General features: G+C 46.7%; 3 protein-coding genes across 4 annotated transcripts; all 3 read right to left on the minus strand.

Moving 5' to 3' along the window:
• Positions 1–19,611: 19,611 nt before the first annotated feature.
• On the minus strand, positions 19,612–20,745 carry LOC133925811 (anthocyanin regulatory C1 protein-like). 2 transcript variants are annotated; one of them, XM_062371562.1, is made up of 3 exons: positions 20,567–20,745; positions 20,340–20,469; positions 19,612–20,224 (listed from the first exon to the last, which is right to left on the minus strand). In XM_062371562.1, exons 1-3 carry the CDS (start codon positions 20,697–20,699, stop codon positions 19,738–19,740), a joined length of 750 nt encoding a protein of 249 aa, XP_062227546.1. In that variant the 5' UTR covers positions 20,700–20,745; the 3' UTR covers positions 19,612–19,737. The 2 variants fall into 2 exon arrangements, with proteins under 2 accessions (XP_062227546.1, XP_062227545.1); XM_062371561.1 differs by having other exon boundaries at positions 19,612–20,227.
• A 7,299-nt stretch (positions 20,746–28,044) lies between these two features.
• On the minus strand, positions 28,045–30,457 carry LOC133927562 (ubiquitin-like protein ATG12). Its single transcript, XM_062374026.1, has 5 exons — positions 30,433–30,457; positions 30,296–30,354; positions 29,385–29,453; positions 29,239–29,300; positions 28,045–28,096 (listed from the first exon to the last, which is right to left on the minus strand). The coding sequence occupies exons 1-5, from the start codon at positions 30,455–30,457 to the stop codon at positions 28,045–28,047; spliced, it is 267 nt and encodes an 88-aa protein (XP_062230010.1).
• A 16,288-nt stretch (positions 30,458–46,745) lies between these two features.
• On the minus strand, positions 46,746–48,371 carry LOC133925812 (growth-regulating factor 2-like). The gene is made up of 3 exons (XM_062371563.1): positions 48,012–48,371; positions 47,185–47,919; positions 46,746–47,084 (listed from the first exon to the last, which is right to left on the minus strand). The coding sequence occupies exons 1-3, from the start codon at positions 48,211–48,213 to the stop codon at positions 47,077–47,079; spliced, it is 945 nt and encodes a 314-aa protein (XP_062227547.1). The 5' UTR covers positions 48,214–48,371; the 3' UTR covers positions 46,746–47,076.
• Between the last annotated feature and the right edge of the window lie 23,291 nt (positions 48,372–71,662).

Consider the following 71,662-nt stretch of genomic DNA (forward strand, 5'->3'; position numbering starts at 1 on the left):
ATTTTCTACTACTATTGCAACATTCAATTTGATCTATTGGAGGTTGGAATGTCTCATATTGTCGTGAAGCAGATTTTTGGCATAAATTTTTAAATGAATCAGTGCAACATTTCGACAAAAAAGCTGGTTCTGGTTTGACGTGGGATCTACTTGAAAATAGAGGGGTAGAAATTGGGTCGGCGAGTATACCTCGATATAGTAGTGGAATCAGAATTTAGTTACATCCTAGACTAAACTTTAATATCTAAAACTAATATTAAAATATCGTTCGAATTATACTTTTACTATATGAGTTATATCTTGACAAAATTCTAACGTCTCAGACTAAAGCTCACCTTGTTAGACCAACCCTAACCATATTCCCTTCATTTCGTTCCCTTCCCGATTTTCTTTCTCGTTCCTATTCCCTTTATTTTCTTTCATCTCCAACAGCTTCCCTTCGAGGGAAATCGTGAAGAGAAATGAGAGAGAATCCCGTCCTGAAGGGAATGACCCTGAGAATCCCGTCGTGAAAGAAACCGTGAAGAGAAACCATTAGAGCGTTGAAGGGAACAAGAATCACTTCACGACGAGAATCTCACCCGCGAAAGAAAGCTATTGGACATGACCTTATAGTCTTGGTTCCACCTCTGCTTCCCACCTAACCTTGAGCGTGGGTTGTAACTTCCTTTAACCTTCCATCCACAACTAAAAAAAGGAATTGCCAAAATCTGGGTCTTTAAATTTTCTTTGGAAAAATCTAGGTTTTCTTTTGTGATAGTTCACTCGGGACTGATTTTGCCAAGACTTATCGGGATATAGCAGTATGATGTGACTATCTTGTATCACAATATTTTCTACTATTATTGCAACATTCAATTTGATCTATTGGAGGTTGGAATGTCTCATATTGTCGTGAAGCAGATTTTTGGCATAAATTTTTAAATGAATCAGTGCAACATTTCGACAAAAAAGCAGTATAAATCATACGACGTTGCAGTGGATTAATTAAAATAAAATATATAACACCTGTAAGCAACTAATATTGGAACCGACATTCACTGTTCAATGAATTTCACATGCATCTTGCTCACTTGCTTCAAAGAAAATTTGATTCAAGTGCATCTTCAAGGGTATGCCCTGGTTTTAGGAAGTTGTTTTTAGTTTGAACATAGATGTCATTTGGATTTTTGATGCAACATTTTTTTTTCTCACGTGCTAATGCCGCTTGCTTGTTCAAAGTGGTACTACCGTGTTAGAGAGTCACGTGGTTAATCAGTAGGCGTACGGATAACCTGATTATTAGGATCGAATTCATCAGAGCTATAAAATAGATGCTCTCTTTTTTTTTTCCTCCTCTCATCTTTTCCTCTTATTCTTCATTTTTCTTTTCTTCTCTTACTCTTCCTTTTTCATACCTATTTTTTTTTTTTTGGAAAATAAGGCAGGAGCTCTGTCGCTTAGATTAAATTAGATGAAAGATAAATACATGGAGCAGGGGCTATCCAGCCACACCCAAAATAAACCCACAGGCAACGAGCAGGAAGAAAACACACAACCCAAAAAAGATTATCCAAAACAAAGTAGTTACTGAGTGGTTATATTTTGATGGGCTCTCTTTCACTGATCTATCTCTTATTTTGCTAGAATGACCACCTCATCTGCTATCATTGAAACTGTTGGGAAGATCCGGCGATTTTGCTCCTTCCAAATATTCCACATTGTGTATATGATGATTCCATTGAGCATTCTCTTTTCTTCGTTGTGGAACAAATTTGATGCATTGGACCACCATTTGTATATGCTCTCATGGGAAGCCATGATGGTGTTTAGTATCATGCCGAGGTTGTGCCAAGAAAGGATGAGGCCCCAAACCCCAGACATGAATGGGCAATTAAGGCACATATGCATGCTCATTTCTTGTATGTTTACACAAGACGCAACTTTGTTGGTGTGGCCATCCACGTTTGGCAAAGTTGTTCGTCGTGGGAAGTTTGTCATGGATCAGAGTCCAAGCAAAAAATTTACATTTGTTCTCCGTTCTTGCTCTCCAAATGAGTTTCATGCTCTATGGGGAGTAGAATCCTCGAAATTGGGCCTGGTAGGCTGACTTGGTAGTGTATTGACCATCTCCTGTCCAGCGCCAAAAGATGGAGTCTGCAGTATCCGGTATAAGTTGGACGTCTTGTAACCTTGCCCAGAGGGTCACAAATTCTAGTAGTTGTGTTGAGGTAGTGATTCTCCCTTGAATGGCTTTGATCTAGTTATTATTTGTGAGGTCTTTACACACGATCCTGTTTTTCCTCCTAATTATTGCATACAAGCTTGGCGTTAGGGATTTTGGCGCTTCCCTCTCTAGCCATCTACTATGCCAAAAGCTTGCCTTTTCCCCGTTTCCTAAATCCACAGTGGTGCACATGTTGAATAGTAGTCTATCCATGTTGTTGCATGATAATTCTGTGCCGGTCCATGCTCTGTGGGGGGGGGGGGGGTCCATTCATACCACAACCATCTAAGTCTTAAAGCCCTACCAAATCTCTGTAAATCTAGGACCCGAAGGCCCCCTAGGCTCTTTGGTTTACTCACAGTGGGCCAATTGACTAGGCTATGTCCACAGTGCGCTGTGTCATCTCCTTTCCAAAGGAAGGAGCGATAGATCTTGTCCATCTTTTTCTTTGCCCATTTCGCAATCGGGAAGATTGTTAGGTGGTATGTTGGAATGGAAGAGAGGACCAAATTGATTAGAGTTGTTCTTCTGGCTTTTGTTAAGAGCTTCACTTTCCAACCTGGCAGTCAGGCCCCCATTTTCTCAACTAGCGGTTGCATGTGCACCCTTCTCAATTTCCTGGTGTGTAGTGTAAGCCCAAGATAGCGACAACGAATTTTTTTTGTCTTGCCAGGAAAGGATTGCAGCACTGCGTGAAGGTCAATATCCTTGCATCGGATTGGATATGCCACATTTTTGGAGAAATTGGTAACCAACCTCGTTTCTTGGCCAAAGAAGGATAGAATGTGTTGAGCAGGTTGGATTTCGTCATGGATTGGATTAACAAAGATGTCAGCATCGCCCCCATAAAGGGAGGTACACATCTTTACTGTCTGGGACTGAATCATTGTGAAGATGTTCTCCTATGTGGCTCGGTCCATGAGTGTCGCACCCGGTTTTATAAAGGGATAAAACCATATGTAAACCAGGATCAAGTTTTATACATGCAGTGACTTCATCAGTACATCACACATAGTGTCATTAGTACAATGTTTAACTTAAACAAAATATGAAGACCTCAAAGCCTTTAACTAAAGCACACTAGCAAAACACAGTGAAGCTCCCATCTTCCACAATCAATCGACCGGAGGTCCACCAGCCTAGCAATCTTCATTTTCATCGACGTAGTAGTCTGGTTTTTTTTCATTGTCTGAGTAAAGTTTGATTTACATTTGGATGGAAATAGTAAGTGTGAGTATGTGTCGTACTCCGCAAGTGTGGAAAATAAATGATATGCAAACTTAATTAAAGGAACAAGCTGTAACAGGTTAATGCATAAACGCCAACTATGCTATTGTAGAGTTGTAAAAGCATCCTATTTAACTATGTGATTCATCACTAGACTTTCAATCCTAGAAAAATCTCTGCATGTTTCCCAACCACCTGAATCGCACATCAGGTTCTCAAACCAACCAACCAAACCAAACCCATCCATCTAATCATGTGAGGGTCCAAGTCTCTCATGACCGTGGGCACGACTGGTATATCAGATTTTACACTCTGCAGATGTTGTCTAGCTTTCCCCATGAGTCGTGAATTCCTTATTGCCGTGTCCGCGAAACACTTAACACACGCCAGTGATGTGTCGCCCGGAATATCACTGCAAGACCGTTATAAAGTTTCTTCTAGTATGTGCACGCTTGCTAGGTTTTACCGCCGTCAAAGTGGTATTCACGCCACCCAGAAGTCCCCTTTTGCGCCTTGTAGTTTCCAGTAAGTTTTCATCCTTCCCTTCCACTACACATTTTGATACCACTAACCAAATGGTTCTAGCCTTAGCCGTCCCCACACATCCACTCTTCCATTTGGCACGCACAAAAACTGAAATCCACTAATTAATAAGCCAGGTCTGTCCCATACCAGGTCTCATGGTTAGTACGATATTTCTTAGATTATCGCTCCACGAACCGGTCCTTACTTAGGTCACTTTAGCAAACTAAATCAACTACATAACCATATCATCAACAACACTACTTTACTCAAGGCCTAAGGTTCCATATTGTTATACCATTACAAAAATTCTCAACTCATAGTTGCATAATTCATTAATCATATTTAACCAACAATCCAACCATACCCTTGTGCCATACCCTTGTGCAAAGCTAAGCATAATCTACCCTTCATAACCCCTACTGACAACTAGGAGATAACCTGGCTCTGATACCACCTCTATAACATCCGGTTTTATAAAGGGACAAAACCAAATATAAATCATATGTATGCCAGGATCAAATTTCATACATACAACAACTTCATCAGTGCATCACACGCAATGTTATTATTACAACATTTAACTTATACAAAATAGAAAGACCTTAAAGTCTTTAACTAAAGCACACTAGCAAAACACAGCGAAGCTCCCATCTTCCACAGACAATCGAACGGGGGTCCACCAGCTTAGCAATCTTCATCTTCCTCGATATAGTAGTCTAGTTCTCCTTCATTGTCTGAACAGTGTTTGATGTACATTTGGATAGAAATAGCAAGTGTGAGTACATGTCGTACTCCGCAAGTACGAGAAATAAATAACACACAAGCTTAATTAAAGGATCATGATGTAATATGTTAAATTTGCATAAACACCAACTATGCTATCGTAGAGTTGTAAAAGCATCCTATGTAACTATGTGATTCATCACTAGACTTCCAACTTCTAGAAACATCTCCGCGTGTTTCCCAATTACCTGAATCCCACATCAAGTTTCCAAACCAACCAACCAAATCAAACTCATCCATCTAATCATGTGAGGATCCAAGTCTATCATGACCATGAGCATAGCTGATATATCAGATTTTATACTCTGTAGAGGTTGTCTAGCTTTTCCCACGAGTCGTGGATTCCTTGTTGCCATGTCCGCGAAACATTTAACACACGCCAGTGGTGTGTCGCCCGAAATATCACTACAAGACCGTTACAAAGTTTTTTCCAGTATGTGCACGCCCGCTAGGTTCACCGCCATCAAAGTGGTATTCATACCACCCAGAAGCCCCCTTTTATGCCTTGTAGTTTCCAACAAGTTTTCATCATTCCCTTCCACTACACATCTCATACCACTAACCAAATAGTTCTGACCTTAGCCGTCCCCACACATCCACTCTTTCGTTTGGCATAGATAAAAACTGGAATCCACTAATTAATAGGTCAGACCTGTCCCATACCAGATCTCGTGGTTGGTACGATATTTCTTGGGTTGTCGCTCCATAAACCGATCCTTACTTAGGTCACTTGAGCAAACACTAAACCAACTACATAACCATCATCATCAACAATACTACTTTGCTCAAGACCTAAGGTTCCATATTGTTATACTATTACTAGAATTTTCAACTTATAGTTGCACAGTTCATTAGTCATGTTTAACCAACAACCCAACCATACCCTTGTGCAAAGCTAAGCATAAGCTACCCTTCATAACAACTACTGATAACTAGGCGACAAGGAATATATGGAACATGGTACTACAAGTAAATAGGATTCAGTATTAATTGCATGCATGTTTGAAATAAAGAACACATTTAAAAAAACTAGGATCAAAATGTTCAAGGGCACTTGCCTCTTCCAACTTGCTACTCAGACTGTTTAAAGACTTGGTCCTGAAGATTCTCAAACTGCACTTCGTCTGCTCTCGAAACACACCGAAAAAGAACACAACAAAACTAACTAAGAATATTACATCAAATAATATCTAACATCTATAAAAAAGATACTAAAAGATAGTACACGTCGCTACGAACACATGGGCACGAAAATCGTCTAAATTAGAGCTAAAACAAGAAAGTTATGCGATAAACAAGGTTAAGGTTAAATAAAAAAAGAACTGGAGTTGTTTTGAATACAACAGAAATGACAAGGGCCTTTTTACAAAAATAAAGGGACCTAATTGTAATTATAGAAAAGTTTAGGGACTATATTATAAAAAGACATAGGCTTTTAGGTGATTACAGAAAAGTCCAGGGGCTAAAGTGCTAAAGTGCCACTTTTCTCGAATTAAAATAAACCTAAAGCTGATTGGATAAAGGCTGGCTAATGTGGCATTGACACGCGTATGAAAAAGCTGAGGTGGCCGACTGACATGGCAAGGGTGGCTGATTGGATCTATGCAGTGACACATGTCATCACGTGATTGGCTGGGCGAATGGGTATTATTGCTTCTAATCTAGGTTGTCCATCTTGGATTTGACGGCCTGGAGCGCATTTGTGTTTGGCTAGCTAGGAGCACAGTGGCGGGAGGGGAATGAGCGGTGACGGGGGCTCAGTTGCGGCGGCGGACTCGCTAGAGAGAAGCAGATACCTTGTTGCCGGGCACGGGGAGCGACGGCGAGCGACGGAGGAGAGAGAGAGAGAGCTGGGAGTAAGGGAACCTGTTTGAGTGCGTACCTCGGGCGGTGGAGCACCGGACGACGGTCGGCGGTGATGTAGATGACGGCGGGGCTCAGGTGTGCGACAAGGAGACGCTCTGGTGACCGAAACGCGAAGGCGACGACACTGGTGCAAGCGATAGGTGACGAAGAAGCTTGTGGGAGGCTCGGCTACAACAAACGATGATGGATTCTGGCTGGCTGCAAGCTCGGCTGAGCAACAATGTTGGTGAGCGGTGGGAGCTCGGGTTGCGAAAATAGATGGGAAAAGAGGGGGGGACCTTTATATAGGCGGGAGATCACTCGTGAGGCTTCCAGATAAACCTAGGGTTCGGTTGGGATACAGGCTCGGGAAGGCAGCGACAGCTGGCATATCCACCTAGGACTCGGCCAGCTCGGACTTAGGCGCGAGGAGGAAGGAGACGTGGCACACGGGCGCTAAGCACTGGCGGAGGTGTTTTTTTTTGCTGGGGCACCAACAAAGGAGTGGCCAGCACGGCTGGCTGGGCCTGGCCTTCGGCAGGCCTAGGCGGGAGGCGGGGTGAAGGGATGGGTGAAGCGGGCTCAGCCCGGGAAGGAAGAGGAAAAGGGTGGGCTGCCAGGGAGAAAAAGAAAAAAAAGGAGAAACAGAGAGCCCAAGAAAGAAAAAGAGTTTTTCTTTTTAGAAATATTTTGTAAACTTTTCCAAAAATTAAACGGCGCGCTCGAAGTTTTCAAAATCTTATTTTTCACACAATGAATACACTAATGCAGCTATTCCAGCATGAATACAACACACTTTAATATAACCTATATTAATTTCTTAATTAGAAAATAAAATTTTCTCCTAAAGTTTTGAGAGAAAGATTAACATCCTAATATAAAGAAAGAATACTTTATTACTATTTCCAAAAAGTTGAAAATTAGGGTGTTAAAATGAGCTTTTGTAGCAGATTGATGGTGAGAATGAACAACATTGAGGACAAGGGGTCACCCTGGCGCACCCCTCGCCCATGGTCAAAGGATGGCCCCGAGTACCCATTTAGCAACACTTTGGAGGAAGCAGTACCAAAAAGGATGGAGATACACTCGCACCATTTGTTCCCAAAATCGAGTCTCTGCAGTAGCTCTAGTAGATAACCCCAATGAATTGAGTTGAAAGCCTTGGCGATGTCCAATTTGAGAAAGATTGCTAGAATTTTCTCTGATCACGTTCTGCGTATAAATGAAATTATCTTAGATGCAACGCTTCTTGCTAAAAGCACTTTGACAAGTAGAGACCAAGTCATCCAGACTGAGGGCTAATATGTTTGCTAGTAATTTGGAGAAGATTTTTTGCAATACTATGCATATGGCTTATCAGTCTAAAATCTGCCACCCTCGTAGCATCTTTTTTTTTTTTGAAGCAGCACCAAGTGTGTCGAGTTGAGGAGACCAAAACTTGTCCCGTTGCAAGCATGCAATTCTTGGAAAGCCTGTAGAAGGTCATTTTTTATGATTTCCCAACATGTTTTGAAGAAGAGGCCTGTGTAGCCATCAGGACCTGACACTTTTTCTGATGGCATCGAAAATATTGTAGCTTTGATCTCTTCTTCAGTAAACGGGAGCTCGAGATGGCTGAGGTCAGTGGCCTGGTATCCAAGATAATCCCAGTCCAGCGTGTACATTCTAATCGGAGGCCGACCAAGGTGGATACTAAATTTTGATAGAAGCTCTTGTTCTTTATCTTATTTGGAGAACACGGTACCATGGTCGGTTTGCAGACACTGTATATAATTATTCCTTTTGTGTGTTGCAACCTTCAGTTGGAAAAACTTTGTGTTAGCATCACCAAGCCTAATCCAAGTGAGCCTCGAGCGTTGATTCTTCCTCGTCTTCTCAATGGCTACAAGAGATGTCGTTCAGGAGCTGTGATAATCCTAGTTTCCTATGCCATATCGAGGCTGAGGATTAGCTCTTTAACAATGTGCAGTTGCAGGTGTGTATCTCCAATTGTTGACTTTCTCCAATTCTTTAGGTCCTTTGCTGTGCGAGCAAGTTTGATGTGCAGGCTCTTGATGGCATTTGGTGTCTTTACTCCCCTATTCCATGCTTGTGTGACTGTCTCCGGGAAGTCGGGCATTGTGACCCAGAAATTCTCAAAGCGGAAGCCTTTGTAAGGTTGCAAGGATATCTCACCATGAAGGAGTAATGGGCAGTGGTCGGACATGAGCAAAGACAAAGGCTACAGGAAGCAAGATGGGAAGAGAACCTCCCATTGCGTAGTGCAAAAAACACTATCAATGCGGGTGTAGGATCAAGGAGGCCGACTAGAGGGGGGTGAATAGACGATTCTAAAAATTCTAGCAAGATATAACCGATAAAGATGTGGAATTAAAAAATAATCGGTTACAACACATATAAAACCCCCAAAATCTATGTCTGGCCCCACCACCTTCACCTCCCTCTCTCAAGTGCTGCAGCAGCCCTTCTCCCTCTCTCTCACTGTCACCCACGTGCTCACTCTCCTTCTCCTCCCCAAACCGAGCAGCAAGAGTGCTGCTGCTCTGCTCACTCTCTCCCTCTCAAGCTCTCTCTTCTCTTCCTCAAATCTACCCTCAAGAAGACGAAGCGCAGTATGCATATCACACCGCTGCGATACCTAGATCTCTAGCTTCCCCTTCATCTAATTCGTTCTCACATGCATGAAGATTTGAGGGAGTTGCAAATCAATTTCATCACACCTTGTTTCTCTGAAATTTCAGCAGGCCTTCTTCATCTTCTCAAGCTTTTTCCTTCCTATTTTCTCCCTTCACCGACGGTCCCCAATCATGGCAAAGACCCTTGGGTAAGTCTCTAGGGTTCCCATGGTGGAAATACATGTTTTGGATTGGTCGATTTCGAGTTTTGTAGGCTGCAATCGAAAGTGGCGATGCATGTTCGTTCTTGAGGTAAGAAAGCTAGAAGAAAAGTTTGGATGAGCAATAGCTAGTGTTTGTACTTTTGGAGTGAGTAAAATAGGTTTAGAACCAGTGCTTTAGTACCTTTACATGTTTAGGTGGCTTAGACTTTAACATGCAATTCAAATTGGTCGAAGAATCATAAAAAAACTCACGTTATACAGGAACCCGGAGACTCCGAGTCACAACCCTGAGGACCCCCACCCAAAGGTTCACCCAGAGACTCCAAAACCCGGAGGGTCCAAGTTCAACCCGGAGTATCCGGATTGTATTGTTCATCAGACGTTTTACTTTTTTTTTTGTTTTCTTTGCTAAAACTTGTAAAATTCATAATAAATTCTTTGTACCTCTAAAAATTATAAAATCAATTTTGTTGGTTTCATAATAACCTCATATACCTATTAAAAGTATCTCCAGCCATGAAATAATTAATTAACCTTTCTGAGATAAATTAATTAAGTTAAGGCTTTATTAATTCACCTACAAGTCCAAAATTGGTGAAACCAACTTTGCTAGTCTTGTTATGACTTGTTCTAACTAGGAAAAATATTTTCATGCATTATAAAGCATATTTTATGGTATTTCATCATATGCTTATTGCGATGCATTCTTTCCTTTAGTGATCGTCGAACCAGAGTGTAACAGATTTTTGTGAAGGGGTTTGATGTTTGATCCCGAATTGAAGAAAAGTAGTAAGACAAGAATCTAAGCATATTGCACCCTTTGGTTCAAACCGAATGAAGTCTAAATGATAATTACTGCTTATGTATGGTTGCTTGTTTAGTGAGTCGATGTCAGGCTTATATGGTTAGAACCTATATTGATTGCATTACCTCTACCTTGAGTTGTTGTTCATCCATATCCTTATAGCCTTGATAACATTGTGGATGTCTAATTACAAGTCCATTCAATATGCTTAGGCATGCATAGGTCATCGATAGAAGTCGAGCAATAGTCCAATCATTGTTCGTGAGCTTAGAAATTACTTATTGTTCACAAATACAATGATAATATTGAGATGTATGAGATGTGAGGATGAGATGAGATGTGGGCGGTGCTAGGGGTAGTTCGGGAGAGAAACCTGGATGCCGTAGATCACTTGCATCAGTTAAGCACCGTTCGTCGGTGCTATTGGCTTTAGCACTTTTACGTACTTACCACATACCCGGATATAGGACGAGTAAGACGAGTACTGTAAGTCACCGCGTTCATTTGACCTATGCGTCGAGATGTGAGAGGGAATGCTTTTAGGGGTGTCTAAGATTGTGTCAGTGAGTCGTGGTACGCATGGGATCTAGATGGCCTCCACATTACTTGATATGGGAACAAAGGTTCGAAGTGGATATATGAATGGTTGATACGTGAATCATCACTCGCAACTAACAGGTTGTGTGGGTGGTGGTCTCATTTTGTGTGGATCCAGGAGTACTCCCCTGTAGGGTGTAAAATCAATACAAATTACTGCGCTCTCGGTTATGAGCATGCTTTGTCCATCCGCATCGGTCGTAGAGTCATGAATGAGGGGTGATGGTTTGGTATGTTGGGTTGCGGTTGAGATGGTTCTGTTCTCATATATATATACATATATGTTTATTATGTTTCCAGTTATATTTATGCTTCAATTGGTGTTTACCGAAAAAGAAAGGGGTTATTTGGTTAAGTATAGGTGCTCACACATAGGTCTTAAGGTTGTTACCCCATATGAAATTACTTAATCTTGCGGCCTATTCTTGCTAAATACCTAAATGCATAGTCTTGGAGTTGAGTTTTATATGTACTATATATGTATTAAGTCTTGCGAGTACCTTTATACTCATGCTGCTCTTTCAGGTTGCAGGCGAGGAAAGGTTAGTTTCTAGCTACTTCATGTCCGCTGATGCTGGCGGCGGGCAAGAGTAGTGCCATCTACTCGTGTGACGAGGTTTTGGGTGAACCCTAAGGGCGTATGGCTCCACCAGTCTTTTTGTTGTTATTAGGTTTGATGTAAATTATTGTAAATGGTTGAATGCTTATAATGTTAATTACTTACTCTTTCTTAAGCTTTGTTATGATGTTATATGTTGGAAAGGCATGTGTTCCGATCTTAAGCATAAAACACATGCCAAGACTACTGTGACGGTATTTTGATTAATCATTATAGTAATAATTATGGAAAGAATTGACTTAATGATTAATTAGAATATTATTTGGATAGTTCCTCACAGTTTAAGCCTTTAGCCGCTCTTCTATCAAGTATGCAATTCACACCATGAGAAGAGGTTCACCATAAGAAACTTGATCTTGAGCCAGATTAATCCAATGAACCACTCACTACCTCGATTCTACTAGAGTTGCACTTCACCACTCCGGCAAGGCGTGCACAAAGCCTCTCACAATCACACCAGGCCTTCTCACAAGCTTCATTGAGAAGATCACCGGATTATAATGCCACCGCGTCGTCTCGGTGTTGGCAAACAACAAGAGTAACAAGTCAAGATAAACTCGACTCTCACCAAGTGTCTAAAGCTCAATCACTAATGCAAATACACTTGATTCTTGCCTTACAAACCTCTCTATGTGCAACATATGTACAAATATGAGGGGAGGACTTCACTTAGCTCAAGTATGCTCAATGGGGACATGAGTTCTTGCCCAAGCTATTGGACACGGGGTATTTATAGGCCACAACCTAAAATGTAGCCGTTGTCGAATGTCTAACTTCTCTGCGCATCTGGTGGTCAAACCACAGTTCATTTGGTGGTCAGACCATCACTTTCAAACGGCTCTAAAACTAGCCGTTATAGCCTTTTCAGTCCTCTAGCGGTTAGACCGACTCTCTTAGTGATCAGACCACGAGCATCGAACAGAGGTCCAAAACTCTCTGTTCCTTGGCAGTCAAACCAGCAACACTTGGTGGTCAGACCAGCCACTTTGGCTGTCAGACTGCCACTCATTTTAGACAGATGAAAGATCTCTGCAAGTTCCAGTGGTCAGACCAGCCATCTTGGCGGTTAGACCACCACCTTGGCGGTCAGACCGAAGTTCTTGGTGGTCAGATCGCCACTCCCTGACCAACACAACGACACCTAGAGAAACGACAATAACTTTCTAACCCGATGCCCGATTTAGGTGATCTTGGACAAACGGAAAGCTTATTCAGAGGGCTACACATCCCAACTGGTTGCTTGATCTCAAAAATATTGGATGAAACCTAAAACATAGTCCAAAGATCCATCACAATAAAAACTACATGAACCTTAAACTTTTGCAAAACAAATTTGCAACCTAAAGGTTTTATGCAACCAAGGGTTAAAGCATTCACTATGACAACATGCAAAACACCTTTGCAAACTTAGTGGCATGACATACGGAGTAGGAACATAAACTTAAGCTATTTGCAAATTATAGCATCCTACCAAAGAGAGTATGCACATGCTAGATTGAGCTTATCAACACATGGTAAAACTCAAGCAATCATCAAGACCCCTCTTAATAGTATGTAATTTATCCCATCAATCCTATTATTTCTCTTCTCTGATCACCATTGATCGGCAAAACAAAATGCCCTATATTTTATACTTTTGCCTTGAGCTAGCCATCCCACTGAACATGATGAACACATCATCCGAGTCTCGATACTTCTTCTAGGCTTGTCATCAACTCTTCACTTGAGCTTGATGATGATGTTTATTCTCGCTTCCCATCTCGATCATCTATTGATCAAGCTCGATAAAATTCACTTGATTGCTTTCATACACCAAGCATGGAAGATTTATCTTTTCACATCATCTTCATCCGGTTCACCATGAAGAGATGAACTGCAAGCATTAAGCACACAGGTTGTTCACTAAGCTTTTCTCGATCTTGCTCTTCTAATTTGGCACATTTAATATCTCAATTCAATATTTTCCTTCATATGAAGCCTAACCCCAACTAACTTTCAAGCAAATAGTACATGAGTTGTCCATAAAACTTAATTGACAATTCCATACCTTCAGTTATTTGATCTCCACAAGTAACTTTGATCTTCATGCTTATTGTCAATATTCTTAAGACTATCCTCAAACTCTAAGGTCTCTTCCTCTCTAGCTTCTTCTTCTTCTTCTTCTTCTTCTTCTTCTTCTTCTTCACATGAGCATCACTTAGAGGTCAATGACCTCGATACACATCTTTTGATCTCATAGCATTCCTCAACAAATCTATGCTTTATCACTTATGCATCTCCTATAAAATATCCTACAAATAATTCTCAACATAATTGTTAGTACATAGGTATTATCACAATTACCTCAGCATTACCTAGAGCTCGTTCATCTTGATGCATTTCTCTTGATCACATGACATTCCTCAATGAATCCATGCTCAATTCTCCATACATCACATATGAAAATAAATTACTAACAATTCTCAATATAATTGTTAGTCTATAGGTATTGTCATTAATTACTAAAACCACACTTAAAGACTAGATGCACCTTAAGTAGGTGAGAGTTGGGTTGGCCTGGTTATTACACCAAGTCAATTGGCGCCCGTTAAGTTTAATCTCTTTCCACGCCAGATTGTCAATCACTGCATTGAAAGAACCCATTAGACTTCTATTTTGATTGTTATTATTTTTGTCTTCCGCTTTGTAGATAAGATTGAAATCACCCATAATGATCCATTCCTCTTTGATGGCATGTGCTATATTTCGCAGCTCCGGTAGGAATTCAACTTTCTCGTTATCACCGTGTAGACCATACACCGTGGCGAAGGACCATTTTGTTGCATTGGAATGCATTGTGATAGTTGTAGTGACAGCATTATTTGTGATTAGAGTGTTAGACAACTCAAAATAATCCTCTGACCAGGCTAACATCACACCTCCTCTTGTTTGCTGTGCTGGAAGGAAAACAAAATTTTCAGCGAATTGTGGCCCCAGAATTTGCACAACGGTAGTACGGTCGATGTTGGATAATTTGGTCTCTGGAGGCAAATAATTGTGGCAAAGTTGGTGGAAACAAGCTCTCAAACTGCATCTTTACGTGCATTGTCGTTGAGGTCTCTTACATTCCAACAAAGGATTTTGCAGTTCGATTGCAGCATCGTTATGATTTACAATCGACCAACGGACTAATAGCAAACAACTCATGGCAGCACGGCTAGCACCCATGTCATAGCAACATAGAGCAAGGAGAACACATTTTGCAGGGGATACTAGCTTGGACATAATTTTTGCCACATTGCACATTATAGATTTGTAGAACTGATGCAACAACATGGAAGGAAGAATCATGTGTTGATGAGGCGCACGAGACCTACAAATTTAACTGGCACCTAAAATACTTTGATTGCACACATAAAGGCATACAAAAGTAGAAGGAGCATTGCAGTAGAACTGATACATGGATGATAAGGTGATACACGGACTACTGCACCTTTGGTTTGGCTTTAGGATGATCAAGCCTGCTGTTCTTCCACTGGCATTTTTTCTGTAACATCACGGTCCAGACAACATAGACCAACAATCGCTTTGATCGCAATCTGTGTTAGAGGCCATATTTCTGCAAAATAGACTCATCTGGAGTGCCATCTTCATCTATCAGCCCCCACTTCTTCATGAGGACCAGGCAAGCCCTGGTTATGGTGTCTCCTTCGGCGTGGGGGTTGGCTGCAAAACATGCGCTGTGGCGCACGCTGACCCCCCTGTGGGCTTCCTTGTTGCGCCTCTGCCTTTTGCGCCGCACTGCTTTGGCACCGGCGCAGGCAATAGGGGCGGTGAAACAACCTTGGTGAGCTTGCTGAGGAAGGAGTCAAGGTTGGTGGTCGGTGTGCTGATGAGTGCAGGCGATGTCTGGTTGGCGATGGCCAGCGGAGAAGCTTCTGAAGCAGCTGGAGGAGCAGGCTGATCCGGAGAAAGCATCGGAGCCAAGGAGACATGCCTCCTCCTTTTGTATGCTAGCAGCTGCTTAGCGGGTGTGTCACTACCCGTAGCCCGGATCGCTTTAGGTCCATCTTGGTCCCCTGGGAGCTGGGATGCCGAGGCCTCCTATTCCACTGTTCCTGCAGGCATAGCAGTGTCATGTGCTACCATGGTCTCAGTAGCATCCATGGTAGCTAGCAGCTTGCTTGGCATCACGGTTGTAGTGGCCTGTAAGGGGGAGAGCGAGATGCCACCCCAGAGTCCACTGGTGATGTGTTCTAGTGAGAGGGATTGCAGTTCCATCTTGGTTGCCTCCAAGGAGCTTGTAGCGTTAGCTTGTTGTTCCACCACCTGTGTGTTAAAGGGAGCAGATGAATTTTTAGGTGAATGCTACTGCTTACCTAGAGGCGTTGGAGAGCCTTTGTCGCTGACGAGGAAACACGGTGTGCATTGGAGTCAGTGATGCTGAAGGTGATATGCTCTAGAGGTAATCATAGAGATGATTGTATCACGTCTATGTTTATGTACTTTTGAGTAATGCATTATTTCAAGAATGACCATCATTTATATTGATTGATAAGTATGTGACTTGTTTGTGAAATTCTTTGTTTGTATCATAATGTTATTCTAAATTAATCCCTAGTCACGTATCATTGTGATGATTTATAAAATAAGCATATGTATTAATTGATGATCACGCTTTATGGATCATAGGTATAAAGATACTAGATCAATAATAAGAATATTTATGTTGGAGAATATTATGATGGATAGACCTACCTTGAGATACTACTGGTATTGTTATTTATGATGCGTCATTAGTTGTTATTTCAGATGGTGTACCTACAAGATCCTTAGACCTGAGATTGTCATTGATTCCCAGACTATGTAGTGACATACGTTGAAGCTGCTAAATGCTATTCTATAACTGGGTAGTCATAAAGTTAGTTTTTGGGTTTATAATAAATCATGTCGTGGGGTGTGAGCGATCAAGATTAATCTACCCTTTCTTGATAACGAGAGAGATATCTTTGGACTCTTGAGATACTTGGATTGAGAAAGTGAATGGTCATGCCAATATGATTAAAGAGTTAATCATGATGAATCCACTACTTGATCAAGTGAATGGTCGAGCTATCAAAGGGTGGCACATATCTCGTGTTGAGTTTGACTGGTATCGTGAGACAAAGGGATCGATGGATGTGTATATTAAGGTTTAGCTGATATGATCTTTGTGTATACTTGTGAGTCAACATGTCTTGCTAGGGACTGCTATTGATCTTGGTTTAAAAAGGGTTTCTGAGTTGTAGCCGTTTGTACATGAATCCAACAGTCACATATTTAATGGGTTGGAACAAAACTACGAATTGAATTTGTATATGGGTTTGATTGGGTTATAACCTATGAGGTGTTAGAGTCCTAAAGAGCTTCTAACGTGGTCGCCCGTTAGCGAGCTCTGTATAAGGAGAGATATGGGGTGGGGTGTGGAGAGGTGAGCCACTCCAAAACTCTAGCCGCACCCCTCCACACGATCTCTCAAAATCCTAGCCGCGCGCGCGGTGCTAGCACATTGGCGCTCGTCGATCCTGCCCAATATATGTGGATACCGTAGAGGTATTGTTGCTATTTCGACACTGATCTCTTTGGTGTGAATATTGCGACGCTTGTATCTGGGTGGTCGAGGACCTATCGGCTAGTCGACATACCTGCTCACCTAGTCGTGGAGCATGATGCGACCACGTAGAGTTGGTTGAGGACGCAATAGACCTGCTCAAGGAACTGGTTGAGAAGCACAACCACCCGCTCGGAGCTGGTCGAGAAGCACAACCACCTGCTCAGAGCTGGTCGAGGAGCATGACCATTTGCGTGGAGCTGGTCGCGAATCTAATCGAGAAGTTGCTTGAGGAGTTTGACGTGCACGACGTTGGATTGATCTACTCCAACTCTTCTTCTGCTGCACTGCACGTCAAGTGGTAATTCTATGATCTCCTACTTGCATGGTTTCTCGAGTGAATACGGTAGAAAATTTTATTTTTAGGTTAGCGTAGCCAACCCGTTCCCTAACAGATGCCTCTCCCCCTGGGATAGCGATGGCATGCTCCATGCCACTGTCGCTCGGTGGGTCGACGCCATCATCTTGGTAGGGCCCCCAACCAGCCCCACATGATGTGCCATGATTGCACCCTGATCACATTGCTGAGGTGAATGGGTGCATTCGTGAGGGTATCCCCTATCCACCGTTACGGTATGACAGGAGAGGCGGCGACCACAGGAACTGGAGGCGCGATCACACCAGCCACCACAACGCGGGTCTGCTTCATCTTCATCGCGATGGTTGTTGCATTGGGGTTGTCGACAGACGTCACAGTCGTACTAGGCTTCTTCCCAGTCCACTCGATCACGGTGCCAGACTAGGTCTCGGACATGAGGCCAAAATGGTGGCATGCACGGCTCATGAGGGGTGCCAGTGTAGTCCTCCAACAAGTCCAAGTGCACTAGCACCCGGAAAGTGAGGCCCTGTCGGCTGTACACTTGGTACGGGGTCACCGCTGGAGGCAGGTTGAAGGTGACCCGATCCACCATCACAATTCTGCTCGGGTTGTCAACCTAAGCCCAAAGGTTGAGGGAGCAGATGTCGGAGCAGTTGATGGAGTTGTCCTCAATGTAGTGCAGGGAGCACCACTTGCCCACGATCTTGTTGACCACGATGTGTGACTAGGCGTGCATCGGAACGCCTTCCACGCATAGGCAAACATGGTAGCGTTGCTCAAAATGCTCCAAGTGGGTGTAGAGGTGCCAACGACGAACTTGAATGTTGAGGTTCCGGTACATGAACTGCTCCCTTGCTGTCTCAAGCTCATGGTGGTGCCTGTGGTTGAAGAAGATAAAGTAGTCCTTAGGGTAGTGCTTAATCACCACGAGGTCATGCTTGAGGATGCCAAACTCCTAGCAGAGGGCATCATGGATTGTGTCGGTGGGGACATGTCCTGCATGCCCCTGCCCAGGAGGAGGATGGTTGTGCCGTTGCTGTCGCATTTCCCTAGCTCCATCTCCAGGTTGGTGTCGGAGTTGAAGAAGGTGTGGTCCTCCTCCTTCCTGGTGCATGGGTCACCAACTCGTGGCATGACGTCACGACGAGGTGGAGGCTCAATGATACACACTGAGGGGGGCACTGGCTGCTTCTTGCGGCTTTGGCATCTACACACGCGGTAGCTGTTCTGCCCACAGGCGAAGCACTTTGTGGGATCACGGCAGGTAGGCGCGAAGTGGCCCGGAGCAAGGCAATTAAAGCATCTCCCAGCTAGTCGTTGGAGCCAGGTGTCTCTACACAGAGCTGATGTAGTTGGGCGCCATTGATTGCTGGAGGAATTGCACCTGGAGTAGCGCGATTTCACCATCACCCAACCCTCCATGCTAGCTCCAGAGTTAGGATTTGAAGGAGGGGCGACCACCTCGGTGTATGTACGACTGGATTTAAAGCATGGCTTGAGGGATGAATGCGCATTACGTGGGAGAGTGTCATCCGGCCTAGGCTGGTGTGTGACGAGGTTCGCCGAATAGAGGTGAGGAGCTCCTTCCCGAGTTGGCTCATTGAAGGCGAAAGAAACACAGCGTGGCTCACTGACAGTCAATGTTTACTTATGGGTTGCTGGTTGATGTAAGGGCGGCCAGGCTCACGTCGCTGGGTGGCGCTGCAGACGAGGTTGAGGTTAAGTCAAGGGAGGAAGGCGCTGCGGACGAGGAGGATCCTGGATCACCACCGGTCTATGGGAAGGAGCAGATCTGGTGGGGCGATTTTGAATCGCTCCCCACACTGCGCCTAGTTGAGAAGCTGCAGCATCACGCTGAGAAAACCGAGAACTAGGCGTAAGGTAGGTGGATCTTGGCGCTGAGGTGATAGATTGGCCGTCGGAGTGGGTAGGGGGACGTAGGTGGTGTGGGTGGTGGCCGTAGTCGCTAGGGTGACGGACCGCGAGAGCAAGGTGGACGTTGGACCTAACAGTCCTCTCACCCTACCAAAGCTCTGATCTGAACCAGAAAATTGAAGAAGGGGCATGCATCTAAGTGCTCTAGGGGCAGAGGGCTTAGGCCCCTCATGGATCCTCCGCTAGTTATTCTCTACCGACTCGTACGGATGCATGGTATACCATAGATGATGCATGGTATACCACAGCAGTATGATGATCTTAAACTAATAAGAAAAGAGAAAAATAAAAGGCACCACAGCATGGCCACACTTGACACTACCGCGATCACACACACATCGACACGTACGTATATACGTATGTATTTATGTTCGGAGGCATGCGTATACGTAGCTACGCACTTGCTGTCTACGACAGCGGCTCGGCCATCTGACACCTGCCCCACTCCTCGTCGGACTCGAGGAACGACGCCAGGGCCCTCACGTCGTCCATCCAGTCGCCGCCGCCGGAGAAGCACGGCTCGTCGGCGCCCGTGAAGGTCGACGCCGCCGAGCTGCAATCGTCCGATCCGTCTCCTCCTCCTCCGGTTCGCGTCTCGGCCGCGGGCGGCGTGTCCCGGCTGAAGAAGAGGCCCCCCGTGCACCGCACGGCCTTGGGCGCCCACACGGCCGCCGAGGCCGTCCCATCGGCTGAGCCGGAGTCGGGGTCCGCGCGTGGAGCGGCGGCCTGCTGGCCGGTCTCGCAGCTGGCCGACGCCGCCGTAGTGGCGTGGGAGGCGCCGGCGTCGGCCGTGCTTACCCTGCTGCCGCCGGCCCTCCGGCCGAGCGTGCTGTTCCAGTAGTTCTTGATTTCATTGTCTGTTCGGCCCGGCAGCCTGCCTGCAATCAGAGACCACCTGCTAACATCAAAAAAAAAAAAAAAAAAAAAAACGACACTCAGGGGTGTGCACAGTTCATCTTTTTGGAGAATTCATCGGAGAAATGCGCATCAGCTCATGTAAACTGACTGACCTGTTGCCGAGGAGTTTGTGTAGCCGGATTATAAGCTCCTCCTCGTCATCGGAGATGTTGCCTCGCTTGATGTTCGGCCGGAGGTAGTTGAGCCACCGCAGCCGGCAGCTCTTGCCGCACCGCCGCAAACCTGCGCCCATATATACACACTCAATCAGCCGATCGCCGTATGATCCCATATATATACTTTTTTCTTAAAAAATCAACCTTTTTTATTATAAATTTACCGGCTTTTTGGGGGACTTCCCTCCATTTGCCTTCGCCATGGGCCTTGATGTAGGCGGCCAGGATGTCGTCCTCCTTGCTCGTCCACGCCCCTCTCTTCAGCCCTTCCTTTGCACAGCACGCCCTCCTCCCCATCTCTCTCTCTCTTATCTGCGATCAGTGTGCAGCAGGGCGTCTCGTCTTGCTTCGCCGGCGTATTTATGCACGCTGCGTGACCGATTGATCTCTGTAGCACGTACACTACCACGTGGCCGAGTTGAGGCCCTGTGCTCTCTGGCCACACTGGCAGTGACAGTTTGAAAACGTGTTAGATGCAACGAACGGCTGATAGAGTTGTCCGTGTCATGTTTATTATGTAAAAGGGTGGCAAGCCCCATTTTCCTTCGAATCTGCTCGATTTGAGTGGTCGCGCGTATTTATTTTTGGTAGAAAGTTGCTGATCCGCCCCAAAATATGATGGAAAGCAAGATACTTTTAGATTTAATTTAATCTATAAATAATTTATATGTGTAAACTGATAAATTAATATGCTCATATTTAATCTAGACAGGTGTATAATAGCGTTATATACTCTTAGCTTTATTATACTCGAAATTAGGGATCGTATGAAATAAAGTATGAGTGATATAGTTTTACGTACTGATCCTGCGCTATGAAGATTGCTGAGGATGTATATTGTACCGTGTTAACGACACGATCGATTCTGCTGACGATGCGCTGGATTTGTTGGCGATGACAGTAGGCTGCTCCTAAGCGATTAGAAAGATGAGTCGTGGGGAAGAACTTGAGCAGTCACGTGGAGTGCTTCTCAAAAATCTTATTTGCTCTCTCCTAGTACAAGATCTCAAGAGCAAAGGTTTTAGAGACCTGCTCTTCCGGTTGCTGGAGTACGTCGATGCCGGGATGGAGTAGACTATAGTGATAGCGCAATAACGAGATGAAGAGGTAAAACCCTAATTCTTATGTAGACTCACATAATAAGAGCGTTTCCAAATTGAGAGTTACTCTTATTCATAGTCTATCTTCTATCTCCAATGAGGTGGGGTCTTTAGATGTATATAGGGAGAAAATCTATTAGCAATATGATACTAATAGAATGTGGGTCTCATCATGAGCCGCCTCTCCATAATATGGACATTTGAGAATTATAAAAATTATATGGGTCCTATAATTCTAACAATCTTTACCAGGTCTTAAAGTCTCATAAAGATTTGCCTATTTTCCACTATTGTTTGATATATCAATGTTTCAGTGGAAACTGTTGAATTGAACGTCCACTTAGAATATCAAGCTACACTCATTTACAACTTGAACAATAGACTACGCCTTGAATTGCAAGTTTTGTACAAACAAGTTTCACCAGATGTCATAACTGATACTTGACTGCCTGTAGGCTACCCCGCAGGTGGAGCATATAAGTTGTACTCCTTAGTCTCGTCATGAGCTTAATAGTCTCACAGACCGCGACCAACAATCAGACTCATATAGGTGTGTTCTTTCAAAAATACTCTGTAGGACAACATCTTTGCTTATTAAAGCCAACATAACATATTAAGGCAATAGCTATCCTGCTTTACAGATCTCTGAGAGTATTGCATCTTTACTAGAGTAGGTTGTAAAGTACTCTTTTTCAATTAGACTAATAGCTTGTTCTTCCCAGGTCCTAATTCACGAGATCTATGATTATATAGGCTGGGTTACCACTATGGTATGAAACATATTGGTATCATACCCATCTCCCTCGATGCATTCTCTATCACATTCCGTAATAGCCCCTTTGTGAAGGGATCTGATAGGTTCTTAGCTGTTTGGATATAATCCAAGGTTATCACTCTGGAATTTCTTAATTTCCTGACAGACTTCAATCGTCTCTTTACGTGCCTTGTGTATTTGTCATTATCCTTAGAACTACTTACTTTAATAATAACTGTTTAATTATCACAGCTCATAAGAATGGCTGCGTGAGTTGTTTAATCATCAACAACTCACGCAGCCATTCTGTTTCAACAGTGGTTGTGTCTAACGCAGTGAGTTCTGCTTCAATAGCTCACCTAGACAAGATGATCCATTCGCAAGACCTCCATGAGACAGCATCACCACCTAGAGTGAATACATATCCACTTGTGACGTAAATCTCATAAATATCAGATATACAGTTTGAATCACTATAACCCTCTAGTACCGATGGGTACCAGAATAATGAAGACCATAACTTGTAGTACCAAACAAATAGTGCATGACTCACTCAAGCACATGCCAATATTTATTGCCCGGGTTAGAAGTAAACCAGCTCAATTTGCTCACAACAAATGAGATGTCAGACCTTGTAGCACCAGCTAAGTACATGAGTGATCCAATAATCTCAGAGTATCTCAGTTGGTCCCTACCACTTTTCTTATTCTTTCGAAGTATCACACTGGGGTCATAAGGTGTTGGAGAAGAATTGTTGTCCTGGTAGCCAAAGCAGCTCAAGACCTTCTCAACATAATGAGATTGTGTAAGAGTAATCTAATTCTCTCATTTGATTAGCTTGATGTTTAAGATTACATCAGCCTCACCCAAGTCTTTCATATCAAAGCTTTGAGAAAGAAAGACTTGACCTCATTAACCACATCAAGGTTTGTCCGAAATATCAGTATGTCATCAACATCTAGAAACAATATAATTCCCTCATGCCCACCATAGTGATAATACACATATTTATCTGCCTCATTGTCCAAAAAGCCTGCAGATGTTAAAATTCTGTCAAACTTCTCATGCCACTGCTTAGGAGCTTATTAAAGACCATACAAGGACTTCAATAATTTACACATCATGCCTTCTTGACCTTTTACTACAAACTCATCAGGCTGTTCCATATAAATTTTGTCGTCCAACTCCCTATTAAGGAAAATTGTCTTAACATTCATCTGATGAATGATAAGACCACGTGAGGCAGCTAAGAAAAGTAGCACTCAGATAATATTCAATCTCACAACATGTGAATAATTGTAAAAAAGTCTTCGCTTTCCTTTTAGTTATAACCCTTAGTCACAAGCCAAGCCTTGTACTTTTTAATAGTGCCATCAGGCCTAAGCTTCTTCTTGAACACCCACTTGCCATCCACAAGTTTGCAACCGTAGGATTGTTCTGTGACCTCCCAAGTCCCGTTTGCGAGGATGGAATCCATTTTGCTACTGACTGCCTCCTTCCAGTACAGGAGATGCAAACACTTCTAAAATAGACTTGAGAGTGTCATCCACAAGGTACACAGTAAAATCATCACCAAACAACTTTCCAATCCTTTGTCTCTCACTCCTCCTAGGAGTATCACTGTCATCTTCCTCAGGATCTTGCTCATGTGTTTGTTCAATACTCTCAAGAGTTGGAATGAGTTCAGGAATTATCTTATAAAATAGCCTAGACATGTTGTGTAAATCTTTCATAGCAAATATATGCTAAAAAAATATTGCATCCCAAGACTTCATTATTGTATCAACATCCACGTCAGATACCTCATATTTAACCACTAAAAGTCTATAAGCAATGCTCCGATAAGTATATCCCAGAAAGACACAATCTACTGTTTTAGTTCAAGCTTGCGTTTTTTAGTTATTGATACATTGAATTTCATTAAGTATCCCCAAGTGTACAAATAATAAAGTGATGACCTTCTCCCTTATTATTCTTTATATGGGGTTTTCGCTTTATCTTTGAGAGGAACTCTATTCAGGATCTGACATGAAGTCAACAGTGCCCTCCTGCCGTGCCTTAGATAATCCCGTAGTGTCTAACATAGTATTAACCAAGTCAATTTGTGTGTGGTTCTTTCTTTCAGTAACCCCGTTTGATGAGGGTGAATAGAGAGGCGTCATCTCATAAATAATCTCATGTTTCTCACAGAATAAATCAAAGTCACTAGAGAAATACTCTCATCCATGATCCAACATAATTCTTTTGATCTTTCTCTCTAGTTAATTCTCAACTTCTGCTGTATAAATTTTAAAGTGATCTAGAGCATCATATTTCATTTTTAATAAGTATACATAGCAAAATCTAGTCGTATCATCAATTAAAGTCATGAAGTACTTTTTTTCACCCTTTATCAACACACCATTCATTTCACATAAATCTGAATGTATGAGTTCTAAAGTTGCCTTGTGAAGCTTACGAGGTTGTTTTAATTGCACACAACTATGGCACTTAGAATCTTTGACCATAGAAAAATTCAGAATTAAATTTATGCTGGAAAGTCAAGACATAGAACCAAAATTTAAATTACATAAACCGCGAATGCCAAACACTAGCATCATTATTAACATTGCCACAAATATGGTTCACATACTTAGTACTGAAATCAGAAAGGGAAAAATGGAACAAACTTCCATACTCATAGCATTTACTAATAAATTGTTCATTCTTTGACACTACTACTTTATTTGACTCAAACACCATTTTAAACCCGTCTAACTAGATTCTTGTTTATTGTAGGGACATGCTGCATATTCTTCAACCACATAATCTTTTCTAAAGTAAATTTTAGATCTACCATACCAATACCGCGAACAGAAGCATGCGACCCATTCCCTATTAGGACGAAAGAATCTTGGACGATCTAATAAGAAGAGAACATCGAATATCAGTACACACATGAAAATTAGCCCCTATATCAATCCACCAATTAGTGGACTGAAATACAGAAAACACTGAAGGTAAATCACCATACCTTGCAGCTCTATTTCTAGCTTCACTAATAGTCACCATATTTGTAGTCTTTGAGTTCTACTTTTGTGAAACCTTTCTCCCCTTGCGGTATGGAAATCCTTAGCGAAGTGCCCAATCTCACTGCACATAAAGTAAGGTAATTTTGCTGTATTCATCTTTTTCTTCTTGAAGGTTGTAGTTTTGTTTGGCTTATTATCTTTCCCTTTGTTCTTATTGCGGAAGGGGTTTTGCACCATATTGGTGCTAGTCTGCCCCTTGCCTCTTTTAGCATCCTTAGTTTGAGCTTTCTTCTCAACATTAAGAGATGCGATCAAACTCTCAAAAATAATCTCTTGCGTCTTCTGATTTAGAGCAGTGGCAATGTTTCTCTATGAAGGAGGTAACTTGGCAATGATACCTCCAGCCACAAACTTGTCGGGTATATTGATCTCAAGGAGTTCGAGTTCTTTCACGATGCACTGAACCTCATAAGCCTGCTCGACTATAGACTAGTTTTCAACTATCTTGTAGTCATGATATTGCTTCATGATATACAATTCACTTCCTGCATCTGATGCACTAAATTTAGCATTCAGTGTATCACACAGCTTATTCACGCTTTGTATGTGCATGTACACATCACATAGACGGTCACCAAGGACACTAAGAATGCATCCTACAAAGAGTGTATTGGTATCCATGAACGTCTTTTCTTGCTCAGTAGTGAGGGTTCCTTTCGGCTTGCTATTAGCCACCCAGTAAACATTCATAGCCATCAGCCATAGAGTGATCTTGACCTCAGTGCATCGACAAATCCAACCATTGATAAACCAAAATACATACAATAAGATTTTTGGATTATTGGAAAGTAAGACACTTTTAAGTTTAATTTAATCCATAAATAATTCATGAGCGTAAACTGATAAACTAATATATTCATATCATCATAACATAATCTAGATATATGTATAATAGCATTACATATAACTAGAACTACTATACTCGAAATTAGAGATCATATGAAATAAAGTACGGGTGACATAGTTTTACGTACTGATCTCGCGTTGTGAAGATTGCTGAAGATGAAGGTTGTACCGTGTTGACGACACGATTGATCCTGCTGACGACACGCCAGCTTTATTGACGATGACAACAGGTGGCACCAAGCGACCAGGAAGGCGAGCCATGGTGAAGAACCTGAGCAGTTACGCAGAGAGTTTTTTAAAAACCTTATTCACCCTCTTCCGATGCAAGATCTCAAGAGCAAGGGTTTCAAAGACTTACTCTCCTAATTGCCGATGCACGCCGATACCGAGATGAAGTAGACTACACGCAGCGCAATAACAAGAGAAAGAGACAAAAATCTTAATTCTTACATAGACTCACGTAATAATAGCGTTTCTAAATCTAGAGCCACATCCATTAATCTATCTTCTAACTCTAATGGGGCGGAGTCCTTAGATATATATAAGGAGAAATCCCTACCTTCATTTTTATTAGCAATATAATACTAAGATAGATCTTATTATAGATCGTCTCTCTGCAATATAGGCTTTTAAAATTTATTATTTTTTTAAAAAATTATATGACTGTTATTCTAACAAAATAGACCACACTGGAGCAGGTTGGTTTTAACCTGCAAAGTGTCATACCATTTTGGAGGCAACATCTTGTCTGACCACCTTATACGCAGAAACCAAGTTGCCACATATTTTTGAGTAAATTTCAAATAAGTACACTTACGTTGTCTAAATTATCACAAAGCTAACCTTTTGGATCCAATTCACAAAACAACACAAAACGCCCCCCATATTGTCACAAAACTCTACTACATCATAAATGCACAACAAGGGGCAGTTGCAACTCTGATCTAGAACAACTGGACAAAGCCGCATCAACGTGGAGGACAATTTTACCACAACAATGCCGTTTTTTTTAATATGAAAGCTGCCACTAATTGCACGGACATTCATCTGACGCTACGGGCATTTACAATAGGAGTACTCAGAGGAGGTGCTTAAAAAACAGTTTATTTTTGTCATGTCACATGAAGTTGGTGCTTGTAGGAAAAAAGATGTGTTTAAGTCTGCTAACAAGGTAGTTGAAACTTTTAAGCACCCATTTGCATTGAAGAGAAGGATTTTCTGCACGTGTTTAATGATGTGGCAATATTATTTTTCCTTAAGCACTGGTGCCCTAAGAACATGTACAATAAGTGCTTATATGAGGTATTTATGGAAAAACTAGGGGTTTTTCTCAAGTGCATTGGCACAAATGCTTAGATGGAGGCTAATGTATTTACTTAAGCACCATTACTTATATCAGTGCTAACAAAAAAAAATTAACCATATTTAAGAACATGTAATCTTTATTTGTATTGAAAATTATAATTTCTATATTGATGCTTAACATTATCTTCCCTTAAACACCTACAGTACTGTTCATGCAATAATAGAATCTGAGTTAGCATCTTTCAATAGCCAAACAGAGCATTTAGTTAACGATAGTAGCTGTACAGCTGGATTATGAAAGATGCCTACTACCAAGCCATGCAATGCAGCGAAACAATAAGTGTGCTGCTGCACAGATGTGATGTCTGCATTTTCCCTAGAGATAGAAAGAATGGGGGCAAAGACCGCTACCCCTATTGCCATCATGTTAGACGTCAACATGCCTGAAGAGTATCACATAACCACACTTCAACTCTCAGCAATTCACGTTAGGCGCCAAGAACTTGATTGTGTATGCCGACGTTATTTTCCATCTCCTTTGAAGTGCTAACCAGCAGCTGCGCCTTTTAACCCCATGAAGCGAAATAAAACACCAGCTGCCCGTCAATTCCAAACAGGAGCGGAACCAGGACCCAGTCTAAATTTGAATAGACTTGCCTGAATAGACTGGTCTCGCCTCTTATTCCTAAGGTCTGTGATGCCAAAGAAGCACAATGTTTAGCCTTTACGCTTCAATTAACATGATAATGCGAAACAAAATATGCTCACTGCCGTGAACAGTAGTTGCGACACTGTAGCACAGCGCAGAATGTAGCAACATGTTAGGCATCCCTAAGATCTATTAATTAGTTTTAGAGATAATATTTGTTAGTTTATATTGTAGGTACCTCCTATAAAGAAAGGTGCATCACTCATTATAATCAAGCAAAAAGAAATAGATATAATTCTCAGTTTCTTTCTCTAGTCTCTCCTTCTCACTAATCAATAGTCTAATCAATTCACTAGTAGCCGATGTTATTCGGCTATCCTCCCGATAGATACTTATCATAATATTTGGTATTAGAGATGATAGTTTCAAATCCAATGATGATTCAATTGGTCAAGCTGTAGAGAGATATAGACTGTGATGATCATCATAATAGTTTGAAGACGAGCTATCTTGAAGGCGGGTGAAGCTGTTATGGCTAAAAGTGCTGTTCATGCCTGCAAACAGTAGTTGTACAATGTAGCACCAAAGGTACTGTATCATGCGCTTTGTAGCCCCCATGTACTGTAGCAATAGGTTAGTGATCCGATTAAATTAGTTAGAGATAAGATATATTAGTTTACATTGTTAAGGATATCTCCTGCATAAAGAAGAGCGCAACATCTATTATAATCAAATAAGAAGAAATAAATCTAATTCTTAACCTTCTCCTCTAAGTCTCCCACCTATAAGCCAGGCGAATATTTACCCTAACAAATGGTCACACAATAAGGTTCACCCTATTATTCATGCAAATTCCCTTGTTCCTCCCTGCGGGAAGTATTCTAGTTTCTAAAAATTATCCATGCAAATTCTAATTGTTTTCTGCGCAACTGAATCTACCTAATAGAATAACTGCAAATTTGCAGGCACAGTGCTTTTGACCCTTTGCGCTTCTATTCAACATAAAAAACGGAAACATATATTTAACAACTTCATCTTATTTGGTAGTGCATGTCAAGAGGTGTAAAACTGAAGAGAACACATGCAAAAGCGGAGGGCATCAGATCTTACAGTGTACAATTCAATTATCAACTCATTTGGGTTCGGTGAAAATGAATTGTTCACATAGAGAAACTACAGGAAAACAGAAGAGACCATCAATAAAATTCCAAAGTACACCGTCTCTATTCCAGGTTAATGTACACATAAAATTATTACCACTGTATCCTGGTGAATCTGGCGGCGAAGAAATTCAATTATCTTCAGAAATTTCTCTCTTCCACCAATCTGACAAACACAAAAGCAGGTTAGAGATTCACAGAGTGCAAGGCAGGGCAAACAAAGCACATCAAATTTCAGGTTCCAACTGCATGAACCATAAGGGCAATTCATCTATTCACTAGACCAGGACTTTCAACAGCTTCAGAAGAAAAACAGTGCTTTTAAAACTAGTAATACAAATACCGACGCATTTGAACTCTGAAGATAGGTCGGATCCCAGCACTGGATTTTACCATCCTCCACCTGGCAGGGAAAATGCCTTCCATACATGACTAGATCGAAAGTTGGAACAATCACATGGCCACACCATGGCATGACACCGCGGAAATTAAATACATCTCGAGGCAATGCTTGTGAATTACTCCAAGTAATAAAAGAAAAAGAACAAGTTCTTGGCAGACACTGAAACGGACGGGTATGTGAAGCTCATGTGTCGGTACACAACAACAGCTATCAAAGCCTTAAATGAGCCAAGCATTTTGCTTTCCCCTATCACAGCATGTTACTCCTACTGTTTACTACAATTTAGGTCACGTTGCTGCAAGGAGCTACATCTAACAAAATTCATTACGGCCTGTTACATCACAGTTACACAATCACTAATCACCGCCCAAATATTTGTCTCCCAAAATTGTTGATCTTTTGTGGGTGTCCATAGCTGCTGGTTCGTCAGCACAGCCCAAACAAGGGAAACTATCGAATCGAACCACCCACCGGAAAAGGCTAAAACGTGCGTTGGTGCAGGATCTTTTGCGAAAATATTTCCAGAATATTCCGGTGCAGATTGCTGAACTAATGTGAATCTTACAGGGAGCAATGAGAAGGTAAGATGGCAAGAAGACCCGCACCTTGAACTTGGACTGCTTCAGCTGCGGCGCGCAGCCGGCCGGGCGGAAGTACACGACGACTGCGATTTGGCAACCATGGGAGGATCAACGTAAGTGAAGACGAGAGGATGAGGCGAGGTGAAGAAGGAAAATCAAACCTTTCTTGATGGGCTTAGAGGTCATTAAGGGTGCCAACAGGTCGGATCAGGGTTAGACGAAGTAAAAAAGTATCCGATTCTTAGTTGCAGAAGGATGAATTAGAGTGCCAATACACCGAGATGTTGGCTACTGGTACTATTTGCTATAGCACATCAACATTTTCTTCACTAGTATTATATTATTAATCAAAAAGCATAATGGCTTATGGCGCTTCTGTGTGGATTATCATGTACTAAACGACAATACCATTAAGGATAAATTTTCTAACCCGGTGATGGAAGAAATCTTGGATGAACTCAAAGGTGCCAAGTATTTCACTAAACTGGATCTTCGCTCGGGCTATCATCAGGTGCGTATGCATACAACTGATATTGAAAAAACAGCTTTCCGCACACATCATGGCCATTTTGAGTTTCTCGTCATGCCTTTTGGTCTCACCAATGCCCCGTCAACTTTTCAAGCTCTTATGAATGATGTTTTAGCTCCTTACCTTCGAAAATTTGTCTTGTTTTTCTTTAATGATATTTTTATTTATAGCTCTTCTTGGGTTGAACACCTATAGCATGTTCGTCAGGTTTTTACTATACTTCGGTCTCACAATCTATTTCTTAAATAATCTAAATGTTTATTTAGCTCTTCCGAAGTCTCCTATTTAAGTTACATTATTTCAGCTAAAGGAGTGGCAATTGATCCTTGGGAAATTGAGGCTATCTCTCAATGGACCGTCCCTACATCCGTCAGACAACTACATGGTTTTTTGAAACTTGCTGGGTAGTATCGCAAGTTCATCCATAATCATAGTCATTTTGCTAAACCTCTCACTCAATTATTGCGGAAGATGGATTTCTTTGGTCAGAGGAGGCCACATCTGCCTTTCAACATCTCAAAAAGGACTTGACTTCAACTCCTGTTCTACAATTATCATATTTTAATGCCCTCTTCATTGTTGAATGTGATGCCTCTGGAACATGGTTTGGCGATGTTCCATCAGGGATAAGGTGCTTTGGCTTTCTATAGTCGTCCTATGGCGGCCCATCATGCGAAATTGGCCGCATGTGAGAGTGAATTAATTGGTCTAGTTCAAGTTGTGCGCCATTGGTGCCCATATTTATGGGGTCTGGAATACAGGCCCGATCGACTCAACACAGTGGCTGATGCTTTATCTCGCCAAGTTAATAACAATATCTCCCTATTCTCTATCTCTTTTTCGGAATTTCAAATCTTTGATGCTCTTCGCCAATTTATGTTGAAAGATGATTCCATGATGTCACGGCCCAAAATCTCTAAACGCGAAGTTGAGCGTTAATGAGTATCGTTGGCATCATCTAATATGGTTTTGAGCAAGTTTGACATGCGATATGAATCAAACATAATTGATTGAAATCGATGTTAATGTTGCGTTGTGAAGAAGCTCACAGAATTTCTGAACAGCATGGGGTGGGAAACAATTTTAGAAATTAGTACATGTCACGTGAATAATATAAATGATTTTTACCAGATTTTTTAGGGTTGTTTAGAGGGCATGAAAATTACAGCAAGTCTGAAAACGTTGCAACTTTGACGAATTTTAGTTAGAGTTTGGCGCGAGCTTTTTAGGTCAAACAAGTTGAAACGGTTTGCACACGAATTATATTTCGGCACAAAATTCGTTTCACAGATTTTAGGCAATGGGAAGGCTTCCTTTTGGCTTAAGATCAGAGGAGTGGGATATTGCACTGCTGGCACTGTTCACGGCCCCACCCGTCATCCCCTTCGCACACACACAACTCTGCTCCCCCTTCTCCCGCTCTCTCAGCAAGCAAGTGGCAGCAGCTATCCTTGACTTCCGTGGCCAAGCCACAATAGCCGCCCAAAAGATCTCAGCCCAGGCGCCTTATCCTTTCCCCCTCTGCCCTCTCGCCTGGCTCTCTCCCTTTCTCTCCCTCTGCTCGCTCTCTCACGCGGGAGGCACACGAGGAGAGCAAGCTGCACAGCACCAGCCGCCGGCAAGAATCACCGCGCCGCCGACGGTTTCCGTCGAGCCCGAGCCCAGTGGAGCCGCAGGGAGGAGCGCCCCAAGCTCCTCCGCCGTTTCCCCTCCTCCCCCGGCCGTTTTCCGCACGGGTTGAGCCGGTCGCGTCTTCTTCTCCAACGGCGGCAGCCGTCTCCACCCTTCTCCGTTGAACCGGCAAACCGCTGCCTTTCCCCGGCAACCGAACTCACCGTAAGCATCACCGTCCCCGGCTTAGCCCGTCGCCAGCGCACCTTCCACCGTGCAGTCGTGCGCCGCCGCCTACGGCGCACGCTGTCGGCCGAGCCACCGCCGAGCTCCTCAGTGTTCGGCCACGCCGTTGGGTCCGCGCGTCCTCGTAAAAGCTATAGCCACCCTCGTCCGAGTCTGTTGCGTCGCCGTTCGCCGTCGGCGCGTCAAAACCGTGCCGCCGCCGTGTAGTTTCCGCCGTCCGCCGCCGCTGGCCATTCTCCGGCCGTCGCCGGTGACCACGTATGCCTCAGCTGGGTCCACGCATGCATGCTGGAGCCGCAGCTACCCTTCCCGGCCACCTGGACTGTGCCTCTCGCCGCCGGCGGGCACAGCCAGAGCCACCGGCCGGCCGCGCTGCACTGTGTGCTGGGCGGGGTTCAATTTGGACCCCAGTCAAAATGGGCCCGGCCCCACTATCTGTGCCTGTGGCTAGTTGGGCGCCGGTAGAAAAAGGCGTGGGCCCATTTTAATATTAGAGCAAATCAGAAATTGCGAAATGAATATCTATTGAGTTGATAAATCGGTTGAAATCTTGAAAAATGCATAGGAAATTATGTAGAGCTCCAAAATTCATGAAACCAATTTTGTTGGCTTTATTATGACATGATATATCCATTAAAAATACCAGTGGCCATGAAATGTGTGCTGTGAATTATTGAATTAATGAAATATGTCTAGGCTTTGATAATTCATAGTTAAAGTTTGGTATTTCCAAAATTGATGAATCTAATTTTGTTATTCTTGTTTTAATACCCCCTATTCAGAAAAAATAATCACCCACATGTTAAATGTTGTTACAATTCTATATAGGGTTAAGCTTAATTAATCATAGAAGTGTTCAAACGTTTAACAGTAATCCCATTTTAGAAAAATCTTCGATGCTTTAGAACTCGTGCCCTGACGATTTGCACTGTTATCACATTCTATGGAGCATCCTTCATTTCATAACATTCATATTCGTTACATTGCACGCGTTATTCTTTTAGGGAACTTCGACCCGGCGAACGAGGCTGTCCCCGGAGGTTCCCGCAGTGGTGATCGTGACTCGGGTAGTGTCGGGCAGTAGTCAGGGTAGCAAGGCAAGCATCTATCATATTGCACCGTGTCAATTCGAAATCTAATATGTTATCTACGCTTATGTATACATTGCATGTGTCGGGTACCGAGTTGGGTAGAACCTATGCCGATGCATTCTCCCATTTCGGTCACGTGTCATGTGTTATTCCTTGGAGCCTAGTGGTTTCGTCGAGGTCTAATTATAGTTCGCTATGCTTAATGGTACTTAGGCTTTCCAGTAGAAGTCGACGACGGCGTCCACCGTTGTCGCGAGCCTAGGGCTTATTACTTGTTCACACTTGTGGTTGTGTTGATTATGAGTCGGTGTGGTGAGTGGTGAGTTGAGACGAGGTGTGGGCGGTGTTAGGGGTGTCATTTGCTCACGAGGAGTCCTCAGGCAGTTCGGGGAGGGAACCCGGACACCGTAGACCGCTTGTACCGGTTAAGCACCGACCGTCGGTGTAGTCGGCTTTAGCACTTACCTTACTCACCACATGCTGATATAATGGTAGGCGAGCTGATTACCTTCGCAGACGTGGTCATGTGGGCCTTGTCATAGACGGTGTGAGTCCGGTTTGAGTCCGGGCTTTTAGCGATATTGGTTTGCTCGTGGAGTAGTTCTAATATCGCCGCGCCGAGCTATGGTTGATCCACATGGTTGGGCCTGGTTGGGAAAGGTTGTCACGAGTATCCCCTTGTGTGCATCTTAGCGGATGGCACAAGCCGTATGGTCCCTGTGTCGTGTGGGTCCAGGAGTATCCCCCCTGCAGGGTGTATAATCAGTTCGAACTGCCGCGCTCTCGGTCATGAGCATTGCTATCGCTTATCTCCACCGAGCGACCATGTTTTGGTCATAGAATTTCGATGTGGGTTGTGGCATGGTTGGTTTGGGTGGTTTGGTCGGTATGTGGTCGGTGGTTTGGGGTACTGGTTTATTCTTATACACTTGTTGTTTATATATATCTGTTCTAATCAGTTGGTTGGCAGGGTTTGAGTTGGTGGTTGGTTAAGTTGTTTGCTTACACCTAGAGTCTAGGTTTCTTACCGCTTAATGAACTTAAACATGTCTTAATCCTTGCTACAGCTTTAAATGCATGATCCTCGGAGTCAAGAATATATATACTCATACTGTGTAAGACTTGCTAGTATCTTCGTACTAAGGGTACTGCCCTTAAGTTTCAGGTTCACAGGTTGGCAAGGAATAGGCAGTGTTCGGCTACTTTGTGCCTGCCGATCAGGGTGGCGGGCAGGAGTAGCACCTTCTACTCCGAACTCCGGCGCTTTTGGTATGGAGCCTAAGGGCATACAGCTCCATACTCTTTTGTTGTATAGGTTTATCTTCCGCTGCGTAGTTATTATTGCTCCTCTTTCGTTGTAAATTGTGGAAGCAGTTGTATGTTTAAATATTGTAATACAGCTTAATTACTTGCTCTCTTTTAAACTGTGTTGTGATATTTGAGTTGGAAGGCATGTGTTCCGATCCTGAGCACAAAACACGTGCCGGGACTACCGGAATGGTATTCTGGTTAATCGTCGAGGTTGTGATTATGAATAATGATCCTCTTGATGATTAATTAGAATACTATTTGGATGGTTCCTCACACATGAGTCAATTATTAGTTGAGATTCACTATGGAAACCACACTCTTCCATGGGAAGTATCTGATGGGTTGATTCCTTACAACAAACATGTTTATGTTCCAACAAGTTGTTCGCTGCTTCAAACGGTCCTTCATGGTATTCATGCTTCAGCACATGAGGGTGTTCAAAAGACACTTCAACGCCTTCATGTCGATTTTTATGTTCCAGGTGATCTTCGTGAAGTTCACAATTTTGTTGCCAAAGAAATAAGACCGAACATCTTCATCCAGCCGGTCTTCTCCAAAGTTTGGATGTGCCATGTCAGATTTGGGACGACATTGCTATGGATTTTATTGAAAGCTTACCAAAAGTTGCCAGCAAAACTGTTATTCTTACTGTGGTGGATCGTTTCTCTAAATATGCTCTTCTTATACCCTTGGCTCACCAATTTACAACACCGATGGTGGCGCGTACCTTGTTTGATGAAATTGTTCGTCTTCATTGGATGCCATGATCTATTGTGAGTGATCGGGACATCTTTACGAGCCACTTTTGGAAGGAACTTTTTGCTCTTTTTGGACTTCAATATATGAGTTCTGCTTATCACCCCCAATCAGATGGACAACCTGAGGCTGCCAATAAAGTCATTGTGATGTTTCTTTGTTGTCGCACTGAGGACAAACCCAAAGATTGGATTCATTGGCTTCCTTGGGCTGAATATTGCTATAACACATCATTCCATTCCTCTCTAAAGGAAACACCATTCATGGTGGTCTATTGTCGAGATTTGCCGGTCCTTCAATCTTATGATACTCGCAATGTCCGAATTCCAGCAGTGGATGACCTTTTGGCGGATCGCGATGCCTTCTTGTCTTCTATTCGGGAACACCTTCTTCAGGCTCAGGAGTTTCAACATTTTTAGTATAATAAGCATCATCCCCAATTGGAATTTGTTATGGGAGATTGGGTTTGGTTGCGCCTTCTCACACGAACTGCAGTTGCAATTGCTATTGCTCCAAAAGACAAACTATCTCCTCGTTATTATGGACCCTATCAAGTTCTGGAACGTATTAGTGAGGTTGCTTATCGCCTGGACTTGCCATCGGATAGTCGTATTCATAATGTGTTTCATGTTGGTCTTCTCAAGAAATACAATGGACTTGTGCCTTCATCTCCACCGAAGATACCAGTTATTCATGAGGGAAGTGTTGTACCTCATCCTGCTAAGGTCCTTTGTGCTAGATGCTATTGAGGAGAACTCCAAATTTTAAATTCAATGGAAAGATCAACCGGCGTCCGAAACTTTGTGGGAAAACAGTTCTGCCATCCGCCACCTATATCCGACACTGCAGTTCGAGGATGAGCTGCTTCAGTAGGCGGGGAGAGATGTCATGGTCGACCAGTAGTATAGCCGCAGGAAGAGCAAGGTGGTGGGCTAAACTGCCATACATTAGGGTGGGCCCAGTTGGTCCACACATCATTAGATATAATTAGAAGGTTTTATTTTAAAAGAATGTAATCAAGATTGTGATCATATCTATAAGATCCAATCTCTAGTTTCTTAGGGGTCAAGTCTTCTCCTCTATATATATAGAGGGAGACATCCATCAATGAGATCAAGAAAGGTTTAGAGTTTTTCCTGAACTCCTTTCTCCCCTCCCTTGTTGCTACCGTCACCACTCGTGGGTACTGTTCATGAACATGAATAGTACCACACGCCGCCACCTCCTCCTGTGCCCTAACCCTAGTGCCGCCCTACCCTTGCCAAACGCCAACAAAGAGCTTCCGTCTCCCACTGTCTATCTCAATCTAAATCCCCTCCCACAAATCAGCGCCCACTACACTTGTGTTGAACTTAAGCTATACAAATTTTTGCTGCTATTTCACATAGCTAAAAAAAGTCTTTATAAAAGTCTAGATAATCTGAAAACTTGCAATAATCATATGTACAAGTTCCTATATAGGCATTTCTTAGTGTACAGAGAACTACATGACTGAGACTTCCATTTTTTAATTAAAAATGTTCTTCTACTCCATTTGACTTTGGATCATTTATTCAAGATATCCGGTCCCAGAATATGCACTACACTATTGTATGCACTTCCGTATCTATTGGAAAAATATGTGATTCAATATCATAACCTTTGTTATTGACTGAGTATGCACTGCACTGCTGTACATCGCTCACAACCTAACAGATGAAAAGTTTTCGATAATCTAGAGTCTACACCACAAGAAACTTATCCTAGGACATAACTTGTCAATTTGGTAAGAATGATCATTGAACTTGTGGGATAGGAGGGCAAGATACCATGGAGACTGCATATCATAACACCAACATGGCATTAAGCTGCAATGATTTCTACTGAAGTATGGCATCACAATAAGTACATACTTTTCCCTATCACATATTTTCAGAAGTATAGCAGTGCATGCCAAAATAAGATGATAACGTGTAGGAGAGCTAAGGTTACAAGTGTACTACAGACTAAAGGGACACAAAATAGCCTCAGAATGTCCCAGGGAGTGTCTTAGTTTTCATTTTTGCCGCATAGGATACCATATGAGGATTGCTTTTACTTTTCTAGGACATAACTAACATAGATTAATAGATATGGAGACCAGTTGCTGCAGCAAAACAAAATGGAAAAAACATTCAACATTGGGTTGTGCCACATTCCTGCAATATTGTTCATATGTGAAAAGTAATAGGATAACCGAAGAAAGAAGAGGAAGCCGAACTGAAGAAATGAAAAGTAATAGGGAGCACCGAACTACCAGAGACCAGATGCAGGACTATGGGTCTACAACCAAGCTGCCCAAGTAGGGTAGGGCCAGAGGGGAAAGTGCTGCAATGCCGCCAAGCGCTAGACGTGCTACTGAGCACACAAGCATCGCTGCTCCCTGCAAGCCAGTCGCCACTCTAGATCTACTAGTGTCAGCATGGGTGGTCGAGTCACAGACTCACGGGTGGGCGCCTAGGGTTAGCAGGGTAGCCGACCAGAGAGTCAAAGAGGTTATAGTCAGGCCGACATAGTCGACTGGGTGGCTAGGCTAGGATTTGGCAATTGGCCCATGAATTTTTAGGTTTCAGGTGCCACCCACAGGTGAAAAAAATAGACCCGAACCCGAACCTGGTTCAGGTCGGGGCCCCAACCTGATGGCCTTGTGGGGCCATTTTTTCACCCAAACCCGTCCTCATCAGGTCTAAAACCTGCGGAGACCCGATCCGACAAGGCAAACTGCCATCCCTAGCGGCCATCGGAAAGGGAAGAACTATGGGGGAGGAAGTTTGTGGGGAGGTCCTCGTGCAAAAGGTGAATTGGAACCTGGGAATTTCGTCAGATTGACGGAAATGGGAGTACGACAACTCAACGAGTTTGAGGGTCTCTTTGAACGCAAGAACAGGAAAAATGCAGGATTGGAGTGCCCAAGCACTTGGATTCCGACATGAATTTAGAACACAAGAAAGTCTAAAAAGTAACATTTAAATGCAACACATGAAAAATATAGGAAACCCAAGACACAAGAGAAGAAAACTATGAAGTTAGACCTTATGTTTAGTTTCCTCCAAAATTCCTTAGGAATAGCCCATTCCATAGGAATTTCAACGGATTTGTTGGGTAGCATTCCTTTGTTCCAAAGCCCTCATAGGGAATTTTCTGATAGGAATTGAATCCTCCGAAAATCCCACACCATTCCTCATTCCAAAGGGACCCTGAAGGGTTCCATGCTGAAAAGACGGATCCGACGGCTTCTAGCGTGGTTGCTTCAGATCCAACAGCCACTCGGTTGATCAATGCTATATATTGCTTATTCTGACATTTTGTTAATCATTTTGTAAAAAGTGAAGCCAACCCAAAACTATTTTCATAATTGAACCCTTAAGCCAATAAGAGATTTAGGGTAGGAACTCAGGGCACAGATTAGCCCATGTTTGGCAGAGCTCTAGCTCCAAGGATTTATGAAGCCGGAGTTGTGGGTACACTGAGAATATTTGGGTAAGTCATCTAGTTTTTATTTTATATTAAAAATAGTAACTTAAACTACTCTATTATAGCCTAGAACCTTAAAATATGATATGGAGCTGGAAATTAGAGCTTTGTAAAACAGGGTCTTAGTATAAGGATTCATGAGATTTGGCTAAGTCCCAGTTTAGCACAAACATGATTGATACTAAGGTCCAGTTACATTAGCTTTGTAGATAGGTTAACTCTAGCTTTGATGACCTAATTTTGAAAATAATTTTAGGCTTGGTACATTTTTAGAAAAAGGATTAATCTATACTCCTATAAAATACATGAGTTGCGACAGATCTGATCGATCTCCACCATCCATCCGAGTTGATCAAACGATCACCGTGCAAAATTAGATCCTGTTTCTCATTCCAAAAATTATTTAATCTCCTATTATTTGCCTTCCATTCCTAGACGTCCAATATTTACCTTCTATACATTCCAAAAATACATTCGATCTCCTATTATTGGCCTTCCATACCTAGATATCCAATATTTATCTTCCATACATTCACCGTCGGGTTTCTCCAGAGGGTGTGTCACCTCCCACACTTCGTCTACAGCGCCAGCTTTTTGGAGAGGGTGTGCTGCCGTCCACACGTCGCCTCCACTGCCATTTACCACGGAGGTCATCTCCCTTGCGCTATCTTTGCACTAAGGTACTATGCGAGAATTATTTTCATGCCCCTATAAATCGGTCACCATCTTGACCCTCCTCATAGCGTTGCTATGTACGGTCAACTCTGGACGATACGGTCCCCTTCACGCTCCTGTCCAGGTACTTGCCATTTTACTCCCTCTTGAAATTATATGATCATGTTGTGAATGTTGTGTATACAAATCTCCCTTTTATTATGCTATTTTTTCTTCTTCTTTGGATTGCTATACCATAGATTGATTCCACTTCCACATGTGTGAAACACTTATACAATTGTTAGTTGAAGGTTAAAGTAGACACAATATACAGATCAGTGGATCATTGGATTTCTCCTTTTCTATAGAAGAACCAATGAATTAGAACCTTTCAAAAACTGGTTTCATAAACTATTCAGGGTTGGAATGCCCAAGTGGCCTTGCCGCTCAACGTGGTGGCATAGGTTTCTGGCCCACAAGCTGAGAACAATGACGAGGTTGGGGAAATGCTCGGGTCTAGCAAAGATATCATCGGTGTGCAGGATGACAGGCAGATTGCAAAACATACATGCACCTAAGGTTGAAATATAAGGGTGATATTGGAAGGGAAGTTAGCCCGAGTCTAATAAAAATCCCTCAATGTTATACATGATTGAGCAATCAATCGAGGTGATAGTATTACGATAGCTACCACAACAACAACAACAAAATCTTTAGTCACATGCAAGTAAGGATAGGTTGAAGATGAAATCCATTAAAAGCTACACAAACCAAAGAGAAAGAATGATAGAAAAAAGATAATAATAGAGTAAATTAGTAATACCTGCAAAAGAGTAAAATAAAAACTGTGAAAGAAGCTCGATTCCTAGGCCATGGTTTTGGCACGTGGATAGTTAATTTTCACACATTCCATCATGTTAAACTTAGGCCGACTCATACTCTTCTTGTATTATTGGCATATTTATATTTCTTTATATCATGCACCGGTGCATCTAGAGGTATCTATTGGATATGTCCAAACCACCTTAAGCGGCATTGATCAAGCTTTTCTTCCATCATGCGAGCTAATAGTATTCAATAGGGAAAAAAGACAAAATAGTGAGTAGAAGGCCTTTGGACAACAATTATTATTGGGATTTATTTTTATTTGCTTGACATCGAAATTCTGGCATGCTTAATAGTTATCACTGCTTACGAGGACGACGCTGACACAAGGAAGAAGAAGCTACCAATGGATAAGCCCAGAAGGTCCAACAGACAGCCCAAGCGCAATCTCAATGTTTTTGGTCCCAGTTGGGCTTGCTGATGCGTTGAGGCCCAAGTCGGCTTGTGTGTGTATATGAGAGGGCAAGTTGTAGAGCAATGTCATTCCATTCCCCTCTGAACTACTAAACCTTGAACCCCGAACTATTCTTCGTCTTCATCAGTTCATCCTCCTTCAAACTACTTCCAATTATCCTCTATGCTACTCGGATCGTGCCCTAACAACCTGGTATCAGAGTCCTCATTCTTGTCGCTCTAGATTCCCACCACCATTTCACTCGCTACCAGAAATCACTCGGTGCCATGGACCCGTAGACGAAGCTCATCCTCAATGTGCTTCATGATTGCTTCAAGGCCATTGAACAACGATTCAACGGTGTCAAGACTTCGTTGGGCGACAAGTTGTAGAAGATCGACGACCTCTCAACCATGATCGATGTGTGGAAGCCTCAAATCGATGCCACCGTGGAGAACATGTGGCTTGAGATCGGAGTGCTCTGCAAGCACAAGGATAGGATGGTGCTTGATCTGGCGAATGCATCGTTGGGCATCCCTCTTCACTCGGAGATGGTTCTCGCGCGCCCTCCTACCGGAGAACCAACCATCGACCCTCATGGGCATCGCGTGCGACAAGACCACTGGGAGAATGTGTTTAGGTCGATGTCCACCATTTCGTATCTCGTGGTCAAAGGTACCACTGATCCACATCCAGTCTATACCTTACCTTTCATTCCACAGTTCGAGTTCACACCTCGATCATCTAGTTCGTTTCACCATTCCACCAAATTGTCAAAGCTTAATTTTCCAGAATTTGACAGGGATAGACCAAAATTGTGGAAGAGCATATGCGAGAGCTATTTCGATATGTTTGGTATTGATCACTCTATGTGGGTCAAAGTCGCATCCATGCATCTCACCAGAGTCGCCGCACGCTGACTTTAGTCAGTCGATCGCAGTGTTCGTCAATGCATTTGGTCTGAATTTTTTGAACTCATGCTCATGCGTTTTGGCCGGGATGAACATGAGAGTTTAATTAGGCAACTATTTCATATTCGTCAAACCACTATGGTTAAAGAATATGTTGACAAGTTTGTTGAATTTGTTGATTAACTCGTCGGATATGATTCCACTCCTGATCCATTATATTATACAACATGATTTATTGATGGATTGCGTTAGGGTATTAGATCAGTTATATTAGTGCAACAACCCCGCCAATCTTGATATTGCTTGTGTTCTTGCCTCATTGCAGGAAGAGATCAGCGATACGAGACGACGTCGTGATGTCTACAAGTCGGATTATACTTCAACAAGTCGCTTAGTGTTCCGTGGCACTAATCTAGTATATCCTGTCCAGCAAGCCAAGCCAATGCCATAAGAACTGACGGAAGATAATAGGGGCATTGAGGTAGCTCGTCAACAAAAAAACTAATGACAAGATGGTAGCATTGCGTGCCTATCGCAGAGCACGAGGACTGTGCTATAAGTGTGCCATGAAGTAAAGTCGTGATCACAAGTGTGATCCTACTGTACAATTTTGGGAGCTCTATGCTTGCGAGGAGGTGGAATTGTAGCTCTCTGACCAATCGGCACTTGTTCCTAACAATAGTCTGATGACAATATCTTGTGAAGCTATATCATGGACTGAATATCCCAAAACTCTGAAGCTGCAAGGTAGCATATAAGGAATTGATATGTTGACTCTTTTGGACTCGAGCAGCTCCCATACATTTTTGAGTTCCAATATTGCTGCTCAGTTTCATAATCTCACTACCCTATCTCAGCCCCTCAATGTCTAAGTTGCTAATGGTCAGGTTTTGTCTTGCCAACAGGAACTCAAATTAGTCAGTTGGTCCATCCAAGGTATTGTGTTCCACACTCCTATCAAAATTCTTCCACTGCATTCCTATGACGCCATTATTGGCATGGATTGGCTTCAGATCTTCTGTCCCTTGAAGATTCACTGGGGATACAAGTGGCTCTCTATTCCATATTAGGGTACTTGGGTTACTCTTCAGGGTCTATTACCGGATACACTTGAATGCACTTCTCTGCAAATGGTTCCAGTTCAGACTTATGAAGATCAACACTAGCAAGCACCTATTCCTAAATTGTGCATGCCATCTTGGATCAATACAAGGATATCTTTGCATAACCTCAGGGACTACCTCCTCCTAGATCTTGTGACCATGTAATTATGTTGTTATCGGGTGCCAAACCAGTGCATATTAGGCTCTATCGTTACCCACCAGTGCTGAAATCCAAGGTAGAATAGCAAGTTCAGGAGATGTTACAGCAAGGTCTAATACAACATAGCACGAGTGAGTTCTCCTCTTCAGTGCTTCTTGTGAAGAAAAAAAGACAACAAATGGCTTTTTTGTGCCGATTACCAACAACTCAATTCCTTGTTGTCAAAACTAATTATCCAGTCACAGTAATCGACTAATTACTCGATGAATTGTCTAGCCCTTCTTGGTTTTCCAAATTGGGTTTGCGTGCCGAATATCACCAAATCAAACTGTGTGAGGGAGAGGAATTCAAGTCGGTTTTCCAGACTCACCCGGGCCATTACTAATTTTGTGTTGTGGCCTTCGGGTTGTCAAGCGCCCCGGCTACCTTACAAAGCGCTATGAACGCAACATTGTTAGAGCTTCTTCGTAAGTGTGTTCTTGTGTTTTTTTGATGATAAACTCATTTATAGCAAAAATCATTCGAGGATCACTTAGTTCACCTAGATAAGGTATTGCATCTCTTGTGAACTGACCAATGGAATGTCAAGCTCTCCAAGTATGCCTTCATGCAGCAGAAAATCACGTATCTGGCGAATCCAAGATTATAGCGATTCACGATTGGCCTACACCTGCATCAGTGAAGGAGCTACGCAGCTTCTTAGGCCTCACCAGTTATTATCGCAAGTTCATCTGCCAATTTGAGTCTATCAGCAAACCATTAACAAACCTGTTGCGCAAGAACACACTGTTCATCTAGGCATCCCAAACGGAGACAACATTCCACAATCTCAAGCAAGCATTGATTCAAGCCCCAGTGCTTGCCCTTCCAGATTTCTCCAAGCAATTTCACATTGAGATGGATGCCAGTGAATTGGGCGTCCGTGCAGTACTCATGCAGGACGGCCATTCGCTCACCTTCGTCAGCAAATCCATGGGACCGTGCACTAGAGGGCTCTCAACATATGAGAAGGAGTATCTGGTTATTCTTGTTGCAATTGATCAATGGCGTCCTTATCTGCAATTGAGTGAATTCGTCATCCACACCGATCAATGCAATTTTGCACACTTGAATTAGTAGCGACTTCATACGCTCTGACAACAGAAGGTGTTCACAAAGCTATTAGGCCTTCACTATCGCATCGTCTATAAGAAGGGCATCACAAATCGAGCAGCGAACACGTTATCTCACCGGTTGTCTCCTATTATGGAATTGCTCTCTATCTCTTCTTGTCAGCCGAGCTGGCTGCTGATGTCATGGCTAGTTACAATCAGGACCCATTTGTGTAACGTTTGCTGGCAGAATTGGCTGCTTCTTCCTCTGAATCGTGTGGATATGCACTGAATCAAGGCATTATACGCTACAAACAGCGCATTTGGATTGGCCATGATGAAGAATTGCAGTGCCGCATTGTTCATGCTCTACACAGTAGCGCGATAGGTAGACATTCAGGCTTTCCCGTCACTTATCAGCTGGTCAAGAAATTATTCTCTTGGTGCGTGATGAAATCGCAAATCCATGACTTGGTGACCTCATGCACTATCTGTCAACAAGAAAAGCCCGATAGCGCCAAGTACCTAGGTTTGTTACAACCCCGGGCCGTTCCAACTCAGTCCTGGCAAATTATATCTCCTGATTTCGTGGAGGGACTGCCGTGATCTGGACACTTCAATGTGTTACTAGTGGTCGTGGACAAATTCTCTAAGTACAGCTACTTCATTCCGTTGGCCCATCCCTTTACAGTGACGCACATCGCTAAGGTATTCATGAATTCCATTTACAAATTGCATAGCTTGCCTCTCTCGATTATCTCTGACAGGGATCAAAACTTCACGAGCCCGTTCTAGCAAGAGATGTTCAAGCTGACTGGCACCAAAATGCGGATGAGCTTTGTCTACCATACGCAAACAGATGGTCAGATCGAGAAACTCAACCAATGCGTGGGGACTATCTCCACTACTTCTTCAGTGCCTACCCATCGAAGTGGAGCTAGTGGATTGGTCGAGTTCTAGTACAACACGAGCTTGGAATTACCCCTTGCGAGCTCAATCCATCCAATATTCCATGTCTCCCAATTAAAAGTAGCTATCGGGATCAAGGCTCAGGTAGTCCTTGATTTACTAGCAACTAATATTTGTTTTTGTGTGCCCAAGCTTGTTTTGCAACGTTGCATGGCCACACGGGGATCATCGTCTATTGCCTAGGTGCTAGTGAAATGGTCTTCGTTGAGGTGGAGTTGGCCACCTGGGAGGACGCTAAAGCACTACGACAACGCTTTCCCATGGCTCGTGCTTGGCGGCAAGCAGGCGCTCAAGGGGGAGGGCATGATTGCGTTGTTGACTAGGATGGTGTCGGCAAAAGGAAGAAGAAGCTACCAGCGGATAAGCCTCGAAGGTTCAATAGACAGCTCAAGCCTAATCCCAACGTTTCTAGTCCCAGTTGAGCTTTCGTTGATGCGTTGAGGCCCAAGTCAACTTGTGTATTATATGAGAGGGCATGGCAGAGAGGAGAGGGAAAAGTTGTAAAGCAATGTTATTCTGTTCCCATCTGAACTGCTAAACCCTAAACCCTGGATGTTCTTCATCTTCATCGGTTCTTCCTCCTCCGAACTACTACCAATTCTCCTCTATGCTACTCGGATCGTACCCTAACATTAACGTCTTCGTAGCTCAAAGGCTACTCGGATAGTTGGATCTCCAATCAATCCACTGCGATTCTGGGAAGCAAAGACAACCCGAGAGCACAGACCAGTACATTTGCCATGGGGCGTACGTACAGTCAACACGAGCAGCGCGCCCACACCGTCTGCGCCACCCCTGTCAGTAGAATAATGCCTCAGCTGCACAAGGCAGGAGGGCCTCTGCTCTGCAACTCTGCTTTCCCCGGCGCAGACGCCACCGAGCCGCGCCCCGACAAGCGCAAGCGCGCCGTGACTTCATCGTCTTCACGTGCAGCTTGGCCTTCAGAATCCGTGCCCGTTTTGAACGGTTCCTCGACCTCCAGATTGCCGGTGAGATTCGCCTCTCTCAGAGAGCAGCCGCTTTCGCCTGCTGCAGTAAGCTGAGTCGAGATGCAGGCTAAGCCAGCCATGTGCCGAGTCTCTGGAAAGCTTGCTGCAGGCGTATTAGTCCGTGCGTGAGCTGTGAGATTGAGCATCAAGCAGGCGTGTTTTGTTTTGGCAGATCATCTGGGTGAAGAAGTAGTGCCGGAGTCAGATGTGTTAGGAACAATCCACAGATGTGACAAACGATCAAAGGCAGAGGAATCGGGTGAAGGAATCAAAGGCATGGGTAACAGAAAACTGCTGACAAGGCATACATCACTGACTGAAAACGCACCCAAAGGAAGAAACAGGAGCAAGCAACCTCACGTCACGTCACGTCGCCTCAGACTATTCTGGGCGATCGTTAAACGAAAATGTTACACAAACCACAACCTAACATTTGATAGAAAACTAAAAAAGAAGATCAAAACGTAGTGCTAACTAGAGTGCTGCTACAACATGATTTGGTTTGGTTCAGGGTCTCAGGCTGAGCTTGCATGCCCCCCGTGCGGCGGTTCAGCGAAGCAACGTGCATGTTCCTTGCTGTTGCAGGCTTGCAGCACCGAAATGCACCCATCACTCACTCCCCTGCAGATCGAATCGAGCCACGACGATGCGAGAATGAATCAGCGGAGTGATTGGACGCAAGAGATAAAAAAGTTGAGGTTTTTTGCGGACGCGCTTTTACCGTTGTGGTAACGTGAGGCGGCGAGGTCGGACGGCGAAGCCGCGGGGATGGAGATGGAGAGCTGCGTCTCGTCCTCCGCCCCCGTCCACGGCCTCCCGTCGCTGCTCTCCCGCGGCCACTCGTCGAGGAAGCGCCGCAGAGGCTTCTCCATGGCCGCGGCGTCACGGCTGGCGGCGGCCGGCGGCTTGTCCAGGCTCAGGTCAGCTCCGAGCACGAGGTAATGCCGCCGCCTCAGCTCCGCTTCCTCAAGCTCCTTGGATGACCCGTAGCCGTAGCCGTAACCGCCCGGGAAGAGCGATGACGGCGTGCGGTAAGCGCGAGCGTACCTGTGGTAAGACGGCGGTGGCGACGCCCCGTGGAAGCCGGCGTCGAGGTGGAGCTGGAGAGTGCTGGCAGTCTGAGCGGGGGCGCGAGCAGAGGAGGCGCCGTGATGGAGATGCTGGTGGTGGTGGCCGTAGCTAGGCGCGTCGAGTGCGCGAGGGGGCGAGATGGAGAGCGCGGACGGCCGGTAGGCGGCGGCGGCGGCGGGGGAGTTGGCGGAGGAGGTCACTTCCACAGGCTTTCTTGAACGGTTCTTGCCGCGGTGAATGTGCTTCTCGCAGTACTTGGAGTCGCCGTGGGCCTCCCTGGAGCAGCGCCACTTCTTGCCGTCCGTCCGCCGGCACCGCCCCGGCTCCGGGTCCTCCGCCTTCCGCCCGAACTGCGCCCCCGGGCCGTAGCACCCCCAGTACCCCACTGCACACGCGCGCCGAAGCACCAAACCATCAACGCTGACCAGCGAACAAAGCAAAAGCAAAAAAAACATGCAACGAGAAGAGCGAACGCACGGGACGGCGGCTGGGGCGGGAAGGCGAGGGAAGGGACGGTGTCGACGCCGGTGGCGAGGCGGAGTGGCAGGACGAGGTCGTGCGGCACGGGCGCGCCGGAGGCCATGTACTTGTAGATGAGCGCCTGGTGTTCCAGCTCCTGCCACTGCGACGCCGTGAACAGGCGTCTCCCGCCGCCGCCGCCATGCCCGTTCAGCATCATCTCCTTGTGTCGAGAGTTGAGAGCTGAGGAAGGTCACTCCCAAGTGATTCTAGCTTAGACACAGCTCGCACATGGAAACGAAGGGAGTTTAATACTAGTCTCCAGGTTTGTGCTCGTGTCAGGGGCGCGCGCTCGGGAAGACGTGCTATCATCCATCATCATGCATATGACGGTGTCAGGCAGGCAGGCAGGGCAGGGCAGGGCAGGTTGACAGCGGCAGGCGTGCCATTTGGTTGGGATTCAAGGTGAGCTAGGTTATTCGGTTCAGGATAAGTGAACACTATTTTATTTCGGTTCCAAGTCAGTAAATACTATTCCTACTAAATTTGACGTGAATCGGAAATGAGAAGAACGTAACACGCCAATGCCGCACATCCGCACATTTCATCAAAGGGGTACGCTGCTTGCAGGCATGGCGTGTTCCAGCGGGGTACGCCATGGGCGGACGTCCCGTCGATGGTGAGTTCTTTGCTAGCACTAGGTTAGAAGATGCCAAGAAGGGCTTTGGGCTGGCTGTTGTTCACTTGTTCTTGTTCTTTGCTGACTTGGCTAGAAGCTTAGCCAACAGCCCAACAGCCTTATATTTACAGCCCAACAGACAATGAAGAATGAACAGCCCATAGACATTTGGTTTATTCGGTTCATTCAGTTTTTAGCATCTGTTTTTAGTGTCATTTTTCTAGATCTATTTGACATATAATCACTATTGCTTTGGAAATAAATAAATCTAGAAGTCATATTATGAGAGATTGACTCAGATCAAGAATAACTAATAATAGACCGCTCCTAGTAGACATGACAGCCATCTTTTGTCCATATCACTGTATCGTAACGATATTGTCTTTAATAAAAAAAACTATTATGATTATGATGCAGGGAATTTTTAGGTACATTTTAGTTGTATTTCTGGAGGCTGCTGTAAAAGAAAGTAGAAAGAAAGAATATGCTGAAGGCTTATCGCTATTTAGAGGCGGTGACAATGTATATTTTTATCAAAAATGAATGGCAGCATAATTATAGACTATATTTTTTTATGTCTCATAATCTTAATCCTTTGGTTTCATAATTTTGAAACTTGTAATAATGAACTTAAGCTGTATGTATCGAACGATAAAAGAGGCGAAACTTTGTTTCCTTTATTAAAAATTCGGTTTTTACTGGTTTATAAAAAACAGAACACTGAAAAAAACCGTACTTTAGGTCTTCCGAACCGAAAACCGGCCAAACCGAGTTGACCGGTTCGGCTTGGTTTTGTCGTTCGGTTACAAAGGGCACAGTCTTACGCGGTGCAGCGGCGCAGAGGATGGGTCACTTCGGTCAGTGTTCGGGTCAGGCGCAGAGCAGAGTGCGCGCTGCAGAACCTGCGTGCGCTGCAGCTGCTGCTGCCGCATCCTGCAGCGGCAGCGGGAGCAGCAGGGGCAGCAGCTGCGCAGGCGCTCGGGCTGGCTGGCTGCCACCTGCCGCTGCGCGCGTGGGTGAGCGGAGGGAACGCTCGGCCTGCGCCAGTACCCACAGTGCGCTGCGCACCCGGGCAGGGCTGGGGCTTCGGGGACCTTTGGAAGAATTGAGGAATTTTAAAGGATTCGATTTGAATCATATACGAAAAATTCTTATAAAGTCTTTTGGAATAAAGGATTAAACCTCTAAAATTCCTATACAATGGTTTGTTCCATTGGAATTTTAAAGAATTTCTAACATGAGGTTTAACCTTATAGAAAAATTCTTTTGATTCTGTATCTCTTCTCTCATTCCTAAGTTTTTTCCTCATCGCATCCAAACGATCTATTGGAAGTTTTTTAGATTCCTGTAGAATTGTAAGTGCCAAACAACTTTAATTCTATATTTTTTATCCTATATTTTTAATATCCTATGCTCCAAAATGCTCTTACCCGTACTTAACTTTGAAAGGCGGAGAAAGAGACGTGTCCACCAACAATCTCTTACTCTGCAAGACTGCAACATGTGCACACAACAATACTTCATGCCGCTGGGAGCTGTTCCCTTTTCTTACTCTGGGCTTTTTATTGGAGCCAAATGATGCTATGTAGTCTTATGTTACACAGTCCAGCAAGAGGAGTGTTGGAGATATCTCTCGGGATACTTATGCCCTTGAGAGTTGTCTCTGGGCATGCCTCTGGGAGCTGCTCTGGGTGCGGTCCCTGCTCATAGGGGTAATATCGGATTGAAAACGGATAGGTATAACTTATCATGTATTCTATTTCATATTTTTTATACGGATAGTGATGAATAATTATTTTTATTATATATCCTATCCTATATTTAGTTCTCGGAGTTAGAGTCGGAGCGGATAATATCGTAAACTTTTGGTTAGTCGGATAGATGAAAAATTTTCACATCATTTGTATCCTCACAAAACACATTAAACGGTAGAGGCGCAAGCGAAGTGAACATGAAGAGAGTGATAGCTGAGATGTGAAAATAAGATATTTAATATCACCTACTTAAAAATCATAATAGATTTTCTCATAATATCTAACATTCAAATACTTCAGACGGATATCAATCATTCTATATCATATCTTATTTTTTTCTCGGATCTAAAGTCACACACGGATAGTGTTAAATAGTATTAAACATAGATACAAGTCATTCTATATTTATTTTGTAAGTCTTCAGATAGGTAGAAAATACATATCCTGTTTTCACTCCATATATCCTATATCCTAAAGGCCAGGGGTGGGCGAGCTCTTAGGTCCTTTCCTCACTGTAGCATTATGGCTACTGTTCCTAGATATTTAATAAAAATAAAAATATATTTATTTTATTGTAAAAATGTAAAATATCTCATTTATTTATTCTCTCATTCATATAGGACTGGACAATCCAACGTCTCCCTCTAGAAACTACAGTCGCCAGTTAAAACATCCTTGCGACCTCATATTTTTTTCAAATTAGTACTTCTTACCTATTTTCTATAAAATAATTTTGGACAACAACTTATATGCTATGCTGCTATTCAATTACACTTGCATGTAATTTTTATCTTTGCACCTCGCTTATTTATTCCGTGTACACATAAGACTAGATAAATCAATATCTCTCTCGAAAAACTCCAATCATCAGCCAAAATCCTCAAGATCTTATTTTTTCAATTTAGTACTTTTATTAATTCTTACTGTGCTATCTGTTTCGCATGAAATAATAATTTTAGACAACGAACCTATATGTTTTAATTTTTTCTATATACCTCTATTTATACTGTAGTATGAACGGGCGAAGCGTATCAAGCCAATCTGCCTAGTTCCTCCTACGAGCTGCCCGTTGGGCGTTCCTCCTGGGAGTTGCCCTAGGCGCCGTTTTGGGCACTGCATGGACTCAAGACCGAATTCACTAATGACCCAGGAGTAATTAAGACATGTCATCCGAATCAATTGCTCTCCAGCATCCCACAGAGGTGTACCTCGAAGCTCTTGAAGGCTCAACCCGGGGCCACGAAGACACTGCCCCAGAGGGTCTTAAAGAGATTATCCCCGGAGACCCGGAAGGCATGGAAGGGTGCCTAATAAGGGTGTAATTGATTATTTATATGCAGATAGTAGAGAAGTAGGTTGAGCAGAGTTATATTTGTTAAAAAGAAAAGTGTTTGGTTGGTTGTATATGTCTGGACTGGCTAAGCAGAGTTTTCGTTTAATTGTCAAATTTAAGATCGTATGAGCGGATGTAAGAGTTTAGAGTATGATTAGTTACTTGTATAAAGATTATTTTGTAACACTGATAAATAGACTCGTATGTATGAGCTCATATATCCGCTAGGTCAGATTACATATATATATATTTACATCTGTTGAGTCAGACTGAAATAATATATACGGATCAGGTTACTCTCGTATACGCAACCAATTAGACCTTAAATATTCCAATTTCTAGAATACGGATACCGAGTTTCAAAGACCTAGGGAACCAAACCAGAGGTTTAAAGTCCGAGGAAGCTTGCTGGGAGACACCGAGGCTCACACTCCATGGGTCTGTATAACAGGCGAACCTAAACAGCGTAGCACAGACGATCATGACACTATATATTTGTTGTTTTGGATTATTTTGTCCTCAGTCAAATCTATTGATATGGGGGCAATATTGACATTTACACATGACCTCATCTAATGACTATAAACACCCCATGTAACTGTCTTAAGCATCTCCAACCATATTCTCTTTATTTTATTTTCTTTCTGATTCCCTTTCTTATTTTTATTTTCTTTATTTTCTCTCATCTCCAACAACTTCCTTTCGAGCAGAATCGCGAAGTGAAAAGAGAGAATCTCGTCATAAAGGGAATGACTCTGAAAATCTCTTCGTAAAGGGAATGACTCTGAAAATCTCTTCGTAACGAAAATCGTAAAAGGAAACTGTTAGAACGCTAAAGAGAACGAAAATTTCTTCACGACGAAAATTTGACCCGCGATAAGAATCTTTTGGCGTGATCTTATAAGGACAACTCATTTACTTATAATACAAATACACATTCACTAAGACGACCCTAGAAGGTTCTCCTTCCGGGAGGCCCGGGGGCTCATTGACTGGACGCACAGTGCCTCAGTGCTCCATACCAAAATATAAATCTCGTGTCTTATTTTAACTCCCTGCCAAGGGGCCTGTAAAATGGCCAACCATCTCCTGCTTGAGTTCATGTGACTTCGTTACGTATCTCGTTCCAAATTGTGGTCGCGTGAACAATCTCGCTTACTCATGTTTGTTTACGACACGAAGGAGTAATAATGGTGAGATAGCTATGTGCTGCATCACGATAGAAGGCTTTGGGTGGAGAGTTGGGCATTGACAGTACCAGAAAGTTATCTTCTATTGTAACTGCTCGTGTAGCTGCTTTTTTTTTTTCTAAAAAAGAGGAGGTAGGTGCACCGTCGTTCAATTTAGTAGAGGAACGAACTTATGTGGGATCCGTATGATTTGACTTTGCTTCGGTAAAGATAAATGCACTAGAGTAATCAGCAGTTTCTATTATGGTTGTCAGGATTTCACGATACAGTACTACTACAGTATTTTGCTACAGTACAAATGTATTTTACTATTCATACCCACACGAATTACTGTACCACCGCTGCTTTTGCCGAAATAAAGTCAAGGATGCGGATCCATTTATGCTATAGGGGTCCATTACAAAGTACAGGATTATTTTAATTATCACCTATTAGACAACATGAGCTGAATAACTAAGAAGAAATAGTCTTTAATTTAGATAAACTAGAGGAGTGGCCCCACACAGTTGTGCGACATTGGCACCACACTACTTAGATGCAAATGTTTAGACTTTAAATTGAGTTGAAACTAAACGGGGTTTTAATACATCAAAATATTGATTTGAAACTAAACGGGATTATTGCAATATTCTTTTCCTAAATTAACTGTTGTACTGAAACGTTTGTACTGATTTAGCCTCACATCATCGATCTGTGCTTACCTTACAATTGCTTTACTGTTGAATCTGCCGAGTCCTTAATAGACATCATTTAACTTATTTTTGTTGGGTAACCGATAGGCTACATGAGCGCAATATAAAAATTTTCTATCACATTCAATTAGGAAACCATGTAAGTAGAATATCATGCATAGTTATCACTAGGTTTGTATTGCAGCAGAAGAATAGTTGGAGTAGTTCGATCCAACTTAAAACACATCAGTGTAGAGGAAGTAGACGATCGTCCCTCACTCACGATATGCTCCTCACGTCAAGAGATTGCTTGTTCATCTTGGGAGACCAGTATTCTCACCTAGAGACCAGTCAATGATCTCTAGCAACAACCTTGACTCCTTGCCGATCAATGCTGTAGTAGCAGTGACATCGCTATTAGTATCCCCATGTTTAAGGAAAGAACGTAAAACGCTGGTGTGCTAGCTCCCGTGCGCACAACTAGGATTCCTCTCATCATGGAGGTGACAGCTAGGGTTTTTGGATGGTGCTTAATTGCATATCACCCTCAACCTCTCTCGTCTTTTTATTTAGAGTCCACCAATGGGTTTCCATATTGGAAGCCTGTTAGGACTCTAGTTCATCATGGATCTCTATCCGTAAGTTAACCCAAAAATAGATCCGATCTGAATCAATTTCCCAATCTATTAAGTGTTTGACTTCATAGATTCATATACAACCGGTCATGACTTGGAGACTCCTCTATGATGACCAATCATCATTGGTGTCTAACAAGACATAGCGACCCTAAATACATACAAAGATCATATCAGCTTGAACCTTGATCACATATACATGGATCTCTTTGCCTCATGACACTAGTCAAGCTCAAGGCGAGATTGGTGCTAACCTTATGATAGCTCGACTATTCACTCAATTAAGTAGTAGGTTATATCATGGCTAACCATTTGGTCATATTGTGATTAACTCTTTAATCACATTGACAAGGTCATATTTTCCTAATCCAACCACATCGAGGGGCACAAAGATGTAATTAGTGAAACAACGTTGGCGAACCCCAAATGTTAAAGAAAGAAGACGATGAGCAGTTTTACATCTTTGTGCTCTTTTGTTTTTGAAATTGAGTATAGGACTGTCGTACTATTAAAAGGGGTGCAACACTGTGGTTTAGTCATGAACTTAGTGCTCAATTAGATCCACAATCAGTCTAGAAGGCGACACGAGTTCACAACACGAATACTGAGTCAAAACCTTCTCAGTGACATAAGATGTTCCGATGTTCACATCAGATGTTCTGATGTCATGGGATAGTCCGAAATTTCAGAACACGGGGTTCTCGATTTGGGCTTCTTTTTAACATCGGATGTTTAGATGTTTTCATCGGATGTTCCAATGTAGGTCGGATAGTATGACTTTCTTAACCATGGAGGTCTCGGTTTTGAATTAAAATCCAACATCTGATGCTCCGATGGTTGGATCGGATGTTCTGATCAGGATTGGAACATCTAGTTTTTGTGAACATACACCTTTCTGTTTCGATTTAATTCTCCACATCGGATGTTTTTATGTTTTCATTGGATATTTTGATGTGTTGTTTTCACCAGGTCTGGGTTGTGTTTCAAAGTTTAAATATGTTATTTTGAATTGATTGGATGTTCCGATCATGGCTATCGAAACTTCCAATGTGGGCTGAAAAGGTGTCCAATGGCTAGTTTTTTAAGGGGGTCTATTTATACACTCCATCCCCCTCCTAATCCTCTTGCTCTGCCATTTTGAATCTGAGAGCTCTCCAAAGAAAAGAAAAAAGCTCATCTCCTCTCCCAATAAAGTGTTCCATCTTTGAGAGAGATTTGAATAGAGAGTTTGAGTGCTAGAAAGCAACAATTGATCTTTGAGCACTATATGTCATCTCCAAGTTTGTGTGTTTACAATCTTTTCTCTTGGAGTTTAAGGGCTCATAGATGGATAGGAGTCACTCACAAGCCACCAACACATTTGTGGTGTATCGTTAGAAGTTTTTGAAGGCCGTATTTTGCCTCCGTATGGAAAGAAATACCACAAGGAAGCCGAGAAGTGTTTTGTGCAACCTTGGAAGGAAGCTGAGAAGTGTTTTGTGCAACCTTGGAAGGAAAAGGTTTGAAAAGATTGCTGAAGTATGACTGAGCCCCTCAACAGAGATATAGGATCGCCTCAAAGATCCGAACTTTGGGAACAACATCGCCTTGTCTCCGTCCTTCGGTTATTTCGCATATTTCCTTCACTTTATTGCAAGTTCATAAATTGCTTTTTATTAATTTTAGTTGTTTATATCTCATATAGGATTGCAGCATATTACTTGCTTTAGAGTAGCTTTAATTTTGTATTTAATTTCATTAAGGCCAAGTTTTAACTTGTTTAGAGGAAATTTGGAAAAAGCCCTATTCACCCCCCCCCCCCGCTAGAACGCCATCTCGATAATGAGCATGATAGTGATAGCGATGATGACTTGCTAGATCATCTAAATAAATTATCTTTGCCTGGTATGTGTGATTTACTTGAGACAATAAAAGGGCAAGAGGACACTCTCGAAAAACAAAAAGAAATGCTTATCTTTGAAAAAGAGAGAAACCTTGAGTTTTGTAGTGCCCTAACTAAAGAGAAGGTGAAATATGACAATTTATCTAAAATGTTTGAGTTAGCTAAAATTTCAAATACTAAACTTGAGAGCTCAAACAAGTCACTTCAAAAAAGTTTTGACCTCTTGAACAAAGCAAATAAGTCTCTTGAAGTTGAAACTGAAACTCTCAAGAGTAGTTCCATCCGCTCTAGTAATGCAAATTGCTCCCCTAATGTCTCAAATAAAATTGTTTGCTCTAGATGTAAAGATATTGATATTGATGCTTGTGCTACTAACTCAATATGCAAATATTAGCAAGTCAAAATGGCTTTCTAAAATACTATGAGGGTAGTAAGACCCTCAAGGAAGTCCTCGGATCTCAAAAGGAAAACTTCAATCATGAAGGACTTGTATACACCCCACACAAAAAGAAAAGGGTAAAAATTGTGTGCAAAAGGATCAACACACAAAGTTCGTGAAGGCACAAAGTATCCAAAAGTTTAATTATACTTCTCATGGTACTTTTGGTGTATCATATGTGCTTAGAAAAGATTATTATGATAGAGTCTTTGCTAAATATGCTAGAATTAGAAATAGAAACATTCATGTTGAGAAATTTCTATTTGAGTGTCTAAAGTGCTTGTGACTAACATGAAAGGACCCAAGCAAATATTGGTACCTAAAATCAGGGTATAATTTCTTTTATGAGAATATACCTCTGGTGGAAGAAGTTCGGTGATCGATAGCAGTTGCACAAATCACATGACTCGAGAAAAGTCCATGTTTTCAAATTTTGACCCAAGTGGATCGCCACATGAGACAATTGTTTTTGGAGATAACGACAAAAAAAAGTAATGAGATTAGGTAAAGTAACTATCTCAAATGATATTTCTATATCAAATATTTTACTTGTTAAATCCTTGAACTATAATTTGTTATCTGTTTCTCAACTTTATGAAATGAGATATAATTGTTTATTTACTAATGTTGATGTGAAGATATTTAGAAGTGATGATTCCTCCTTAATCTTCAAGGTCAAATGAAAGGTAAACTTTATCTTGTGGATTTTCATCAAATAAAGCTAACCTTGAGACTTGCTTGATGACTAAGTCTGGCTTGGGTTGGTTATGATATTGTAAACTAACCCATGTTGGTATAAGGAATCTTAGGAAACTTCTAAAGGGCGAGCATATTTTGGAACTAACGGGTGTTACTTTCAACAAGGATTGAGTTTGTAGCACTTGTCAAATGAGAAAACAAGTTGGAGTGCCACATCCTTCCAAGAACATCATGATGACAACAAGGCCTTTAGAACTACTTCACATGAATTTATTTTGTCACATTGCTTATATAAGCATAAGAGGTAATAAATATGGCTTTGTAATTGTCTATGATTATTCCTGTTTCACTTAGGTATTATTTTTGCACAATAAAAGTACTCAAAGAACATTTAAGAAATTCACAAGAAGAGTCCAAAATATGTTTAAGTTAAAGATCAAGAACATTAGGAGTGACAATGGAAGTGAGTTCAAGAACACATAAATTGAAAAGTTTCTTGATGAGGAGGGGATCAAGTATAAATTCTCTGTACCTTACTCTCCTTAATAAAATGGCATGGCCGAAAGGAAGAACCATACACTTATAGAGACGGCAAGAACAATGCTAGATGAGTACAAGATCTCCGATCTTTTTTGGGCGGAAGCCGCCAATACCACATGTCATATGACGAACTGGTTGTGTCGGTGTATCAGGAACCAGGGGTCCCTGAGTCCCGAGACCGGGCCGGCCATCCGCCACGCGTCACCATCCCGCGAGGTCCACCCTGCAAGATAAGAAGAAGCTAAGTTCCGGGAGAAGGTGCTCGGGGCCGCCGCCTCTGGTTCCCGAGCACCCTAGTTCCCCGATGATCCGCAGAGCCCAAATACCGGGAAGGAAGTGCTCGGGAGAGAGTGCTCGGGGCTGCACGTGGCAGCCCCCGAGGACTCGGTTCCCCGAAGGTCCCACCAAGTGCTCGGGAGAGAGTGCTCGGGGCTGCACGTGGCAGCCCCCGAGGACTCGGTGCCCCGAAGGTCCCACCGAAGTGCTCGGGAGAGAGTGCTCGGGGCTGCACGTGGCAGCCCCCGAGGACTCGGTGCCCCGAAGGTCCCACCGAAGTGCTCGGGAGAGAGTGCTCGGGGCTGCACGTGGCAGCCCCCGAGGACTCGTTTCCCTGAAGGTTCGCGCAAGGTCATCCGACGACTCGAAGAGTCCCATCGTCGGGGTGTCAGCCAGTCAAAGGCCCAATACCGCATTTAATGGGCACGCGCGGCCTGACATCCTGACATTCTCAGCTGCCCACGCCCCAGTGTCAGACCCTGCCATGCACTGGCAGGGGGGCGTGGGTCCATTAAATGCACGGGTCCCGTCCCGTTTCACCCGGGTGCCTCGGGATAACGTTACCAGAATCGAAGCGCTCCGCCTGCCACCCTGCCCTGGCAGAAGAACAAGACAGGGAGGGCGCACTGGGCACCTCTGAGGCTGCCCGGTGGGCCCCCTCAATGGCGCCGAAGGGCCTCCACAATGGCGGGTGGTCGGATGCGCGCCGCATTTTTCCACCGCCCCTGTCACTTCGCCAAGACGGAATGACGATACCTTTCTCCGTGGCGCCTTGGCACTCGTACCCCCTCTTTCCCATTCAGGATATGTTGAGGTCGGCGCGCCTATAAAAGGAAAGGATGAAGAACACGTAAAAGGCGCGCAAAAAAGGTGAAGAAAAGAAAAGAGGAAGCTCTCTAGAGGCACAGACCGAAGAACAAGACAAAGAAAAGCCCGACAACGCCCACGCTTGAACCAGCTCAAGCCGAGCTAGAACACGAGAGCCTCAAGTTCTCTGTAAACAGTTCTCCCCTGTAACCAGATACATCCTTGAAGAATTCCCTTCAAGGATAGATATAGCACTCACACAGGAGTAGGGTGTTACGCCTCCGTGCGGCCCGAACCTGTCTAAACCCCGGTACATCCATTTTTTCTCGCACTAGGGCGATCATCTCCCACCTGCCACTGCATTTGTTTCCGTTCCCGCTTATTTTCCAAACAAGCTTATCCAGGATCATCCCCCCGGCCGAATCTCTAAAAAGGGGTCTCTCGGGATCCCTGCGACAGGAGTTCATCCTCCGACAGCTGGCGCGCCAGGTAGGGGGGAATATCCCTGGATTGTTTGTTTCACTTTTTTCCACAGGAAAAGATGGCCGGTGGGCACCGTCTCCAGCGTTCCGGCTCCACTTCCAGTGACGGAGCGCTGCCCGACGTCAGAAGGAGCCCAGTCGCTGCTGCATGCCAGCAGCAGCCGCCATCCGCGGGCGCGGTTTTTCCCGCTCAAGGGGGTCAAGGCGCTGGGCCCTTCAGGGCCACCGCCGCCGCTGCCGACTCACTTTCCGACCCCCAGCAGGTGGTCGGGACCCCGGCCGCTAGGTCCGCCTCTGGACCACGTCGGGTGCCACCTCGGCGCAGGCTCGCTTTCAGCGAGGCCAGCCCAGGGAGCGCGCTGCTTGCGGCACATGCTCTCCTTAGGCACCCGCCCGTTCAGGCCACGCCGAACACTCCGGAAGGTCGGTGGATCCAAGATGTCGTTGCTTTGGTCGGCACTGCTCGTCGCCAGGTACAGGCCGGGAGTCCTCGCACCACTTCCCAGCATGGTGCCGCCAGAGTCGGCTCCTCAGCGGGCAACACCCGCACGGGCCGAGGGGTCTCTAGGCGGAGTGTCGTCCCCCTGGCCATATCTGAAGCCCAGGATCTTCGTTTGCGCCTTGACGAGCGCAGGGGCCGCGAGGATGCCCGGGTTACTCTCGAGCGTCAGCGGGAGACCCGGCAGGGGGTCGGGGCAGAGGACCAGGCTTCCTCTCTCCCGGCCCAAGGCCACCGGGGATCCCCGGTTCGCCGCCACTCGCCACCAAGGACCCCCGCTCGCGCTGCGGGATACGGCACCGGCTGCCGTGCCTTCACCGCCGAGCTCCGCCGGGTCAGGTGGCCTTCCAAGTTCCGCCCCGAGCTGCCGGAGAAGTACGACGGGTCCATCGACCCCGTCGAGTTCCTCCAAATCTACACGACGGCCGTCCAAGCGGCCGGAGGCAACGAAAAGGTGATGGTAAACTACTTTCATGTTGCCCTGAGGGGCTCCGCCCGCTCTTGGCTTATGAATTTACCCCCAGGGTCTATCGGCTCCTGGGATGACCTGTGCCACCAGTTCGTGGCCAACTTTCAGGGCACGTTTACACGCCCCGGTTTGGAGTGCGACCTTCACGCCGTCCAACAGCAGGAGGGGGAAACGCTACGGCGCTTTATACAGCGCTTCAGCCAGGTTCGCAACACCATTCCTCGAGTGGCCCCCCATGCTGTTATTGTTGCTTTCCGGCAGGGCGTCCGCGATGAGCGGATGCTCGAAAAGCTAGGTACGCACGAGATCGAGACCCCTGCGGAACTCTTTGCACTGGCCGATAAGTGCGCCAAGGCTGCGGAGGCCAGGGCGTGGCATGCTCCTCGCCCCACCTATGACCAGCCAAGTTCTTCCCGCTCCGACAAGCGGGAAAAGAAGAAGAGGAGGAAGCGTGAGGCCGCTCCCGTTGAGCCAGCCCAGGTCCCCGCTCATAGGGTGCCGCAAGAGCCCGACCACCGGCAAGAGCGCCGGCCGGGTGTCGATCGACGCCCCGTCAGGGGCCCTGCTCGGGCTCCTCCTCGGGCCTCCGTACCCACAAGGGCCTCGGCTCCAGCAAGGGCCCCGGCTCCAGCAAGAGCCCCGGCCCCCGACCGAGTTCCTATTCCAGCGAGGGCCCCCGTTCCCGCGGGGCCCGAGCCAGGTAAATGGTGTCCCATACACCAGACCAGATGGCACGACCTCACGGAGTGTCGTACGGTCAAAGGACTCGTGGAGCAGCGCCAGAGGGAGCGCGACGAGTCCCGCGGAGGAGGCGATATTGAGGTCGCCCCCAACAACGCCGAGCTCGGCTTCCAGGAGCCCGAGCATGCCGTCGCCTTCATCGACGGGGGCGCTTACACACCCTGCTCGTGTCGTGGCATCAAGGTCATGCGACGCGAGGTGTGCTCGGCAACCCCGAGCGAGGAGGCCACAAGGCCCCTGAGGTGGTCGGATGCTCCGATCACGTTCAGCATGGCTGATCACCCCGCCAGTACTGCAGCTGTGGGACGGCTACCTCTGGTAGTGTCTCCCACTATCTGCAATGTCAAGGTCGGCAGAGTGCTGATCGACAGTGGTGCCGGCCTCAACCTCCTTTCCAAAGAGGCTTTTGAGAAGCTGCAGATGTCCTCCCGATGCCTAAAGCCGTCACTCCCCTTCTGTGGAGTGACCCCTGGGCACTCCCTGCCCCTCGGGCAGGTTGAGTTGCCTGTCACGTTCGGGAGCCGGGACAACTTCCGCACGGAATGCGTCCTCTTCGATGTCGCGGAACTCCCTCTTCCCTACAACGCCATCCTCGGGCGTCCGGCGCTTGCCAAGTTTATGATGGCCGTGCATTATGCATACCTTACGGTTAAGATGCCCGGCCCCGCAGGCTCTATCTCTGTGATCGCCGACTCCGGCGGCGCCGTCTCCTGCGCTGAACAATCATACATGGCTCTGGTCTCAGCTCAGGCCGAGGTCGATGGCTCTACAGGGGGCCCGGGACTCTCTTCATCCAAACCCCGACTCGCCGCCGACACCTCTGTTCCGACGAAGGAGGTCGTGGTGGGCGAAGACGCTACCCAGGTTGTCTGTATCGGCAGCGACCTGGGCAGCAAATAGGAAAGAGCGCTCGTCGCCTTCCTCCGGGCTAACATAGACGTGTTTGCCTGGCAACCGTCCGACATGCCCGGGATCCCTAGGGAGGTGATCGAGCATCACTTGGCCGTGCGTCCGGACGCCCGCCCGGTGAAGCAGAAGGTCCGGCGGCAGGTGCCAGAGCGCCAGGAGTTTATCCGCGAGCAGGTCAGCAAGCTCCTCGACGCCGGATTCATCCGAGAAGTCCTCCACCCCGACTGGCTAGCAAACCCAGTCATCGTCCCGAAGGCCAACGGCAAGCTTCGCATGTGCGTGGACTACACCGACCTTAACAAGGCTTGCCCTAAAGATCTCTTCCCCTTACCTCGCATTGATCAAATTATAGATTCAACTGCGGGATGTGATCTTTTATGCTTCCTGGATGCAAACTCTGGGTATCACCAGATTCGCATGGCCATAGGGGACGAGGAAAAAACTGCTTTTACCACTCCGGTGGGAACTTATTGCTACATGTCAATGCCTTTCGGCCTGCGCAACGCTGGATCCTCTTTCCAGCGCGCTATCCGTATCACTCTTAACTCGCAGGTTGGCCGCAACGTCGAGGCTTACATCGACGACCTCGTGGTCAAAATCCGAGACCGCGCCACCCTGCTCGAGGACCTTGCCGAGACTTTCAACAATCTCCGCTCTACCCGCCTCAAGCTCAACCCGGAGAAGTGTGTCTTCGGGGTGCCGGCGGGCAAGTTCCTTGGTTTCTTGGTCTCTGGCCGAGGGATAGAGGTCAATCCAGAGAAGATCCGGGCCATTGAACAGATGCGACCCCCGGTTCGACTCAAGGAGGTCCAGCGCCTCACCGGCTGCATGGCAGCCCTCGGGCGCTTCATCTCCAAGCTCGGGGAGCGAGGGCTCCCCCTCTTCAAGCTTCTGAAGAAATCCGGACGTTTTGACTGGACGCCGGAGGCCGAGCAGGCCTTCCGCGACTTAAAGAAGTACCTTACTTCGCCACCCGTGTTGGTGGCTCCCTCTCAAGGTGAGCCCCTACTACTTTATGTTTCGGCCACTCCTCAGGTCGTGAGCATAGTGCTGGTGGTGGAGCGCGACGAGTGTTCGGGGCCGGGTGCTGGGTCCCAGCTCCCAGAGGCCCCCGACCACTCACTTGTCCTCGTGGCTCCCCCTGGGCAAGGGGTCGAACCCGAGCACACTGCTCTTCCCAGCCAAGGAATCGAGCCCGAGTACCCGGCCAGCCCCGACCATGCCGCCGACCCTGGGGGCTGCGGCAGCCCCCCGGGTGGGGCCACCGTCCGGGCCCGCCGGATACAGCGACCGGTATACTTCATCAGCGAGGTCCTCCGGGAAGCCAAGACAAGGTATCCCCAGGCGCAGAAGCTACTCTATGCCGTGCTCATCGCCTCCCGGAAGCTGCGCCATTACTTTCAGGCACACAAGGTCTCGGTGGTTACCACTTATCCACTGGGACCCATTCTCCGGAACCGAGAGGGCACCGAGCGCGTTGTCAAATGGGCGGTCGAGCTGGCGGAGTTCGACCTACACTTCGTCTGTCGCCAGGCAATCAAAAGCCAGGCGCTCTCCGACTTCTTGGCAGAATGGACACCCGTCCTCTGCGTCGTCCCAGAAGAGATCTCTACCTATCCCGGGCACGACGTGCCCGGGTACTGGGTCATGCACTTCGACGGTTCCCTCTCGCTTAAAGGCGCAGGGGTCGGAGTGGTTCTCACCTCCCCAACAGGTGAAGAGCTCTGGTACGTCGTACAATTGCAGTTCCGCGCATCCAACAACATGGCGGAGTATGAAGGTCTCATCGCCGGCCTCCGGGCTGCGGTGGGGCTCAGGATTCGTCGCCTCCTGGTCAAAGGGGACTCCCAACTGGTCGTCAACCAGGTATCCAAGGAGTACCAGTGCACGGATCCTCAAATGACGGCGTACGTAGCTGCGGTCAGGAAGCTCGAGAGACGCTTCGACGGTCTCGAGTTGCGGTACATCCCTCGCCGCGACAACGCTTTGGCCGATGAGCTCTCTCGCCTGGCCTCCTCACGTGCGCGCGTCTCTGCCGGAGTCTTTGAAGAAAGACTCACACGGCCTTCCGTCCTGCCTGCCGAACAGGATGAAGGGGAAACCTCGAACTCAATTCAGGAGACCCCGACGGTGCCCTCAGTGGGAAGCCCCGTCAGGGCGCCGCCGTCCGGCGAGTGCGCTGTGCTCGCCGAATATTCTCAAGATGCCTCGTGGATGTCTGACATCCGAGGGTACTTGAAAGAAAAGTTCCTACCCGGGGATGAGGCGTCTGCCGAAAGGGTTGCTCGGCAGTCCAGACGCTATGCCATAGTAGATGGGGATCTCTACCGGCGTAGCGCAGGAGGTGTCCTCCTGAAATGCATCTCTCGGGCAGAAGGCGGCGATCTTCTCGCTGAGGTCTACGAGGGCGAGTGCGGTGGCCATTCATCGTTCCGTACGCTGGTCGGGAAGGCCTTCCGGCAAGGTTTCTACTGGCCTACAGCTCTCCAGGATGCTTTCGAGCTGGTTCGGCGCTGCAGGGCGTGCCAGTTCCATGCAAAGCAGATTCACCAGCCAGCTCAGGCTCTCCATACTATTCCCCTATCATGGCCTTTCGCGGTCTGGGGTTTGGACATTCTGGGTCCATTCCCCCGAGCAGTCGGGGGCTATGCATACCTATATGTCGCTATCGACAAGTTCACCAAGTGGCCCGAGGCGGTCCCAGTCATCAAGGTGACCAAAAACACGGCGCTGCAGTTTATCCGCGGCATCACCAGCCGCTTTGGCGTCCTGAACCGGATCATCACCGACAACGGCACCCAGTTCACTAGTGCCTTGTTCGGGGACTATTGCGAAGATCTCGGCATCAAGCTTTGCTTCACTTCCGTCGCTCATCCTCGGAGTAACGGGCAGGTCGAGCGCGCCAACGCGGAGATACTGAAGGGCCTCAAAACCCGGACCTATAACGTGCTCGCTAAGCACGGGAAGGGATGGGTAGACGAGCTGCCAGCCGTGCTGTGGGCCAATCGGACTACGCCAAGCCGCGCCACCGGGGAGACTCCGTTCTTCCTCGTCTATGGCGCCGAAGCAGTCCTCCCCTCTGAGCTCACTCTGGGCTCCCCTCGAGTGCATGCATACTCTGAGGGTGAGCAGGAGCGGCAAAGGCGCGACGACGTGGACTACCTGGAAGAGCGTCGGCGGCGTGCCGCCGTCCGCGCGGCTCGGTACCAGCAGAGTCTGCGGTGTTATCATCTGCGCCATGTCCGGGCCCGGTCTCTCGAGGTGGGGGACCTAGTTCTCCGACGCGTCCAGTCGCGCGAAGGAATGAATAAGCTGTCCCCTATGTGGGAGGGTCCCTTCACCATGATCGCGGTCCCGCGGGCAGGTTCTTTCAGGTTGGCGACGGAGGAAGGACAGCTACTCCCGAATCCGTGGAACATCGAGCATCTCCGACGCTTCTATCCGTAGATGGTCGTGCTCGCGACTCAGGACCGCAAGGCCGGGGGCTGCTCCCCGCCCAAGCAGTCCAAGGGCTTCGCCCCTTGGGTAAGTCGCTGTCGCCCAACCTTGTAAATATTGCACATTCAGTATTTCAATAAGCAATCGCTATGTCAAAATATTTTTTCTGGGTTCCGTATGTTTAATCTGTCTAGTGAGGTGCTCGGTTGTGCGAGAAAAAGTTTGCTCTCTCTCTTTTTCCCCGCTGATAAAAGAATCCCGATCGGTATGCATGCGAGCAGTCGCCGCTGCCTTACGTCCGGCATGGTAGGCTATGGTGTTCGGTGTCATGACAGGCTCCCGGGCACTACCGAGTTTTGGGGTGCTCTGGGTAATCCCATCGCTCGAGCTGCTCGAGTAGTCCGGAGCTCGGGCCCCCGGAGTGGGCTGTCGGTGCTCGGTCTGGTTTGTCATACCCGGGCGCCACCAAACCATAGGACCTCTGGGTTATGCCTCTGCCCGCTCTTGTCCGCCGGTTTGGGTGTTCGAGAGGTCTCGGGTCGAAAACGAGAGCAGTCTATAGCTAGTACCGCACTAACAGAGCGCACCAGACAAAGAAATCCTATTTTTTCTCTTAAGTCACAGGCTGGCAATCGCAAGCAGCTCGGCCGCAAGGGCTTCAATGCCCCGGTCTCTGGTCGGCCCCAAGGGTCCTCGGGTGGTCCTACCACTTAGGCTTGGGTGGTCGAGATCACCCGACCCTAGGAGCCTCGTGCGCCTCCGAGCGCTCGGGCGCCCCGTTGAAAGAATTAAGTTTCCGGGCACCCGAGCTCGAAAGCACATCCCTCCTGGATCGGTGGGCCGAAAGGCCGACAGCTGTCCGGTGAGTGGTTATATTCAGACAAGTCTGCTTTCAGTAAATTTATGTTCCCGAGTCATTCTCGGGGGCTCTCGCGCCTTAATCTGTTCGGTGAGGTGGTCTCCTCGCACGCAAAAACCCTGCCGCGTGTCTACTTTTTCCCAGAACGACAGAGCGGTTTGCAGAAAAGAGTAGCACGCGTGCGATAATGTCTGACCGAAGCCCTTCGTGGTGGTCGTGGTGTTCGGTCCGCTTTTAAGGACCCCGAGCACTACCGAGTCCTCGGGTACCCTGGGTAATCCTATCGCTCGAGCCACTCGGGTAGTCCGGAGCTCAGGTCTCGGGGGCGGGCTGTCAGTGCTCGGTCCGGCCCGTTTTAAGCCCGGGCACCACCGGACCGCGAGGACTCTTGGTCACATTCTCGCCCGCACGCGTCTCCCTTCTACTAACTGAGTGGTCGCAAAGTGAAAAAGTGTTCACTAGGCACGGTGTGTTCCGAGCGGGATCGATCTATCTCCCGGGCAAGGGAGTTTGTCTTCGTTTCTTAACTTAGGCAATGCGGACTCGCGAGAGCTTGAAGGCCGACTGTGCCAGCAACAGCGATCAAGACAACTTCATCCTCGGGGACGGGAAGGTCGGCAACGGCCCGACTAAGTACTCCCCGGGACTTCAAAGAAAAACACCAGAAGAAGCATCAAACACTTAGAGAAACTGGAGTTGCGAGCCCAAGGAAAAACTGCCATTTAATATTCACAGGATATATACAAGGCATTTTCTAAGGGTTCACTCCTACATCTACAACAAAAGAAAAGAGGGCACAAAAGGCCTAGTCGGCGGCAGAAGCGTCGGCTGAATCCTCCGAGTCGTCCCCGGGGGCTGGCGGCGGCGGCACTTCTCGCCTGAAGCCGGCCGCCACCTCGGCGGCGGTACTCCGGACCACTGCCCGGGCAGCCTCTCCCTCAGCCTCGACCACTCCCTCTCGCGCTGGCTTCAGCGGGAAGTTTGGGTCCCTGCTTCGGTAACAGGCCAGAACGTGCTCGGCCACTGCATGTGCCAAGCCACGTCCCTCCCGAGCGGCGAGTTCCTGGACCGCCCAAGGCAGGGCCTCGAGGCGCTCGCAGACCTGCTGCAGCCCCAACACTTGTCGTGCGGGGGCGTCGCCCTTCTTGTCGTCAATGAGCCGTCCGAGACCACCTTTCTCTACGGCCCGCCGCATCCGCCGGAGTATGTCTTCCAGCATATGCTCGAGGTTGACCCGCGAGACAAAGGCGGTCTCGATTTTCTCCTTGGCGGCCCGCAGCTGTGCCTCAAGTCCCTGGTCCCCGACCGGACCGGAAGAACTGCCAACTGCTGTGGGGGCGGCAGCCTGCTTCATCTTGGCCACCATCTCGGACAAAGCGCGTTCGTGGGCGGCCAGTTCCGCCTCGTGCTTCGCGTTCTGCTCCGCCCTGATCGCCATGGCCGCCGCCGCCGCGACAGCTTCGCCCTCTCGGCGACTCAGTTCGCCTTCTCGGTGACTCAGCTCATCCTCCCGCCGGGCCAGCACATCCTCCTGCTGGGCCACCGAATCCTCCCGGGCACCGAGATCCGACGCCGATAGCTCATTGTCCACTTCCCGGATGGAGACGTCCTCCTCCCAGCACTTGATTTCTTCTCTGATCTTCCGGAGGTCGTCTTCCCAGCGCTGGAGGTCGGCGCGCGTCTTCTCGGCCGCGCCTTCCCGGCGGATCAGCTCGGCTTGCCGCTCCTCCGCCGCCTGCTCCCGAGTTGCGACTACCGCCTCCCTCTCCTGCGCCTGCCCCATCCTGGCAAGGGCCTCGGTAGCTTGCTGCCTCGACGCCTCAGCCAGGCGGGCGGCGTCTTCTCGCTCCCGCGCGGCTTCTGCCCGCGCGGTCTTCAAAACTTCCTGTTCCCGCGCGACTTCCGCGCGGATATCTTCTAGGAGCTTCTGCTCCTGCGCAGCCGCCGCACGGGCCTCCTCCTGGGCGCCCGCCAGCTGCGCCTTCTCCAACGCCAGGTGGGCGCACTCGGCTTCAAGCTCCCCCTACTTGGACGCCTTCAATGGCGGCCAGGAAAGGATCGGCGGGCTGGCCGGGCACCGGTGGGGCCCAGGCTTCTCCGCAGAGTGCCTCCAGGGGGGTCGATCTCTCTGCAGGGCCCTGCGCTGCCATCCGCCCCGGGCTCTGCCTACCCGGGGTAGGCTCCGCCGGCGCCGAAGACTCGGACGGCGGCCGCATCCCCGCATCGGCCGCCCTGTCCGCCGGCCCCGGCAAAGCGTCCGCCTCCACCGTCATCCGCCCCGGGCTCTCCGCGCCCGGGGTAGGTTCCGCTGGCGCCAAGGATCCGGACGTTTGCTCCGTCCTCCTCTCGGCCGCCGCCTCCGTCTCTCTCCCGCTGGCCGCCACGACGATTGGCGCCTCCACCGTTCCGGTGCCCGCCTCCGTCGGAATAGCAGGCGGGCTCGGTTCTGGTCCCGGCGCCCGCTCTTTCTCCGTCGCAGTAGCGCCTGCGGCCGGCCTATGGGAGACAAATGAAAAACGCCGAAGCTTAGTTCGGGCCAGAGATGCCCATGGAAAAGCAAGAAAGAAGACTCACCGATACCGCCATTTGGCCGCTGGGAGCCTGATGTCCGGGTTCGGCGCCATCGGTCCGGACTCCTCCCACCGCCTCTTCCGCTGGGGGCTCGCCTGAACCGCTGTGCGGGCCTCGGGCGCCGTCGTGCGGGCCTCGGGTGCCACCGCGCGGGCCTCGGGCGCCGTCGTGCGGGCCTCGGGTGCCGCCATGCGGGTCGCGGGCGCCGGTGCGGGCCCCATCCGCACCAGCCGCGGCTCCAGCACCGGAAATACCGCCGCTGCCGTTGGCGACGGCAGAGAGTCCGGCACCAAGCTCAGGGCCCGGGGACGCTTTCCCCGATCTCCCGGCGCCACCTCCTCGACGACTTCAGTGGCGCCCTCCTCTCTGACACGGTGGCTGCTGCTTGCGGCAGCCCCGTCGCCAGCCCGCGCCGAGCTAGCAGTAGTCTCCTCGCCCAGGAGCTCCTCTAGCCCGGGGAGTTCGGAGGCCTCGGGACTCCGGCTTCTAGGCCGGTCCACGAGCCCCTGGGCATCAAACTCCGGCAGCCCCGCCATGATGGCCACCCGGTTAGGGTTGGCGCAGAGCGCCATCTCCGGCCACGGGAGCTCCGTCCGGCTCATGTCCTCCGTTCCGGTGATCACCCTTGTCATCCCCCGCAGTTCCGCCTGCCCTAGATCCCAGCTCGCGCCGATCTGGGTCCTGGTGATGTCCTCCGGCCCGGTATAAAACCAGCTTGGCCTGGCCCGCTCTCGCAAGGGCGCCAGCCGACGGCGCAGGAAGTCCACGACCACCATGACGGAGGTCAACCCGGACTCGCGCAATTCCAGGATGCGCTCCAGCACCGGCTTCAGCCTCGCGTCTTCCGGCGGCGGCGCCTCCCACGTCGATCGCCGAGGTTCCGCCGCCGCCTCCGGCAACTCGAGGCGCTCATGGGGGTCGACGTCGACGAAGAACCAGTCCCGTTGCCACTCCTCCCACTTGCTGCGCAGCACCTGGGGAATGTAACGATCCCCCAGGCCGTCCCGGAGCCGAAGGTTGCAGCACCCCGCGACGTCCACCGTGGAGTGCCCCCTCTTCTTCCCCACCGGCCGAAGGACGAAAAAATGGCGAAGCAGCGTCGCCGACGGCAACACCCCCACGAACATTTCGCAGAGATGCGCGAAAGTCGCCAACACCACCACGGAGTTGGGGCTTAGGTGCACTAGTTGAATACCGTACGTCTCCAGCACTTGCAGAAAGAAGGCGGAGAATGGCGGCACCAACCCCGCCGCCACGAAGGAAGTGAAGAGGACGGTCCACCCAGGGACGGTCGTCGCCGGCGTCAGGCTGGCCGGCCTCACCGCCACAGCACCTTCTTGCCCCTCCGGCACCAGCAGCTTCCTGATTTTGTCCGTCGCCTCCTCGTTCCTCAGACGAGACTCCGGCAAGATGCTGTCCGAAGCCTTGTCCCGGCGTCCTCCTCCAACCCTCGTCATCTCGGCAAAGATGAAAGGTGTTTTGGTGGTGAAGAGAGAGAGAAGGGAGAACGCTCCGGTCGCCTGGGAGTCTCCTAAGGGCTTCGGAGCGCAAGGAAAGCAAGAACACGAGCGCAAGAAAGCGTAAAGAGGGGAACAGACCGATCCATTCCCCCTTTTATATCTCAACGTTCAAAAACTGCCGCCCAAACGGTTCGCTCGGCGAAGCGTCGTCTCGATCGGCGCAACCGCCAGGCGAATCTCCCGCCGATCGCGCAATGTCAGCGGCTGCCAGGCGTATTTTCCTCGATCCGCGCGGCGACCGCGCGTGCCGTCCGTACGGTCATCATACCCTTCGAAAGTTGTGTGGACATGCGTCCATTCATTTTTCTGTTGGGGGGTACTTGAGGTCTGGGTCCGTAAAGACCACCTCTCGAAAGCCTGACGCATGGCGTCTGCACCAGCCTCGGCCTCGGCCGCGACGAAGGGCCCATCCGCCGTCTCCGTCCCGTCGCCTACCAATGGGCCCGGGGGCTACTGTCGGTGTATCAGGAACCAGGGGTCCCTAAGTCCCGAGACCGGGCCGGCCACCCGCCACGCGTCACCATCCCGCGAGGTCCACCCTGCAAGATAAGAAGAAGCTAAGTTCCGGGAGAAGGTGCTCGGGGCCGCCGCCTCTGGTTCCCGAGCACCCTAGTTCCCCGATGATCCGCAGAGCCCAAATACCGGGAAGGAAGTGCTCGGGAGAGAGTGCTCGGGGCTGCACGTGGCAGCCCCCGAGGACTCGGTTCCCCAAAGGTCCCACCAAGTGCTCGGGAGAGAGTGCTCGGGGCTGCACGTGGCAGCCCCCGAGGACTCGGTGCCCCGAAGGTCCCACCGAAGTGCTCGGGGATGCACGTGGCAGCCCCCGAGGACTCGGTGCCCCGAAGGTCCCACCGAAGTGCTCGGGAGAGAGTGCTCGAGGCTGCACGTGGCAGCCCCCGAGGACTCGGTGCCCCGAAGGTCCCACCGAAGTGCTCGGGAGAGAGTGCTCGGGGCTGCACGTGGCAGCCCCCGAGGACTCGTTTCCCTGAAGGTTCGCGCAAGGTCGTCCGACGACTCGAAGAGTCCCATCGTCGGGGTGTCAGCCAGTCAAAGGCCCAATACCGCATTTAATGGGCACGCGCGGCCTGACATCCTGACATCCTGACATTCTCAGCTGCCCATGCCCCAGTGTCAGACCCTACCATGCACTGGCAGGGGGGCGTGGGTCCATTAAATGCACGGGTCCCGTCCCGTTTCACCCGGGTGCCTCGGGATAACGTTGCCAGAATCGAAGCGCTCCGCCTGCCACCCTGCCCTGACAGAAGAACAAGACAGG

The sequence above is a fragment of the Phragmites australis genome, chromosome 8 (assembly GCF_958298935.1).
Source record: "Phragmites australis chromosome 8, lpPhrAust1.1, whole genome shotgun sequence".
Classification (NCBI taxonomy): domain Eukaryota; kingdom Viridiplantae; phylum Streptophyta; class Magnoliopsida; order Poales; family Poaceae; genus Phragmites; species Phragmites australis.

Bases quoted from the DNA above. Each gene is read 5' to 3' on its own strand.
- LOC133925811 (XM_062371561.1), bottom strand. From the start codon at position 20,699: ATGGGGAGGAGGGCGTGCTGTGCAAAGGAAGGGCTGAAGAGAGGGGCG. The intron at 20,470-20,566 runs GTAAATTTATAA...ATATGGGCGCAG, and splicing joins GGAAGTCCCCCAAAAAGCCG to GTTTGCGGCGGTGCGGCAAG. The intron at 20,228-20,339 runs GTCAGTCAGTTT...TTTTGATGTTAG, and splicing joins CACAAACTCCTCGGCAACAG to CAGGTGGTCTCTGATTGCAG.
- LOC133927562 (XM_062374026.1), bottom strand. From the start codon at position 30,457: ATGACCTCTAAGCCCATCAAGAAAG. The intron at 30,355-30,432 runs GTTTGATTTTCC...GCCAAATCGCAG, and splicing joins CTCTAAGCCCATCAAGAAAG to TCGTCGTGTACTTCCGCCCG. The intron at 29,454-30,295 runs GTGCGGGTCTTC...TGTGTTTGTCAG, and splicing joins TGAAGCAGTCCAAGTTCAAG to ATTGGTGGAAGAGAGAAATT.
- LOC133925812 (XM_062371563.1), bottom strand. From the start codon at position 48,213: ATGATGCTGAACGGGCATGGCGGCGGCGGCGGGAGACGCCTGTTCACG. The intron at 47,920-48,011 runs GTGCGTTCGCTC...GCGCGTGTGCAG, and splicing joins CCCGCCCCAGCCGCCGTCCC to TGGGGTACTGGGGGTGCTAC.